This window comes from Vipera ursinii, assembly GCF_947247035.1.
Source record: "Vipera ursinii genome assembly, chromosome: 3".
Classification (NCBI taxonomy): domain Eukaryota; kingdom Metazoa; phylum Chordata; class Lepidosauria; order Squamata; family Viperidae; genus Vipera; species Vipera ursinii.
The window spans coordinates 3,639,927-3,712,015 of NC_139516.1; the positions used below are offsets into that span (position 1 = coordinate 3,639,927).

At 44.5% G+C, this 72,089-nt stretch overlaps 1 protein-coding gene across 2 annotated transcripts; it reads left to right on the top strand.

The window, feature by feature from the left end:
• Nucleotides 1-17,830: 17,830 nt before the first annotated feature.
• On the top strand, nt 17,831-34,994 carry LOC310639358 (uncharacterized protein). 2 transcript variants are annotated; one of them, XM_083361024.1, is made up of 6 exons: nt 17,881-18,028; nt 18,517-18,538; nt 26,160-26,202; nt 28,276-28,365; nt 30,245-30,389; nt 33,577-34,994. In XM_083361024.1, exons 1-5 carry the CDS (start codon nt 17,896-17,898, stop codon nt 30,245-30,247), a joined length of 291 nt encoding a protein of 96 aa, XP_083217150.1. In that variant the 5' UTR covers nt 17,881-17,895; the 3' UTR covers nt 30,248-30,389; nt 33,577-34,994. The 2 variants fall into 2 exon arrangements, with proteins under 2 accessions (XP_083217149.1, XP_083217150.1); XM_083361023.1 differs by lacking the exons at nt 30,245-30,389; nt 33,577-34,994 and having other exon boundaries at nt 17,831-18,028; nt 28,276-28,981.
• The last annotated feature ends 37,095 nt before the right edge of the window (nt 34,995-72,089 follow it).

Consider the following 72,089-nt stretch of genomic DNA (forward strand, 5'->3'; position numbering starts at 1 on the left):
AGAAGAGACTGGACAGCCATTTGCCTGAAATGGTATAGGGTTTCCTGCCTTAGCAGGGGGTTGGACTAGATGACCTCCAAGGTCCCTTCCAAATTATTATTATTATTATTATTATTATTATTATTATTATTATTATTATTATTATTATTATTATTAGAATTAGAATTTTAAAGTTTCAAGACCCTCCAATAACAAATTGTTAGTGCAACCAGCTCACAGAAAATTTACCACGACATCTTATCTCTCCGAAATCATCCCAAAACTTAAGAATAATTCTTCCTAGATTAAATATCTACGTTTGTTTCTATATCACCATTTCTTATAAATTGTTGTGTAATTATCGGTAATAAATTCAATCTTCACAGTTGGTCTGTCTCCCCAACAAAGTCCAGGTGAAAGCCGCCTGCACCTGTTTACCTGTCTTGCTGATCCCTGCATATTAAAAGGAATTCACCACCACCTTTTCTGACATATAAGTTTCATTAAACGGCAGAAGCTTTTTAATAAAAGGAGCTTTGGATGAAGTGAGCTGTTGCTCATGAAAGCTTACGCCTTTTAATAAGGCATGCAATTCAAACGAGGCCTCGCCTTACAACCGTTCCTTTAGGGTTCAAAGTTGCAACAGCTCTAAAAAAAAAAAAAGTGACTTGCAACCGGTCCTTCCACTTACACACCACTTCAGCATCCCCGCGGTCACATGATCAAACTTCAGAGGCTCGGCAACTGGCATGAACTTATGACGGTTGCAGTCTCCCGGGGTCAAGCAATCACTTTTTATGACCTGACTAGAAGCCGGATTTGTTTACCTAACAACCGCAGTGATTCCCTTAACAACTGTGGCAAAAAAAATGGTTGCAAAATGGGCCGGAATTCCTTTAACAGTTGTTTTGCTTAATAATGGGAAATTTTTGGACTCAATTGTGGTCGTAAGTCAAGGATCACCTGTGCTTTATACTCAGGCACATACACACTGGGTTCTGATAGCACATCTGCACACGCACACACACACACACACACACACACACACACACACACACACACACACAGCAAACAGGCAGCTCACACTCCCTGTTGCTCCTTGGAAGTAGCTTCTGTGCAGATATTCCGAAACCAGAGCACGATTCACTTTCTCCGTCTTTACCAAAATCCAGAAGGATTACATAAAATCATAAATTACGGCCTCTGCTTGAAACTGAGCAGCCGATTCCAACTTTTTATAGCCTGCTTTGCAGACGTGGTGCTGCAGAAAACTCCCGAGACCCAGAAAAATAGATGCGTTCTGGGGGCTCCTGAGTGTTTTGTGAGCTTGGCAGCTTTCTGGCAGCCATTTCATTACTCGAGTAAGTAACATCATCGGTGCTAGGAGGGAGTTGGGCTTTGTGGAGAGGAGGAGGGGGAGGAGGAGGATTGTGGGGTCCTTGGCACTCTCTGAGATTAGTTGTTTTCTTGCAGATGTTTCATTGTGCAAACTAGGTAACATCTTCAGTGCTAGAAGGGCGTGGGGTTTGAGGAGAGGAGGAGGAGGAGGAGGAGGAGGAGGAGGAGGAGGAGGAGGAGGAGGAAGAAGAAGAAGAAGGAGAAGGAGAAGGAGAAGAAGAAGAAGGAGGAGGAGGAGAAGGAGAAGGAGAAGGAGAAGGAGGAGAAGGAGAAGGAGAAGGAGGAGGAGGAGAAGTAGTAGTAGTAGTAGTAGTAGTAGTAGTAGTAGTAGTAGTAGTAGTAGTGTACGGTCCTTGCTGCTTTCTGAGCTTGGTTGTTTACTTGCCCAACTAAGTAACATCATCACCAGTGCTAGAAAGAAGTGGGGTTTGTGAAAAGGAGGAGGGGTGGAGAGGGGGAGGAGGAGGAGGAGGAGGAAGGAAGGAGGGGAGGAGGAGGAGGTGGTGGTGGTGGTGATCTATGGGGTCCCTCTGAGTTTGCTTCTTTTCTTGCAGACGTCTCATGACCCAACTATGTAACAGCATCAGTGGAGGAAGGAGGTGGGGTTTGCTCCCGTTTATATATAAGTGGCTTGCCCTGTCATTCCCTCCTAATACTGATAATGCTACCTCGTCAGGTAATGAAAACATCTGTTGTTAAGCTTCACCCAGTGACTTCGCTGGTCGGAAGGTCGCCAAAGGGGGGAATCACGTGACCTTGGGACACACCAACGGTCATAAGCAGGAGTCAGTTGCCAAGCGTCTGAATTTGGATCGCATGATCCTGGGGATGCTACAAAGGCCGTAAGTGTGAAAAACGGCCGCCGGTCACTTTTCCCAGTGCAGCTGTGACTTTGGATGGTCACTAAATGAAGTGGTTGTAAGTCCAGGATCACCCGTCCATCTATTTGCACTACAGTTGACCTGACCTTTCTTCCCTATATAAAGGCAAAAGGTTCCCCCGCACATGCGTACTAGTCGTTTCCGACTCTAGGGGCCGGTGCTCATCTCCGTTCCAAAGCCGAAGAGCCAGCGCTTGTCCAAGGACGTCTCCGTGGTCATGTGGCCGGCATGACTAGACGCCAAAGGCGCACAGAGCGCTGTTACCTTCCCAACTGAGTGGTCCCTATTTTTCTACTTGCATTTTTACGTGCTTTCGAACTGCTAGGTTGGCAGAAGCTGGGATGAGTAACAGGCGCTCACTCTGTTATGCGGCACTCGGGATTCGACCCGCCAAACTGCCGACCTTCTGATCGACAAGCTCAGCATCCTAACCCACTGAGCCAAAAATAGCTAACAGGACAAAACCACAGTGAAGTTAAAGTTCCAAGCGCTCTCTGAACAGTCTGCTATCGCAATTTATCTGTGGAAAGTCTGCACAGTTTTCTGGTTTACCAGAACTCACCCTGATCATTATCTCTAAGCCCGGGGGGTCAAATACCTCCCTTTGGCTAATAAATAATAAAAACGTTCCTTGGGTTTTTAATCGGGAACTCTCCTAGCAATTGCAACTCATTCCCAAGCCTTTTCTTTTTCTTTCTTTCTTTCTTTCTTTCTTTCTTTCTTTCTTTCTTTCTTTCTTTCTTTCTTTCTTTCTTTCTTTCTCTCTCTCTCTCTCTCTCTCTTTCTTTCTTTCTTTCTTTTTTTAAAAAAATCTTTTTTAGGCTGCAACACGGCAAGGTTGCTGCTTTGTGTCTAGAAAACTGCGCTTTCTATCCTTCCACCTTGCAGAGTTTCCATGGATTTACAGAAGAGAAGCATTTGCTTCTGACTGGGTGGATTTGAGCAGCGTCAGGAGTGACGTACCAGGGTAGAAAATTTAGATGTGCGGCAGAAAAACCCAGGAGAGGCACCCAGGCGTAACAATTTATGGACAAACCAAGGCAGGGCACGTGTGCAGAGGGGATAGTCACTAAAAGGAGAGTGTTCTTGCGAGGGTTATTCCAGCCAGACATCACTGCAAAGAGAGCAGACAAAGACCAGCCACAAAGATGATTAGGGGATTGGAGGCTAAAACGTAACAATGAACTGAACGATGAGCAGGGAACAGAGTATATCCAGTTTAATGGGAAAGAAGGATTAGGAACAGAGGGATATGCATCAAGATCACGTGAAGTATTACCGTATTTTCCGGCGTATAAGACGGCTTTTTAACCCATAAAAATCTTCTCAAAAGTTGGGGGGGTCGTCTTATACTGGGCCAGTTGCGGCCCTATCTAGACCGGGATGCCTTGCGCACAGTCACTCATGCGCTCGTGACCTCTCGTCTAGACTACTGTAATGCTCTCTACATGGGGCTGCCCTTGAGGTCCACCCGGAGACTCCAGCTGGTGCAGAATGCAGCCGCGCGAGTCGTCTTGGGAGTTTCCCGATACTCCCATGTTACACCTTTGCTCCACGAGCTGCATTGGCTACCGGTTGCTCTCCGGGTGAGGTTCAAGGTGTTAGTTATGACGTACAAAGCCCTTCATGGCATGGGTCCGGATTACCTACGGCAACACCTGCGACCGGCGTCAACTTCCCTCCGTCCAGTGCGCTCCCACAGAGAGGGCCTCCTCAGGGTGCCGCCGATCAAAGAATGCCGATTGGTGACCCCCAGGGGGAGAGCGTTCTCTGTGGGCGCGCCAGACCTCTGGAACCGCTTACCGGTTGAGCTCCGGACGGCCCCCGACCTTCGCTCCTTCCGGCGCGATCTTAAAACATTCTTTTTCGAACAAGCTGGCCTGGTCTGACGGGATGGGGTTGGGTTTTTAAAATTAGTTTTTAACTTAATATGTATTGATTTTATGGGCATGATGTTTAATGGTTTTTTAATTTTTGTATTTGATCTTTATTGTGTATTGCCCTGTTCACCGCCCTGAGTCCTTCGGGAGAAGGGCGGTATAGAAATCAAATTATTAAATTAAATTATTAAATTAAATTATACACCCAGTCGTCTTATACGCCGGAAAATAGTACATAAATCAATCGAGCGCCCCCATTCTTGCAAAGCAACTTCAAGACTCCTTAGTCCAGTCCCCCCTCCAACGTGACTCTCCCTTCCCACCCCCAAGAGCCTCTAAGCCCCTTCCCCTCCCCCTTGCAAACGCCAGACCCCGGGAGCTCTTGCATTTATTCCAAAGGGTGGGTGGAAGGAAAAGCCCCTTTAGGCTCCGGCATGGCTGCAAGTCGACGAGCCCGGGAAAGCACGCCCTCCCCTCTCACTGTGGAGGAAGCAGGGCAGGCTGGCATCGGGCGGGAGCCGGCAGGGCAGTCCTGCGCACGCGCACGCTCCCTGGCTGCTAAGGAGTCCTCGGGGAGCCGTGGCAGGCACCTCACGCCCTTCCCTCTCAAGGCGGCACCGGCGGAGCCGTCCAGCATCGGGCGGGAACTGGCAGGGCTTTGCACCATCTGCATCAGACGGGTCTGAATTGGGCTTGTGTCGGACACTTGGCAACTGGCATGTAAGTATTTTCCGGCGTATAAGACGAAAAATCTTGAAAATCTTCTCAAAAGTCGGGGGTCGTCTTATACGCCCAGTCGTCTTGTACGCCGGAAAATACGGTAGTGCCGCTTTATAATGCCTTGGTAAGGCCCCACTTGGGAATCCTGCATCCAGTTTGGTCACCAAATATAGAAAAGATGTTGAGACTCTAGAAAGAGTGCAGAGAAGAGCAACAAAGATGGTCAGGGGACCGGAGGCTCAAACATATGAAGAACGGTTGCAGGAACTGGGGATGTCTAGTCTAATGAAGAGAATTCAGGTCACCAGGATATAACAAAGATGTGGAGACTCGAGAAAGAGTGGTGCCGAAAAGAGCAACAGATACGATAAAGGGGCCGGAGGTTAAAACACCTAAAGAACTTTTGCAGGAATTGGGGATATCTAGTCTGATGAAGAGGAGAATAAGGGGTGACATGATAGCACCTTCCAATATTTGAAGGGCTGCCACCAAGAAGAAGGGGGGGTCAACCTGTTCTCCAAAGCACCCGAAGGCAGGACAAGAAGCAACAGATGGAAACTGATCAAGGACAGAAGCAAGTGGAAAGGCTTTCATTCAGAGGTTGTGGGTGCTCCATCACCGGAGAATTTTAAAAAGAGACCGGACAGCCATTTTCCGGGATAGTATAGGGCAGGGGTAGGCAACCTCGGCTCTTTTATGACTCATGGACTTCAACTCCCAGAATTCCTGAGTCAGCTATGCTGAGTCAGCATAGCTGACTCAGGAATTCTGGGAGTTGAAGTCCATGAGTCATAAAAGAGCCGAGGTTGCCTACCCTTGGTATAGGGGTAGGCAACCTCAGCCCCTTCGTGACTCGTGGACTTCAACTCCCAGAATTCCTGAACCAGCATGGGGGAACTATGGCCCCTTCATGACTCGTGGACTTCAACTCCCAGAATTCCTGAGCCAGCATGGGGAACTATGGCCCGTTTATGACTAGTGGACTTCAACTCCCAGAATTCCTGAGCCAGCATGGGGAACTATGGCCCGTTCATGACTACTGGACTTCAACTCCCAGAATTCCTGAGCCAGCATGGGGAACTATGGCCCCCTCATGACTCGTGGACTTCAACTCCCAGAATTCCTGAGCCAGCATGGGGGAACTATAGCCCCCTCATGACTGGCGGACTTCAACTCCCAGAATTCCTGAGCCAGCATGGGGAACTATGGCCTCTTCATGACCTGCGGACTTCAACTCCCAGAATTCCTGAGCCAGCATGGGGGAACTATGGCCCGTTCATGACTACTGGACTTCAACTCCCAGAATTCCTGAGCCAGCATGGGGAACTATGGCCCCCTCATGACTGGCGGACTTCAACTCCCAGAATTCCTGAGCCAGCATGGGGAACTATGGCCCCTCATGACTTTTGGACTACAACTCCCAGAATTCCTGAGCCAGCGTGGGGGAACTATAGCCCCTTCATGACTTGCGGACTTCAACTCCCCAGAATTCCTGAACCAGCATGGCTCAGCTTGGAAACCTCTCTCTTTTCCCTCAGTATGGCTGGCTCAGGAAGTCTGGGAGTTGAAGTCCACGAGTCATAAAAGAGCCAAGGACTATAGGGTTTCCTACTGGAGCAGGAAGTTGGACTAGAAGACCTCAAAGATCCCTTCCAACTCTGTTATTCTGTTATTTTGAATCAAGGATTCCCAAAAAGTCCCAAAGGTGCTTTTTCCAAAATGCAACTGGACTTTTTTTTTCCTTTGAAAACATTTCCCTTCTGATCCAAGAAGCTTCTTCAGTTCTAATTGACTTCAGTTCTAACTGCTTGCACTGAAGAAGCTTAATCCACAAGTTTCCAAGTGTGGAGATCTCTGCTCAAGCCCATAGACAACCATCTAGGCAATTAAAGTTCAACGCTAAACTGGCATCAGATAACAATAACAATAACAATAATAATATTAAACGTGGAAGGTACCTTGGAGGTCATCTAGTCCAACCCCCTGCTCAGGCAGGAAACCCTATACCATTTCAGACAAATGGCTGTCCAGTCTCTTCTTAAAAACTTCCAGTGTTGGAGCATTCACAACTTCTGGAGGCAGGCTGTTCCACTGTTTAATTGTCCTCACCGTCAGGAAGTTTCTCCGTAGTTCTAGGTCAGACATGTCAAACACAAGGCCCGGGGGCCGGATCCGGCCCGTGAAGTGGTTTCATGCAGCCCGCGAAGCCATCCTGGAAACAGTGAGGGAACGGCCCCCACTGCCTTGGCCCTGGCCCAGAGACCCTCCTTCTGCCAGAGACCCTCAGGTCTGTCCCACTCCTGCCCAGGCCCCCGTAGGCACCCTTGATGCGAACGATGTAGAGCTGGCCACGCCCACCCAGTAAGCCATACGCACTCTAGCCACGCCCACCCAGTAGGCCACGCCCACCCAGGCCATATCCACCCGGCCCCCTGAGGGCAACTGCAATGCTGATGCGGCCCTCAATGAAATTGAGTTTGACACCCCTGTTCTAGGTTGCTTCTCTCCTTGACTAGTTTCCATCCGTTGCTTTTTGTCCTGCCTTCAGGCGCTTTGGAGAAGAGCTTGACTGCCTCTTCTTTGGGGCAGCCCCTGAGATATTGGAAGACTGCTATCATGTCCCCCCTCGTCCTTCTCTTCATTAAACTAGACATGCCCAATTCCTGCAACCTCTCCTTGTATGTTTTATCCTCCAGTCCCCCCGATCCTCTTTGTTGCTCTTCTCTGTCTTCTTTCTGGCGTCTCAGCATCTTTTTGACATCGTGGTTACGTATTGCTTATAGCAGACACGTCAAACCCGCGACGTCACGTGACATATCGAAGCTTTTTCTCCATTGCTGGCAATGGGGGGGGGCGTGGTTTCCTGATGATGCGTGCAGTGGACCGGCAGTTTGAGACCCCTGGCTTACAGCAACATAATGACTCTAAGCTGGTGACACATTTAACTCCTCCCCCGGCTCTGCCTCCTCTTCTCCTACAGCTATTTCATCTCTTGCTCCGTCTGCGATATTTCCTTCCGCAGGAGAAGCGAAAGAGGAAGTTACGTTTCCTTTGCCTAGCCCTTTTCTGAATGACGAGGCCCTGCCCTCCGTCACTCACGCCCCGATTCTCTCTCCTTTGGATTGCTGCAATGCGCTCTGCAAGGGGCTCCCCTTGAAGAGTGTTTGGAAGCTACCATTGGTCCAGAATGTAGCAAGGCAGATAGTTTTGGAGGTCCCGAGGCTGGCAACATATAATACCTCCAAGGTCCCTTCCAACTCTATTATTATTATTATTATTATTATTATTATTATTATTATTATTATTATTATTATTATTATTATTATTATTATTATTATTAATTATTATTTTATTATTATTATTATATTCATAAAACATGAAACTCAGTCAACTGAACACTCAAATTGACTGGTACTAATGGTTGACACGGGTTGCTGCCAGCATCCTAGGGATCATGCAGGTATCTCCTTAAAAGGTAAGATGTTCCGAGTGGCACAGTTTTTTGTAGAGTTGCTGGAGTTATTGCGGGAAGCTGCAGTTTCTTGATGCGTTTTGTAAAGATTTTGGACATAGTTCCCAGTGCCCCGATGACAATGGGCATCACTGTTACACGTTTCATCCAAAATCGCGCAGATGATGATGATGATGATGATGATGATTACACTTTTAGGTGAGCTACATTGGGTACCAGTCTGCTTCTGGCTACAATTGAAACATAGAATCCAAGGTCTGGGAAAAAGGGACCTCTGAGGTCCTCTAGTCCAACCCCTGCTCAAGGCAAGAGAGCTACTGTATACCATCCTGGTCAAATGGTGGTCCAGTCTCCATATGAAAACCTCCAGTGTTGAGCATTCACCGCTTCTGGAGGCAGGTTGTTCCACTGGTTAATTGTTCTGACTGTCAGGAAGTTTCTCCTTAGTTCCAGGTTGCTTCTCTCCTTGGTTAGTTTCCATCTGTTGCTTCTTGTCCTGCCTTCAGGTGCTTTGGAGAAGAGCTTGACTCCCTCTTCTTTGGGGCAGCCCCTGAGATATTGGAAGGCTGCTATCGTGTCCCCCCTCGTCCTTCTCTTCATTAAACTGGACATACCCAATTCCAGCAACCGTTCCCATCTCATGTTCCTCCGATGGTGAGATAGAGCACTTTGTTTTTTTGAAGTTGTGATCCCACCTGCCTTCAGGAAAAGGAGAATAGATTGTTCTGGAGTCAAGGTTGTCCCCCTCTTTTTTTTTGGCAGCCCCTTAGATATTGGTAGGCTGCAATTATCTCGTTCCTGATCCTGCTTTTCATTGGGCTAGACACACCCAATTCCTGCAACCCTTCTTCATATGTTTGAGCTTCCAGCCCCCTAATCATCATGGTTGCTCTTCTCTGCACTCTTTCTAGAGTCTCAGCATCTTTTTGTGTGTGTGTTGTGGCGATCAGAATTGGGCACAGCATTCCAAGTGTGGCTTTATCCGTGTAGTATAAGGCTAACTTAACACTTCACATGATCTTGATTCTCTCCCTCTGTTAATGCAGCCTAGCACTGTGTGGGCTTTTTTGGCAGCTGCAGCACACAGCTGGCTCCTATTTAAGGGATTGTCCACTGCTATTTTTCTCTCTCTTAGTTTGTTCGGAAGCTCTTTGAAATATCTGCTTAGTGTTAATCACTAAATGCCATTTACTGTATGTAGGATTATCTATCTATCCATCTGTCTGTCTGTCTGTCTGTCTGTCTGTCTGTCTGTCTGCCTGCCTGCCTGCCTGCCTGCCTGCCTGCCTGCCTGCCTGCCTGCCTGCCTGTCTGTCTGTCTGTCTGTCTGTCTGTCTATCTATCTATCTATCTATCTATCTATCTATCTATCTATCTATCTATCTATCCATACTATTCTTCCCTCAAATGCAACACAACCCAAAAACCATCTGACTTAGGAGGCTAAAACATACAAAGAACGGTTGCTGGAATTGGGGATGTCTAGTTTAATGAAGAGAAGGACCAGGGGTGACATGACAGCAGCTTTCCAGTATCTCAGGGGCTGCCCCAAAGAAGAGGGAGTCAAGCTCTTCTCCAAAGCACCTGAAGGCAGGACAAGAAGCAAGGGATGGAAACTCATCAAGGAGAGAAGCAACCTAGAATTAAGGAGATACTGCCTGACAGTTAGAACAATTAACCAGTGGAACAACCTGCCTCCAGAAGCTGTGGAATGCTTCAACTGTCATGTTGGAGCTTTTCAATCTAATGTTATTGCTTGACACCAACACTGGAAGTTTTTAAGAAGAGACTGGACAGCCATTTGTCTGAAATGGTATACAGGGTTTCCTGTTTGAGCAGGGGGTTGGACCTCCAAGGTCCCTTCCAACTTTCCTTTTATGATTATGAAATCAGTTTCCTGTTGTGACTTCCACTTCCCTTTTTGAGGAGTTGGCAAGCTTGCAGCCAGACATTACGCAGACATTGCACAAAAGCAACGGACTGTGTGGGGGACAAGCCACAGCGTTCTATACTCACCCTCAAAGGAGACCTGAGACTTGTCGGCCTTTTTAACTAAACCAGCTTCTCCAATGGCTTGGGGCGTCTTCCTTTTCAGGCTGTTTTTCATGCAGCTTCCCTGCCTGCTTTCAGCAAGAGACGGAGGTGAGTGATCCAGCCCGAAAAGCTTTAGAGTTAGACAGAAGTGACTGATATCGTGAATTAAAGAATAACAACAGAGATGGAGGGGGCCTTGGAGGTCTTCTAGTCCAACCCACTGCTTGAGGAGGAGAACCATACCGTTCCAGACAAGTAGCTTCTCCAGTCGCTTCTTAAAAACTTCCAGCGATGGAGCACCCACAACATCTGGAGGCAGGCCGTTCCAGTGGTTAATTGTTCTAACCATCAGGAAGTTTCTCCTTAGTTCCAGGTTGCTTCTCTCCTTGATTAGTTTCCATCTGTCGCTTCTTGTCCTGCCTTCAGGTGCTTTGGAGAAGAGCTTGACTCCCTCTTCTTTGGGGCAGCCCCTGAGATACTAGGAGACTGCTATCAAGTCCCCCCTTGTCCTTCTCTTCATTAAACTAGACATTCCCAATTCCAGCAACCGTTCCTTGTATGTTTTAGCCTCCTGTCTCCTGATCATCTTTGTTGCTCTTCTCTGGACTCTTTCCAATGCAACTACAGGAGAGAAGCTATTCCATTAATTGTTCTTATCGGGAAGTTTCTCCTTAGTTCTAGGTTGCTTCTCTCCTTGGTGAGTTTCCCTCCGTTGCTTCTTGTCCTGCCTTCGGGCGCTTTGGAGAAGAGCTTGACTCCCTCTTCTTAGGGGCAGCCCCTGAGATATTGGAAGGCTGCTATCATGTCCCCCCTCGTCCTTCTCTTCATTCAACTAGACATACCCAGTTCCAGCAGCCTTTCCCATCTCATGTTCCTCCGATCGTGAGATAGAGCACTTTTTTGTGTGTGTGAAGTTGTGGTCCCACTGTGAAAGAGATCACCCTGCCAGTTAGATCCCAGAGTGCTTCAGGAAGCCACAGTAATTTACACCAATCTCGTCCCTCTCAAATTAAGCCACTAGATGGCAGGAATTTGAATCAAATCACAGCCATGGATTCTCTGCTTCTTGTCAGTGGCTCTTGAATCACCACCCGGTTGCATTGATGTGGGAAGCAATTTCTGGGCTTGTCCACGCAGGCACCAAGCGACCCCCAATTAAGGGGCAATTTGAAGGAGGTGGCACTCGGCAGAATCAGTCACCTGGTGCCCCATCGGCCTTGTTTCAAAACCTTTTGCCCCCCCCTGAAAGACGCCACTGATTTTGGGTTCTCCAAACTGGTGCCTGGCAGCGCTTCACTCATTGACTCTGAACAAGGCTTTGAAGTTTTCCACCGATGCAGCATTCACAACTTTGGAACAGCTTGCCTGCGTCATCATTGATGGAGGTTTTCCATGAAATGGGGGTTTTTAAGAAGAGATTGGACAGAATGCCATAGCAGGGGGATGGACTAGAAGACCTCCAAGGTCCCTTCCAACTCTGTTATTCTGCTATCCTTCCTTCCTTCCTTCCTTCCTTCCTTCCTTCCTTCCTTCCTTCCTTCCTTCCTTCCTTCCTTCCTTCCTTCCTTCCTTCCTTCCTTCCTTCTCACTGGAGGTTTTCAAGAAGAGACTGGACAACCATTTTTCTGAAATGGCATAGGGGTCTTGTGCAGGGGGGATGGACTAGAAGACCTCCAAGGTCCCTTGCAACTCTGTTGTTCTGTTATTCTAATTTTCTGACAGAGAATAATTCATCAATGGAATAGCTCTCCTCCTGGGTTTGTGGGTGCTCCGTCACTGGAAGTCTTCAAGAAAAAATGGACAACCATTTAACAACAACAGCAATAATAATAATAATAATAATAATAATAATAATAATAATAATAATAACAACAACAACAACAACAACAACAACAACAAAGTTGGAAGGGACCTTGGAGGTCTTCTAGTCCAACCCCCTGCTCAGGCAAGAAACCCTATACCATTTCAGATAAATGGCTGTCCAGTCTCTTCTTAAAAACTTCTGGAGTTGGAGCATTCACAACTTCTGGAGGCAGGTTGTTCCACTGGTTAATTGTCCTCGCTGTCAGGAAATGTCTTCTTGGTTCTAGGTTGCTTCTCCTAGAACTTTGACTGGGATGGCATAAGGTCTTCTATCTTGGAGTAGAAGACCTCCAAGGTCCCTTCCAGGATTCTATGGTTTAACTACAATCTGGGTTCCTCCTTCTCAGGTGTTAAGGCCGAGGATCCATGGCTCTCGCAACCTCAGAGGTCTGTTACGGTCGTCATAGGAGAAGACCTCCGTCTGGCGTGTGAAGTGCCAGACAAACTCCGATCTGGTGCTGTGAAATGGTTCTTGGGTGAAGGTCCTCAGCGGAAACTCATCTATGCAGATTCCCAGGTCGATGAAAAGGATGAAAGAATAACAAGAATTTCCCCAAATTCCAACACGGATTTCACCATCTTCATCCGCAACGTTAGTCTGGAAGACGACGGGACTTATTACTGCGTGAAGGAGAAGACAGAACTGTCGGGAACTAAGGATTGGCTTAAAGGACAAGGGACTCATGTGGTTGTGAAAGGTCAGTATGAACAAGCTGTGGATGAACTTCGTTTACTTGGCTTCCTGGTCTGAGGACCTGTGTGCTAGTGCTACAGCCGTGCTGGGTTCCAAATTTAGACATGAAACACCCCAAGTCACATGAGGCCTCCAGGAACAGAATAACAGTGTTGGAAGGGACCTTCGAGGTCTTCTAGTCCAGCCCCCCACTGAAACATGAGGCCCTCCAGTGATGGAGCTCCTACAGCCTCTGGTGGAATGCCACTGATTGATTGTTCTCACTGTCAGGAAATTTCTCCTTAGTTCTAGACTGGATCTCTGTTTGTTAGTTTTCCACCCATGACTTCTTGTTTTGTCCTCAGGTGCTTTGACGAATAGGTCAACCTCTGTGACAGTCCTTCAAATATTGGAAGACTGCTATCGTGCCACCTGTAGACCTTCTCTTTGATAGGCAAAACGCATCCAGGTTTCTCAACTGATCATCGTACGTTTTAATCTTCAGACCCCCCCTTGTCATCTTGGTTGCTCTTTTCTGCACTCTTTCAATTTGGTACAGAGTGGGGAATAACAGAATAAAAGAGTTGGAAGGGGCCTTGTAGGTCATCCAGTCCAACCCTCTGCCTGAGCAGAAGAACCCTATACCATTTCTGACAAGTGTCTTCTTGAGAGCCTCCAGTGGTGGATCAGCCAGAACATCTGAAGGCAACTTCTGTTCCGTTGACTGATGGCTCTGCTAGAAAATTCCTCCTCAGGTCTAGGTTGCATCTCTCCTTGATCAGTTTCCATCCATTGTTTCTTGTCTGGCCTTCGGGGGCTTTGGAGAATAGCTTGTCCTGCTCCTCTCTGGGACAGCCCCTCAAATATTGGAACACCGCTATTGTGTTACTCCTGGTCCTTCTCTTCATTAGACTAGTCATATCCAGTTCTTGCAATTGTTCTTCGCATGTTTTAGCCTCCAGGCTCCTAATCATCTTTCTCGCTCTTCTCTGCACTCTTTTTAGAGTCTCAACTTCTTTTTTTTAATATCATGGTGACCAAAACTGGATGCGGTATTCTAGCTGTGGCCTTACTAAGGCTTTATAGAGTAGTTGTAGTACCTCGCGTGAACTTGATTCAATCCCTCTGTTAATGCAGCAGCTTTTTTGGCTTCTGACCACACACTGCTGGCTCATGTTTAATTGATTGTCCACTAGGACTCCAAGATCCCTCTCACAGTAACTGCTATTAAAAAGGTAAAGGTAAAGGTTCCCCCGCACATGCGTGCTAGTCGTTTCTGACTCTAGGGGCCGGTGCTCATCTCCGTTTCAAAGCTGAAGAGCCAGCGCTTGTCTGAGGACGTCTCCGTGGTCATGTGGCCGGCATGACTGGACGCCAAAGGCGCACGGAGCGCTGTTACCTTCCCACCGGAGTGGTCCCTATTTTTCTACTTGCATTTTTACCTGCTTTCGAACTGCTAGGTTGGCAGAAGCTGGGACGAGTAACAGGCGCTCACTCTGTTACGCGGCACTCAGGATTCGACCCGCCAAACTGCCGACCTTCCGATCGACAAGCTCAGCATCCTAACCCACTGAGCCAGGTTTTATCGGAAGGGGGCTTGGAGGTCCTTCTAGAGCAGAAGACCCTATACACGTTCAGGCAAAATGGCTGTCCAACCTCTTATTAACCTCCAATGTTGGAGCATTCACAGCTTCTGGAGGCCAGTTGTTCCACTGGTTCATCGTTCGCGCTGACGGGAAGTTCCTCCTTATTTCTAAGCCGGATCTTTCCTTGATAAATTTCCATCCATTGCTTCTCGTTGTGTGGCCCAGCCATCTCGGGAGTCTCTTGCAAGTGTCTCCAATGGATGGTTGCATTCTTCAGGGGCACTACCTATTCGTGGAAACTTAGAAAGAGAAGGTGTTGCAGGACGATGGGGCTCTGCCTTGGCTGGGCGATACTGCCTACTGTTAAGGATGCAAGTATTAGATACGGTTGCCATTCCAGAAACATCAAATCCCCTTTTATCGCTCTCTGTGGCCCTCGTGAAGGATGATCTGTGAGGCCTCCAGGGATCTGCCACTTCTAGAAGGATAGGCTTTTCAAGAGATACTGCTTGCGGTTAAAAGGTGTTTCAAGAAACTCAAAGAACTATAGAAACAAGGAAGGGTTGGGACTTAATTTAGAGGTCATGTAATCCAGCCCAACACTCAGGGCAGAATCCAATGTCCAACTTGCTTTTGTTTAAAAACCTTCAACAGAGGAAGATCCACCTTTTCTCAACACAGTCTCTTCCATTGCTGAATGTCTATGGTAGGGTTTTAGGCAGCCTTGGCTCTTTTATGACTCGTGGACTTCAACTCCCAGAATTCCTATAGTATAGAGGGTGCCTTGCTCAGTAGTAGTAACTGTGAGAGGGATCTCGGAGTCCTAGTGGACAATCCCTTAAATGCGAGCCAGCCGTCTGCTGCAGCTGCCAAAAAAGCCAACCCAGTGCTAGGCTGCATGAACAGAGGGACAGAATCAAGATCATGTGAAGTGTTAATACCGCTTTACAAGGCCTTGGTAAGGCCACACTTGGAATACTGCATCCAGTTTTGGTCACCACGATGTAAAAAAGATGTTGAGACTCTGGAAAGAGTGCGGAGAAGAGCAACAAAGATGATCAGGGGACTGGAGGTTGAATCATATAAGGAACGGTTGCTGGAAGAGAAGGACTGGGGCTGACATGATAGCAGCCTTCCAATATCTCAGGGGCTGCCCCAAAGAAGAGGGAATCAAGCTCTTCTCCAAAGCGCCCGAAAGCAGGACAAGAAGCAATGGATGGAAGCTAATCAAGGAAAGAAGCAACCTAGAACTAAGGAGAAACTTCCTGACAGTGAGAACAATTAACCGGTGGAACAACCTGCCTCCAGAAGTGGTGAATGCTCCAACACTGGAAGTTTTTAAGAAGAGACTGGCCAGCCATTTGTCTGAAATGGTATAGGGTTTCCTGCCTGAGCAGGGGGTTGGACTAGATGACCTCCAAGGTCCCTTCCAACTTCTTCTTCTTCTTCTTCTTCTTCTTCTTCTTCTTCTTCTTCTTCTTCTTCTTCTTCTTCTTCTTCTTCTTCTTCTTCTTCTTCTTATTATTATTATTATTATTATTATTATTATTATTATTATTATTATTATTATTATTATTATTATTATTATTATTATTATTATTCCACTTAACAACCGTGGCAAGGAAGGTTGTAAAATGGGGCGAAGTTCACTTAACCAATGTTTCGCTTAGCAACAAAAAAAATTGGGCCCAATTGTAAGTCGAGATCTACTTGTACTTTGCAGAAAAAATATCTTTTTCCGGCATTTCCACTCCTTAAGAATTTTTCCAGGGCCGTTTTGACGTAGACATAAACTGACATTAGATCAAATTGAGGCTTTTGTTCTGTGCGTCACATACAAGTAGACAAAGAGTTATTTCTGTAGCCAGAATTGGAAATCCATCACGCACACAGGCACGTCTTCCTGGTTGCCAAAAAGAACAAATCCGTCCCTTGGCTACACTTGTTCTTTCTCTCTCTTTCAATTGCATTTATTGAACGCGTTTGCATCATCCTAACAAACCCAAAGGAAAACGTCAAAAACAAACCAGGAAACAACAAAACCCCCCCCCAAAAAAATTAAGAAACGTAAAGATGACTTTGTGGCCTTCTTTTGAATGGATAATTAGATTCTTATTGTCTCTTTTCCCTCTTAAATATTCTACAAGCCCCTTCATTCATTTAGATCTTTCTCAGTCTTCGCATCCATAAATCACCCCTTCCTTCTTTTTCTCATTCCTGCAAAAAGTCCGTCAAAAGCTTCCAGACTTTCAAAAAAAAGAAGAAAAAGTTTCTTGTTTTGTTCTCTGACCAAAGAAGTCGCTTTTGACGGTTTCCGCCATTCATCTCTCCACTGCGGGAATTTCAATTGCAGGTAATCCTCGACTTACAACAATTCCTTTAGCGGCCGTTCCAAATTACGATGGCACTGGAAAAAGTGACACATTTAAATGGGCTGATCCTGGTTAGATAAATTACCCCTTGTCTTGGGTTTAGAACGATGCATAGAAGAAACCACTGTCGTAAGTCCAAAACTCCACAATGACACAGCTAATCAGGATTGAGTCAATAGGATAGGATAGGATAGGATAGGATAGGATAGGATAGGTTAGGATAGGATAGGATAGGATAGGATAGGATAGGATAGGATAGGTCAGGACAGGACAGGACAGGACAGGACAGGACAGGACAGGACAGAACAGAACAGAACAGAACAGAACAGAATAGAATAGAATAGAATAGAATAGAATAGAATAGAATAGAAATAGCAGATTGTAAAATAGAATAGGATAGGATAGGATAGGATAGGATAGGATAGGATAGGATAGGATAGGACAGGACAGGACAGGACAGGACAGGACAGATCAGATCAGATCAGAATAGAACAGAATAGAATAGAATAGACAGATTGTAGAATAGAAAGAATAGAATAGGATAGGATAGGATAGGATAGGATAGGATAGGATAGGATAGGATAGGATAGGATAGGATAGGATAGGATAGGACAGGACAGGACAGGACAGGACAGGACAGGACAGGACAGGACAGAACAGAATAGAATAAAATAGAAATAGCATTGTAAAATAGGATAGGATAGGATAGGATAGGATAGGATAGGATAGGATAGGATAGGATAGGATAGGATAGGACAGGACAGAACAGAACAGAACAGATCAGAACAGAATAGAAGAGAATAGACAGATTGTAGAATAGAATAGAATAGAATAGAATAGAATAGAATAGAATAGAATAGAATAGAATAGAATAGAATAGAATAGAATAGAATAGAATAGAATAGAATAGAATAACAGAATTGGACAGGACCTTGGGGGTCTTCTAGTCCAGCCCCCTGCTCAGGGAGGAAATCCTATACCTAAAAAAACAGTTAATATCTGGGAACAAAACTGTGATTGAGTTTTCCGTTTTCAGCATGACCATTCAAGGTTTCTCTTTAGCTTCTAGAGATTATAATTGGATCATCCCAATTGCTGCTGGGGTGTCTGGCTTCATCCTGGTCAGTTTGTTCTCCATGGTACTTTATTTCTACCTGAAGAAGAGAAGAGGTGAGTGAGATTTAATTTGGCCTATTTTTGCTGCAAGTAAAGGGATGAATAATTGAGAAGTGAATTTGGGACAGTGTTTTTTCAAAGGTGGCCACTTTAAGATGTGTGGACTTCAACTCCCAGAATTCCCCAGCCAGCTCTGCTGGCTGGGGAATTCTAGGAGTTGAAGTCCACACATCTTAAAATGGCCACCTTTGAAAAAACACTGTTTTAGGCAACAGATGGAGCGCTTTAGAGATGACTGTCTTACTCGTGTGTAAGAGGGAGGGGAGAGAAAACACAGGCCTTAAAGACTAATGCCAGCCCTTCAAGGTAGGCCAAGTCAGAAAACTGCACAGGTTTGACTGGAGTTGTACTTTATTAATATAAGAATCTTGACCTTCAAATAGAAATAGAGGGAATGTGGGAAAAAGAAATAGATTATCCTTTACTGTATAATGATGAACTTTGCACATGTTTGCGAATTCCGTTTTTTCTCTTGTTTCCAGGTCTAAGGAGCAGCACTGCAAGGTCTGTAGAAGTTTCTCTATCTTTCTGTTAGCTAGTCCTGGGAGCAGAATTTCCATTGCTAAACAAGGAGGCCAAGTGAAACACACTAACTTTATTTTTTTGGCTACGGTTGTTGAGGGAAACACGCCAGCCGTTAAGGGAATTCCGTGGTCCTTAAAAGAATCCGGCTTCCACCATTCACTTTGCTTGTTGGACATTGGCTGGGAATGTCGCAAAAAGGGATCACCGGAGCCTGTGATTCTGCAAACGCCATAATTACATTGCCGGGGCCAAATGCCTGGATTTTGATCACGTGTCCATGGGGATGTGGCCAGGGTTGTAAGTCCGAGGAGTGATTGTAAGTCACTTTTTTCAGTCCTGTTGTAACTTTGAATGGTCATGAAACAAACGGTTGTAAGTCAAGGAATGCCTGTATTCTAGGAACAGAGATGCAAACAGATTCATGCAAACACACCAGTGAAATGATGCTGGGCTTTGGTTTTTCTGCCAAACATGGCTTTTCCAGGAGGCAAGTGGACTTTCTTGCTTTTCATTGAAGACCTTTCACTCCTCATCCAAGAAGCTTCTTCAGGTTCTGACTGGAGGGCGGGGAATGGAAGGATTTATATTCCTTGCAGACAGTTGGTCATTTGCATTCTTTTGGAGAATGCAATAGATAGGTAGATAGATAGATAGATAGATAGATAGATAGATAGATAGATAGATAGATAGATAGATAGATAGATAGATGATAGATAGATGATCGTTGATAGATAGATCATAGATAACTATAGATGATAGATAGATAGATGATAGATAATGATAGATGATAGATAGATCATAGATAACAATAGATAGATGATAGATAGATGATAGATAATGATAGATGATAGATAGATCATAGATAACGATAGATAGATGATAGACAGATAGATGATAGATAATGATAGATGATAGATAGATCATAGAGATAGATGATAGATAGATGATAGATAATGATAGATAGATGGATGGATGGATGGATGGATGGATGGATGGATGGATGGATAGATAGATAGATAGATAGATAGATAGATAGATAATGATAGATGACAGATAGATCATAGAGATAGATAGATGATAGATAGATAGATGATAGATAATGATAGATGGTTGGATGGATGGATGGATGGATGGATGGATAGATAGATAGATCGATCAATCGATAGATAGATAGATAGATAGATAGATAGATAGATAGATAGATAGATAGATAGATAGATAGATAGATAACCTTTATTGTCGTTTTTTACTGAGGGCACATTGGCACACATTAAAAATGAAATTTTGTTGCTTGCTCTCAAAGTGTACACATACAGAACACACATTTAAACATGCTATATATAACTTATGTATAAACCTACACCTTTACATATAAATAGTATATAAATCTTAATCACTGTCCATCTTGAATAAATAGTGGAAAGAGGCCACTTGGAGGAGAAGGCTGCCCACCCATTTGCACCACTCAGGTGACCCTGAGGACACAGGTAATAAACCTCCAGGTGGCCTCAACGACTCTCTAAAAGAAGGCAAATGACCAGCTGTCTGCAAGGAGTATAAATCCTTCCCTTCCCCGCCATCCAGTCAGAACCTGAAGAAGCTTCTCGGGTGAGAAGAGAAACCTCTTCAAAGAAAATCAAGAAAAGTCCAGTTGCCTCTTGAAAAAAGCCCCTTTGGGACAGCCCTGACCTGCATGACCGAGAACCTCCACAGACATGCCAATTTGTGATAGAAAAATCCAGCTGCTGTGTTTTTCAGGCCTATCCAAGTTTGTGACTTCACTCCCCAGATGCCACAGTCGATGTTCAGTAGGAAAAACAAAATTTGGGGCACAGCCAGGAGCCCGATACAGGGAATCCTTGAGTTACAACCATTCCTTTAGTGACCGGTTACGATGGCACTGGAAGAAGTGACTGCTGATCCTTTTCTCACGTTTAATAACCGTTGCAGTATCACCAAGGTCCTGTGCTCAAAATTCAGGCTCTTGGCAACCGACTCGCATTTATGACGGTTGCTGCGTCCGGGGATCACGGGAATCCCCTTTGGCAACCTTCTGACAAGCAAAGTCGATGGAGGAAAGCCAGATTCACTTCACAAACGCAGCAATGGACTTCACAACCGTGGCAAGCAAGGCGATAAAAATGGGGCAAAAAAACCCACTTAGCGACTGCCTCGCTTAGTGACAGAAATTTGAGGCTCAGTTCTGACGGTTAAGTCGAGGACTAAGTCTGTATCTACCCTGGCTTTCCACCTCATTGCACCGCCAATCCCTATGCATGCCACAGGATTCATTTTCCTTCTCTCACAACCAATCCGGCAGAGGGTTGGACTAGAGGACCTCTAAGGCCCCTCTCCACCCTCTTAGTCTATGAGCCCAGATCTCTTTCTCTGGCTGTTTTTATTTGGGTTTTCAAGCCCCGCTGGAGGTTTCAGGACTTGATTGCCACCACGGAGGTTGTTTCCAGCCTGCCATTTTCTCCGTCTGGCTCTTTTTCCTTCCCTCCATCCAGAAGAAGGGATGCCAGGCGGGGGAGGGGGGGAATGGAGGGGGGCAGAGAATTAAGCTTCAGCCCCTGCAGGGCTGCTCTGCCCATCGCATTGAGAAACCAGCCCCTGGAACTGGCATTAAAGGGGACAGATGGGCTCCAGATCTGTAATCTGGTCTTAATTGGGGTGGGGCGGGGGATTAAAAGCTGTGAGTGAGCCGGTTGAGTCTGGAAATCTGGCTAATTTGATTCCACCTCATCTGTATTATCCTTCCTTCCTACCTTCCTTCCTTCCTTCCTTCCTTCCTTCCTTCCTTCCTTCCTTCCTTCCTTCCTTCCTTCCTTCCTTCCTTCCTCTCTCTCTCCCTTTACATCTCCCTTTCTTTTCCTTCCCTTCCCTTCCTTCCCAATCCCCCACTTTCCTCCCCCTCCCCTCTTCCCTGTCCCCTCCCCGTCTCCCTCCTTCTCCTTCCCCCTTCCCCTATCCCTTTCCTCTCCCCTCTCCCTCCCCTTCTTCCTTCCCCCTCTCCCCCTCCCCGGCCATCTCCCTCTCCTTTTCCTTTTCCCCCTCTCCCTCCCCCTCCCCCTCCCCTTTCCTTTCTCCCTCTCCTTCTCTTTCCCTCCTTCTTTCCATCCCTCCTCCTTCCCTCCCTCTCCCCCTCTTTTTTTTCCTTCCTTTTTCTTGCATCGAGTGATTGCAACAAGCTTTGCCTGCTCCTTTCCAAGCTGTCTCTAACCCCCACCACCACCATCACCAAGGTCGCCAGCAGGTAAACCGCCTGGAGACCCAAAAATTTGTGCCCCCTCAACATTGCTGCGCAGGCCAGAATAACAAGGAACAATATTCCACTTTTCTCTCTAGGCAGAGACGAAATAGGCACATTTAAGCGTATCACAGGCTTAAAGAGGCAAAAGCTGTCATCCACCTCAAATATATATATACACACAAATATATATATACACATACACACACACATACACACACACACACACACACACAAACATATATATATATACATATATATACATATATACATATACATATACATATACATATACATATACATATACATATACATATACATATACATATACATATACATATACATATATATATATATGTGTGTGTGTTTTCTGAGGTTTTCGCGGGTGCCTGTATGTGGATCCTTGGTTTTTCGGGTTTTTCCCCGCGTAGAACTAGAGGTGTAGGCGCAACGTTTCGACGGAATCCCATCCGTCATCATCAGGCTTTAGCTTCCTTCTTCTGGGAGAAGCATGTGGCTGTTTGTTCCTCTTTTTTAAACTGCCAGAGGGGGTGTGTTCTGTGGAGGTGTGCTCTGATTGGGTAGGGGACCAAGTGTGTTCTGATTGGGTGGGAGTGTGTTTTGAATGGTGGGTGTGTTCTGATTGGGTGGGGGGGTGTTCTGAGTGGATGGGCTGGTCTCAGCTGCCAGCTCCAGACCTGAGCTGGTGAGTTGTGCTGCTTTTGTTCGGCTTCGTGTTTGTGGTGGTGCCATGTTTTTATAGCAGTTTAAAAAAGAGGAACAAACAGCCACATGCTTCTCCCAGAAGAAGGAAGCTAAAGCCTGATGATGATGGATGGGATTCCATCGAAACGTTGCGCCTACACCTCTAGTTCTACGCGGGGAAAAACCCGAAAAACCAAGGATCCATATATATATATATATATATATATATATATATATATATATATATATATATATATATGGATCTCTGGTTATTCGGGTTTTTCCCCGCGTAGAACTAAAGGTGTAGGGGCGACGTTTCGACGGAATCCCATCCGTCATCCTCAGGCTGGTGGCTTCAGCTTCCTTCTTCTGGGAGAAGCATGTGGTAGTGGCTGTTTGTTCCTCTTTTTTAAACTGCCAGAGGGGGTGTGTTCTGTGGGTGGAGGTGTGCTCTGATTGGGTGAGGGATGTGTTTTGAATGGTGGGTGTGTTCTGATTGGGTGGGGGTGTGTTTTGAGTGGATGGGCTTGTCTCAGCTGCCAGCCTTAGACCTGAGCTGGTGAGTTGTGCTGCTTTTGTTCGGCTTCGTGTTTGTGGTGGTGCCATGTTTTTATAGTGGGTGTCAGTTTGCTTATTGTGTGGTTTGGAGGGGTTTAAAGTGGCTGATGTTGCAGCTGTAGTTAGGTTTCTGTTTTGTGGTTGTGCGTCGTTATCATTGTGGGTTTGGATTTGCTTTTTGAATGGTTGTGTGGTATTTATTTGTATTTTGTATTTATTGGATTTTTATACCACCCTTCTCCCGAAGGACTCAGGGCGGTGAACAGGGCATATAAATAGAGATACAAAAGTTTAAAAAAGATTAAATAAATTGCCCAATTAAAACAGTTAATATAAAAACCCATAAAAACCCAGAACGTTCCCCCATCAGGCCAGGCCAGCTTGTTCAAATAAATGGTTCTTTAACCTGTGCCGGAAGGAGCGGAGATCCGGTGCCATCCGGAGCTCCACCGGCAGTTGGTTCCATAAAGCCGGGGCGCCCACAGTGGTGGTGATGTCATGTGATGTTATCATGAGTTTGGGTCTGGTATCATTCTTGGTGGTTGGGACTCATCTGTCAATCAAGGCGGGTTTCCAAATGGCTGGTAGGCGAGAGGTATCATCTCGTTTGTTCATGCTGTGGGGGCGTTTTTCTATCTCAATGGCTTCTCTGATTATTCTGTTGTTAAAATGTTCAATTTTGGCGATAGTTTTGGTTTTTTTAAAATCAATTTCATGTCCCGTGGCTTCAAAGTGTTGGACCGGGGATGAAGTTTGTTCTCCCTTTCTGAGTGAGTTTTTGTATATATATATATGTTTTTGTAGATTTTCACAGGTATAGCTATGTAGGTCTTGGCGTATTCGGGTCTTCTCCCGTGTAAGATTGAGAGTGTCTTGGCGACGTTTCGACGAGGTCCCACTCGTTATCTTCAGGCTGGTGTCTTCGGCTTGTGCGAGCAAAGCGTGATCGGAGCTGCCGTCTCTCTATAAATATTGGTGGGGTTGTGTGTGGTGCTGGCTTTGTTGCTGTAAGCGGGTTGGTTGGCTGTGTTGTTACATCCCGATTGGATGATGGAGTTTTTGTTTGCAGCTTAGACGGCTGCTTTGTAACATCCTGTGTGGCTGAGGTGTTGGCTGTGTGCCCATTAGTCTTTTGTGTTGTAACGACTTGGGTAATGGGCTGTGTGATGACATCCTGAGCTCTAGTGTAGTGATATCCTGCGTTCTGTGCTGCAACATCCTGGGTGGTTGGCCGTGTTGTGACATCCCGAGCTTTAGTATTGTAACCTCCTGAGTTCTGTGATGTAATATCCTGAGCAGAAGGCTGTGGTGTAACATCCCGGGCTTGGTTTGGCTCCGAGTTTGCGGTCTGGCTTTGTGTTCATGGTGTGTGTCAGTTTGCTTTGTGTGGGGGTCGGGAGGGGGTGCAGCAGCTGGAGATGCTGCCGTGGTTTGGCTTCTGGATGGTGGTTGCCTTTCGTCTATGGGGTGGGTTTGGGTTTGAGTCCGGTGAGGTTGATTGGTGGTGGCGTCCTGTGTTGTTGTGGGTCTGGTGTCCGGTGTCAGCCACACAGGTTGTTACAAAACAGCTGTGTAAGCTGTAAACCAAAACTCCATCATCCAATCAGGATGTAACAACACAGGCAACCAACCCACTTACAGCAACAAAGCCAGCACCACACACAACCCCACCAATATTTATAGAGAGACGGCAGCTCCGATCACACTTTGCTCACACAAGCACAAAGCCGAAGACACCAGCCTGAAGATGATGTGTGGGACCTCGTCAAAACGTCGACAAGACACTCCCAATCTTACACGGGAGAAGACCCGAATACGCCAAGACCTACATATATATATGTGAGAGGGATCTCGGAGTCCTAGTGGACAATCACTTCAGTATGAGCCAGCCGTGTGCTGCAGTACCAATACCACTTTACAATGCCTTGGTAAGGCCACACCTGGAATACTGCATCCAGTTTTGGTCACCACAATGTAAAAAAGATGTCGAGACCCTAGAAAGGGTACAGAGAACAGCAACAAAGATGATTGGGGGACTGGAGGCTAAAACATATAGGGAACGGTTGCTGGAATTGGGTATGTGTAGTTTAATGAAGAGAAGGACGAGGAATGACATGAAGGCAGGACAGGAAGCAATGGATGGAAACTCGTCAAGGAGAGAAGCAACCTAGAAATAAGGAGAAACTTCCTGACAGTGAGAACAGTTAACTGGTGGAACGAACTGCCTCCAGAGGTGGTGAATGCTCCAACACTGGAAGTTTTTAAGAAGAGACTGGACTGCCATTGGTCTGAAATGGTATAGGGTTTCCTGCCTGAGCAGGGGGTTGGACTAGATGACCTCCAAGGTCCCTTCCAACTTATTATATATATATATATATGTATATGTATATATGTATATATGTATATATATGTATATATATGTATATATTTAATTTTAATTTAATTTTAATTCCATTTATATCCCGCCCTTCTCCGAAGACTCAGGGCGGCTTACAAGCTTAGCAGTAGCCTTCATTCTATGTATCTGCCTGCTTATTAGGGCTTTCACACACACCCCCAAGCGGCATTATTACAAAGTCAGCTTAATTGCCCCCCACAATCTGGGTCCTCATTTTACCTACCTCGGAAGGATGGAAGGCTGAGCCAACCTTGAGCCTGGTGGGACTCGAACCTGCACTAATTGCAGGCAGCTGGTGTTACTTAAGGAGGCATTAGCCCACTGCTCCACCAAGGCTCTTATATTTATTATATAAATAATAAAATAAAAATAATGAATAAAATAAAATAAAATAATAAAATAAAATAAAATAAAATAATAAAATAAAATAAAATAAAATAAAATAATAAAATAAAATAATAAAATAAAATAAAATAAAATAAAATAATAAAATAAAATAAAATAAAATAAAATAAAATAATAAAATAAAATAAAATAAAATAATAAAATAATAAAATAAAATAAAATAAAATAATAAATAAAATAAAATAAAATAAAATAAAATAAAATAAAATAAAATAAAATAAAATAAAATAAATAAAATAAAAGGTCATGGGGTCTCCTAATCCCTCTCTGCATTTTCTCTCCAGGTCTGACACCTCTTTACCACAAAAACAGCAACCTTCTAAGCAGGTAAGAGTGACAAAGTTACTTTTAAAATTACAGCTAGTCCTCGACTTAACAATGATTCATTTAGTGACCATTCAAAGTTACAATGGCAGTGAAAAAAGTGACTTATGACCATTTTTCACACTTATGCCCACCGCAGCATCCCTATGGGCGCATGATCAGAATTCAGCCACTTGGCAACTGACTCATGTTTATGACGGTTGCGGTGTGTCGGGAGTCACGTGATCTCCTTTTGCGACCTTCTGACAAGCAAACTCAAGGGGGAAGCTAGATTCACTTAACAACTATTTTACCAGCTTAACAACTGCAGTGATTCACTTCACAAGGAACAGTCATAAAATGGGGCAAAACTCACTTAACCACTGTCTTGCTTAGTAACAGAAACCTGGGGCTCAGTTGTGGTTGTAAGTCGAGGACTTCTGCTCTGAAGTAGGAATCGTGGAGAATGTCCTTTCAGGCTGACCCCATTTCAGTTTCCAATAGTTTTGCAGTTATTTGTTGAAAGTTCGCAATATACTAAAACTAGTTCTGGTGAATCCAAGGGCGGTTTTATACAATCCTGACAATTTCCAGATTTATGGACTTCAACTCCCAGAATGCCACAGCCAGCAGAGCCATTGCTGAGAACTGTGGTAGTTGAAGTCTACTCACCTTCAATTTGTCAAAGTTGGAAAGAAAACAATCCTGTCCTAGGAAATATATCTTTACATTGGTTAATATTTTTTTATCCTGTCTTTACTACTTTAAAAGTAACTCAAAGAGATGGACAAATCTAATAGTCCTTCCTCCTCCTATTTTTCCCACAACAACAATACCTTTGAGGTGGGTTAGGCTGAAAGAGTCTGCCCAAAGTCACCCAGCCGGATTTCATGCCTAAGGCAGAACTAGAACTCTGTCTCCTGGTGATTGGCCAAACGTCACCCAGCTGGCTATCATGCCTGAGGCAGGACTAGAACTCACCCTCCCCTGGTGGTTGGCCCAAAGTCACCCAGATGACTTTCATGCCTAAGGCAGAACTAGAACTCACCATCTCCTGGTGATTGGCCCAAAGTCACCCAGATGACTTTCATGCCTAAGGCAGAACTAGAACTCACCATCTCCTGGTGATTGGCCCAAAGTCACCTAGCCACCACTCATGTATAAGGCAGAACTAGAACTCATTGTCTCCTGGTGATTGGCCCAAAGTCACCCAGCTGGCTATCATGCCTAAGGCAGAACTAGAATTCTCAGTCTCCTGGTGATTGGCCAAAAGTCACCCAGCTGGCTATCATGCCTGAGGCAGGACTAGAACTCACCCTCCCCTGGTGATTGGCCCAAAGTCACCCAGATGACTTTCATGCCTAAGGCAGAACTAGAACTCACCATCTCCTGGTGATTGGCCCAAGGTCACCAAGATGACTTTCATGCCTAAGGCAGAACTAGAAATCTCAGACTCCTGGTGATTGTCCCAAAGTCACCTAGCCACCACTCATGTATAAGGCAGAACTAGAACTCATTGTCTCCTGGTGATTGGCCCAAAGTCACCCAGCTGGCTATCATGCCTAAGGCAGAACTAGAATTCTCAGTCTCCTGGTGATTGGCCAAAAGTCACCCAGTTGGCTATCATGCCTAAGGCAGAACTAGAACTCACCATCTCCTGGTGATTGGCCCAAGGTCACCGAGATGACTTTTCATGCCTAAGGCAGAACTAGAACTCTCAGACTCCTGGTGATTGTCCCAAAGTCACCTAGCCACCACTCATGTATAAGGCAGAACTAGAACTCATTGTCTCCTGGTGATTGGCCCAAAGTCACCTAGCTAGCTTTCATGCCTAAGGTAGGACTAGAACTCGCCATCTCCTGGTTTCTAGACTAGCACCTTAATTACTGCACAAAAATGGCTCTGCACATAATTAGCGTTTACCTTGGTTAATGTGGCTTTAGGTGTATGTGGAGGTGTCCTTGTTAGTTTATCGTTTGCTGTATTTGAGTCTTCAGAAGATGTGTTAATTTTGCACCCATTGGACCTCTGGTGGAGCATAGCCATTGGAGTTAAAATCCCGAGCAAACAGCTCATTCTTGCTTTTTTTTCTTCCAGACTTCTGGCGATAAAGAGATTGTCTACGCTGAGCTGAAGGACCCAAGAGGATCACAGATTCCCAGGAAAATCGATTCGGAAAAGCACTCGGTATATGCTACCATTAACGGAGCACCAACTGGGGCTGCAGACAAAGGAACTTTTCACAACCTGAGTCTCTGACATCAGCGAAGAAGCAGAAACGGAGGCGAGATCTCGGCGGTTTTTGCACCCAGAGCCGCCAAAACCGTTTGACGTTTTGCATTTCTGAACCAAACCGACGCAGAGCTTCGGAGTTTCGCCTGATTTCTAGACACTGATGCTTGCCTGTCGTAAAACGGGCACATCGAAAATGGCTGTATCAAAATACGATATAAAATACAAAAAGATTACAAAATATAATGGAAAAGTAAAAGATAGGAAAAACGGTCGCAGGAATCGGGCACGTCGGATTTAAAGGAAAGAAGGACTAGGGGTGACATGACAGCAGTCTTCCAATATCTGAGGGGCTGCCACAAAGAAGAGGGGGGGGGTCAACTTATTTTCCAAAGCACCTGAAAGCAGGACAAGAAACAACGGATGGAAAATAATAAAAGAAAGAACCGACCTGGAATTAAGAAAAAAATTCCTGACAGTTAGAACAATTAATCAGGGGAACAACCTGCCTCCAGAGGTTGTGGGTGCTCCATTGCTGGAGGTTTTTTAAGAAGAGATTAGACAGCCATTTGTCTGAGATGGTATAGAGCAGGGGTGTCAAACTCAATTTCATTGAGGGCCACATCAGCATTGCAGTTGCCCTCAGGGGGCCGGGTGGGTGTGGCCTGGGTGGGTGTGGCCTACTGGGTGGGCGTGGCTAGAGTGCATATGGCCTACTGGGTGGGCGTGGCTAGAGCGCGTATGGCCTACTGGGTGGGCGTGGCTAGAGCGCGTATGGCCTACTGGGTGGGCGTGGCTAGAGCGCGTATGGCCTACTGGGTGGGCGTGGCTAAAGCACGTATGGCCTACTGGGTGGGCGTGGCTAGAGTGCGTATGGCCTACTGGGTGGGCGTGGCTAAAGTGCATATGGCCTACTGGGTGGGCATGGCTAGAGTGCGTATGACCTACTTGGTGGGCGTGGCCAGCTCTACATCGTTCGCATCAAGGGTGCCTATGGGGGCCTGGGCAAGAGTGGGACAGATCTGAGGGTCTCTGGCAGAAGGAGGGTCTCTGGGCCAGGGCCAAGGCAGTGGGGGCCGTTCCCTTACTGTTTCCAGGATGGCTTTGCGGGCCACATAAAACCAGTTCGCGGGCCGGATCCGGCCCCCGGGCCTTGTGTTTGACATGTCTGGTATAGAGTTTCCTGCGTGAGCAGGGGGTTGGGCTAGAAGACCTCTAAGGTCCCTTCCAACTCTGTTATTCTGTTGTTCTGTTAGGGAGAAAAGCAACCTAGAACTAAGGAGAAACTTCCTGACAGTGAGAACAATTAACCAGTGGAACAACCTGCCTCCAGAAGCGGTGAATGCTCCAACACTGGAAGTCTTTAAGAAGAGACTGGACAGCCGTTTGTCTGAAATGGTACAGGGTTTCCTGCCTGAGCAGGGGGTTGGACTAGATGACCTTCAAGGTCCCTTCCAACTCTGTTGTTCTCTTATCTGTTAAGGGGCACTGTCATAATCAGCAGACATTTGGGGGTGGATGGGAATTGAAACACCCTTATGCAAATATTGGCAGACATACACACCAAAGCATAGCCCAATCTTAATAGGGCTATATATTTCCACTTCCCAGAAAGTCCTCGACTTAAGACCATTGGGACCAGAATGTCCGTTGCTAAGCAAGGCGGTTGTAGAGTTAAGAATTTGGTGAGATGGGTGGGGTAAAAGTTTGATAAATAAATGAACGAACAAAGAAATGAATAAGTCATGCGCCATTTTCCGACCTTTTAGACAGGGAGATCCCTGCAGTTGTTAAGTGAATCACATGGTCATTAAGTGCATCCTTCTTCCCCCAGTGACTTTGCTTGTGGGACGCCAGCTGGGAAGGTCTCAAGTGGTGATCACGGGATTCCAGGATGCTGCCAACTTTTCCAAACATACATGCTGGTTGCCCAGTCCTTGAACTTTGATCGCACAATAGTGGGGAATGCAGCAACGATCGTAAGTACTAGGAGTGGTCGTAACTCCCTTTTTTCAATGCCATTGAAAGCTTTGAATGGTCACTAAATGAATGGTTGTAAGTGGAGGACGACCAGTACGTGGATACGTTGCTGAAGTCACCGAGAAGACTTGGCAATGCTTTGAAAATAATAATAATAATAATAATAATAATAATAATAATAATAATAATAATAATAATAATAATAATACCGAAGCGTACAGCTGATTGATATCGCTGTACCAGGAGATGCCAGAGTCGAAGAAAAAGAACTGGTAAAAATTACAAAATATCGTGACCTGGCCATCGAAACTGCGCGATTACGGATGAAACGTGTGACGGTGATACCCATGGTCATCGGGGCACTGGGAACTATGTCCAAACAAAAAACGGTGCCACTCGGAACATCTTCCCTTTTAAGGAGATACCTGGTTGATACCTAGGATGCTGGCAGCAACCCGTGTCAACCATTAGTGCCAGTCAGTTTGAGTGTTCGGCTGACTGAGTTTCATGTTTTATGAATAAAAGTTGTATAATAATAATAATAATAATAATCATGATAATGATAATGATAATGATAATAAAGTTGGAAGGGACCTTGGAGGTCATCTAGTCCAACCCCCTGCTCAGGCAGGAAACCCTGTACCACTTCAGGCAAATGGCTGTCCAGTCTCTTCTTAAAAACTTCCAGTGTTGGAGCATTCACCGCTTCTGGAGGCAAGGAGTTCCACCGGTTAATTATTCCAACTGTCAGGAAATTCCTCCTTAGGTTGCTTCTCTCCTTGGTTAGCTTCCATCCGTCGCTTCTTGTCCTGCCTTCAGGCACTTTGGAGAAGAGCTTGACTCCCTCTTCTTTGGGGCAGCCCCTGAGAGATTGGAAGACTGCTATCCTGTCCCCCCTCATCCTTCTCTTCCCCAATTCCAGCAACCGTTCCTTGTATGTTTTTAGCCTCCAGTCCCCTGATCATCTTTGCTGCTCTTCTCTGCACTCTTCCTAGAGCCTCAACATCTTTTTTAGATCGCGGTGACCAAAACCGGACGCCATATTCCAAGCGTGGCCTTACCAAGGCCTTGTAAAGCGGTATTAATACTTCACCTGATCTCGAATTCTCTCCCTCTGTTGATGCAGCCCAGCACTGATGCTCAGAATTTAATGAACAGAAGTTGACTCAGGTGCCAGCTTGCGAAACAGAGATAAACAGAAATTGGTCCTGCTCATTATAAAAAGCCGTGAACTCCAGGGAAGCTTCCTTCCATTACTTCTCCTTTTCTTGTTTTTCTGCAACACAGCTGCTTTCCATTTTCCCTTAAATGGAAAAACTTCGAAAGACGAGGGAAGGGAGGGATGCGGTAAGGAGCCCCAGGAAAGCTGTGAATGCTGTGTTTTCTCTCTCTCTCTCTCTCTCTCTCTCTCTCTCTCTCTCTCTTTTGCCCTGAGGCCGGTGTTTACCGCTAAGATATTACATGGCTTCCTACCCACTTATGGAACAGCCCTGCTGAATAGATTATGTTTGAATACCAAAAGCAACCATCCGCATTAAATACACAGAGAGATTGACCAGATGAATAACGCAGTCCTGGGCTGCATTAACCGAAGGACAGAATCAAGATCAAAGAGAGAAGCAACCTAGACTTAAGGAGCCACTTCCTGACAGTGAGGACAATTAAGCAGTGGAATATGCTTGCCACCAGAACGTGTGGTTGCTCCATCACTGGAGGTTTTTAAGAAGAGACTGGACAGTCACTTGTCTGAGATGGTATAGGTTCTCTTGCTTGACCAGGGGGCTGGACTAGAAGACCTCCAAGGTCCCTTCCAGCTCTATTCTATTCTATTCTATTCTATTCTATTCTATTCTATTCTATTCTATTCTATTCTATTCTATTCTATTCTATTCTATTCTATTCTATTCTATTCTAAAATCTGTCTATTCTATTCTATTCTATTCTATTCTATTCTATTCTATTCTATTCTATTCTATTCTATTCTATTCTATTCTAAAATCTGTCTATTCTATTCTATTCTATTCTATTCTATTCTATTCTATTCTATTCTATTCTATTCTATTCTATTCTTCTAAAATCTGTTTTTTTCTATTCTATTCTATTCTATTCTATTCTATTCTATTCTATTCTATTCTAAAATCTGTCTATTCTATTCTATTCTATTCTATTCTATTCTATTCTATTCTATTCTATTCTAATTCTATTCTATTCTATTCTATTATCTGTCTATTCTATTCGATTCTGTTCTATTCTATTCTATTATCTGTCTATTCTATTCTATTCTAAAATCTGTCTATTCTATTCTATTCTATTCTATTCTATTCTATTCTATTCTATTCTATTCTAAAATCTGTTTTTTCTATTCTATTCTATTCTATTCTATTCTATTCTATTCTATTCTATTCTATTCTATTCTATTCTAAAATCTGTTTTTTCTATTCTATTCTATTCTATTCTATTCTATTCTATTCTATTCTATTCTATTCTATTCTATTCTAAAATCTGTTTTTTCTGTTCTATTCTATTCTATTCTATTCTATTCTATTCTATTCTATTCTATTCTATTCTATTCTATTCTATTCTATTCTGATCACACGAAATGTTAATACCACTTTACAACACCTTGGTAAGGCCACACTTGAAATACTGCATCCAGTTTTGGTCACCACAATGTAAAAAAGACATTGAGACTCTAGAAAGAGTGCAGAGAACAGCAACAAAGATGATTGGGGGACTGGAGGCTAAACATACAAAGAAGAGTTGCTGGAATTCGGTATGTCTAGTTTCATGAAGAGAAAGGCAACGGGGGACGTGATAGCTGTCTTCCAATATTTAAGGGGCTGCCCCAAAGAAGAGGGAGAAGATATTCTCCAAAGCACCTGAAGGCAGGACAAGAAGCAATGGATGGAAACTCATCAAGGAGAGAAGCAACCTGGAACTAAGGAGAAACTTCCTGACAGCCAGGACAATTAACCAGTGGAACTACCTGCCTCCAGAAGTGGTGAATGCTTCAACACTGGAGGGTTTTAAGAAGAGACTGGACAGCCATTGGTCTGAAATGGGATAGGGTTTCCTGCCTGAGCAGGGGGTTGGACTAACTGACCTCCAAGGTCCCTTCCAGTGCTGATAATCCATTGGTTGCCAGTCTTGCTGGTTGCTTGTAAAGTGTGCTCTTTCTGTGTTCAGCCTGAGAAGAAAGGATTAGAGGTGATCTCCATCAGCTGTGCCACATCTGCAGCCTGCACGGACCACAGACCTTGCGTGAAGCCTCAATGCATGACTGCTGAGGCTTCATCACACATGTTGGATGCTACCTGTAACCTGGGGCCAGGTTACACGTAGTCCTCGGCTTACAACAGTTCGTTTAGTGAGCGTTCAAAGTTACATCACTACTGAAAAAAGCGACTTAGGATCGTTTTCACGCTTGCAACCGTTGCAGCCTCCCCATGGTCGGGTGATTAAAATTCGGACGCTTGGCAAGTGACTCATAACTATGACAGTCGCAGTGTCCCTGGGGGTCACATGGTACCCTTTTGCAGCCTCCTGACAAGCAAAGTCGACGGGGGAAGCCAGATTCCTTTCACAATGGTATTACTAACTCCAACAACGACAGTGATTTGCTTAACCATGGTGGCAAGAAAGGTCGCAAAGTGGGGCAAAACTCAACAAATGTCTCATTTAGCAAATTAGAAATTTTGGGCTCAATTATGGTCGTAAGACGAGGACTACCTGTATCCCCTGTATTACCTCCAGCCAACCCACCAGGATCAGAAGACAGGGTCCCGTGGATTAGGGATGTCCATCTGAGATGCTACAACAGCTGGGAGGACTGCTCATAATTCACTTTTTTCAGTCCCATTCTGTCAAGGTAATGATTTAGAAGCTAACCAACTGATGTAATGTAAGATGTCTGATGTAATGCTGGGAATGACTCAGCAGGGTCTATGTCCCTTTAAGAGCCAGCAGGGTCTGTGTCTCTTTAGGAGCCTTTGTATAAAAAGGGAAGGCTCGGTTGTTGTGTTCTCTCTCTCCCATTTTCCTGCTGTAACCAGTGGTGGGATTCAAATAAGTGAACAACTGGTTCTCTGTGTGGATGCCGCTTCTGGAAGTCCACTCTGCGCCTGGACAACAAAAAATTAGCTACCGGTTCTGCCGAACTGGTGCGAACTGGCTGAATCCCACCACTGGCTGTAACTGTGGTGAGTTGGTCCCTGCTGTATTAGCACGTGTATGTATATTGTTCCTGGTGCATGACATTGTACATAGTGTAATATAAGGTAAAGGTAAAGGTAAAGGTTCCCCCACACATGCGTGCTAGACGTTTCCAACTCTAGGGGCCAGTGCTCATCTCCGTTTCAAAGCCGAAAAGCCAGCGCTCATCCGAGGATGTCTCCGTGGTCATGTGGCCGGCATGACTAGATGCCAAAGGCGCACGGAACGCTGTTACCTTCTCACCATAGTGGTCCCTATTTTTCTACTTGCCTTTTTACGTGCTTTCGAACTGCTAGGTTGGCAGAAGCTGGGATGAGTAACAGGCGCTCACTCTGCTACTTGGCACTCGGGATTTGACCCGCCAAACTGCCGACCTTCTGATCGACAAGCTCAGCGTCCTAACCCACTGAGCCACCGCATCCCTTATAGTGTAATATAAACCACCATTTAATACAGACCACTGTTTACTGTGTTTTACTCCTGGGTTATCTCTGTGCAATAAGTTATCTCTGTGCAATAAACAAGCAATTGTAGATTGAGGACTATCTGACTACCTGTAATTTTTTTTTAAAAAAATACACAGTAAGCTACCGACCGTTTTTAACATTTCTATTTTGCTTCATTTTTTTTTTTGCAATACTTGTTAAGTTATTTTCAGGTGTTTTGCTTTTTTTTCTTTTTATCTACTTCTGTTTGTTTCAAAAGCCATATTCTGAATCTCTTAGCTCGCCTTGCTGTCTTGCAGGTTGTATGCAAAAGAAGCGTTCCTGCCTAAATTTTGGTTAGGCTTCTTTTATGAATCTAAGAATATCTAGGAATATAATTGACGATGTAGTCCATTTCTCCATTGGCGCACAGCCTGCAGTCTTATCTCCCAATCAAATCCCTGAAATGTTTCATTGCCCCATTATTAGATCAGATTGATTCTTCCGCCGTTCGCCGTGTATCTCAATAAATCGTGACGCGTTTTCGTTTATACGCAATTGTGAGAAAGGCCCCCCCACTGTTTTTGCAGAAAGACGCCGAGCTTCTTAAGACCTCAGGTGTCATGCAGGGCTTTGAAAATAGAAAAGTCAAAGGGGGTCTCAGACATTTGAACCGGTAGAGGAAATGTAAAATATTTTCTCGGATCCCAGTTTGAGTCCCAAGAAAGGTGACCTGGTGAAGCCCATCATTAACGGGCAGAGAGGAACTCAATACATCTCAATATTTGGCAGAAATGTGTTGGGGATGTGTAGTAGCAATGCAGAAAAACATTGATATTTCGAGGAGCAGAGTGACATGTTTTGATTTTTCCTTTACATTAAGAAAAGTCTAGAAATTTAGAGCTCGTTCTGAGCCAACGTGCTTGTTTTTCGCTCCTTGAATAAAAGAGGATGGAGAAAAAATCTTATTGTAGCTGCAAAGCTTTTTCTTATTGTAAATGTCTCAGATTTTTCATTCCCATTGCAGAGTCATGTGCAAAGCATAATAATAATAATAATAATAATAATAATAATAATAATAATAACAATAACAATAACAATTAAAATGATGATGATGATGATGAATAATTGCCGACTTTGCAGCAAATGTGAAACTGTTTCACATTTAATATGTGAGTGCAGCAAAATCGCGCAAACTGATTACAAAGCTAGACATGACCGAGGTGCTAAACTAATCCACTGGGCATTGTGTAAAAAATACGACTTGCCTGTGTCCGAAAAGCCGTGGGAACGTAGGGTGGAAAAAGTTGTCGAGAATGAGAGGGTGAAGATCTTGTGGGACTTCCGAATACAGACAGATCGCCATTTAGAACACAACACGCCAGATATCACAGTCGTAGAGAACCGAAGCGTACAGCTGATTGATGTCGCTGTACCAGGAGATGCCAGAGTCGAAGAAAAAGAACTGGGAAAAATTACGAAATACCGCGACCTGGCCATCGAAACTGCGCGATTATGGATGAAACGCGTAACAGGGATACCCATTGTCATTATATCCAAAAACTTTACAAAACACATCAAGAAATTGCAACTTCTGCAATAACTCCAGCAAAGCTACAAAAAACTGCACTACTTGGAACATCTTCCATTTTAAGGAGATACCTGGTTGATCCCTAGGATGCTGGCAGCAACCCGTGTCAACCATTAGTGCCAGTCAATTTGAGTGTTCAGCTGACTGAGTTTCATGTTTTATGAATAAAAGTTGTATAACAACAACAACAACAACAACAACAACAACAACAACAATAATAATAATAATAATAATAATAATAATAATAATAATAATAATAAAGTTGGAAGGGACCTTGGAGGTCATCTAGTCCAACCCCCTGCTCAGGCAGGAAACCCTGTACCATTTCAGACAAATGGCTGTCCAGTCTCTTCTTAAAAACTTCCAGTGTTGAAGCATTCACCGCTTCTGAAGGCAGGTTGTTCCACTGGTTAATTGTTCCGACTGTCAGGAAATTGATGGAGCATTCCCAGCTTCTGGAGGCAGGTTGTTCCACTGGTTAATTGTTCCGACTGTCAGGAAGTTTCTCCTTAGTTCTCCTTAATGACCAGCTCCAAAGCTGATTACTAAACGAGGACTATCCATATTGTCATGTCCTTGCTTTAAAAGTGTAACCTTTCCAGAGTTGGGCAGGCTTTTAAATGGTGCTAATAAATGAAGAATGGATGAATAAAATGCTCTCTTTAAAAGCTTCTCATTTTCTACTTACCGATAAATGTGCAAGAAAGACAGATAGAAACAGCAACTTGCAAAATTGTGTTTGTTCTAATTATGTCTTCAAAGGGCAAAGTCTAGAGTTTCACTACCTCCCTCTGGGCAATGAAACATTTTGCTCTATTAAGATTGTTAATGTTATGTAATAAATTAATAACAAGAAACATTGATTGGAAAAAAAACATTAGCAAGAACTAAGTTGGGGAAGAGAAGGCACTTACAGTATAATCTTCAGTTAACAGAGTCTTCACTTCCAGGTGCTTTAATGAAGCAGAAAATAGAATATTAAAAGCAGCAGCGGCAGCAGTGTTTGCAGCAGAAAACAAACTGTCATGAATGAAAGCTCTGAAATCCATACAGAAATTAAAAGGATCTTTGGAAACATGACAGCAGGGTCGCGGAGAAATTCGGAATTATGGCAAGGAGCAATGCAGACGGCTTGCGCTTTCAAAACCTGAAGTCGGGAACAATTTGAAACTGCATTAAAAGGACAAACTTCGAAGTTCTATATAGCAAAGTGCATTGGGACAGAATAGGGAATAGAATAGAATAGAATAGAATAGAATAGAATAGAATAGAATAGAATAGAATAGAATAGAAATAACAAATGATAACAAATGATAAAAATAATAGAATAGAATAGAACAGAACAGAACAGAATAGAATAGAAAATATGGAATGGAATGGAATAGAAAATATGGAATAGAATAGAATAGAAAATATGGAATAGAATAGAATAGAATAGAATAGAATAGAATAGAATAGAATAGAATAGAATAGAATAGAATAGAACAGAACAGAACAGAACAGAACAGGAATAGAATAGAATAGAATAGAATAGAATAGAATAGAATAGAATAGAATAGAATAGAATAGAATAGAATAGAATAGAATAGAATAGAATAGAATCTGGAAGGGACCTTGGAGGTCTTCTAGTCCAGCCCTCTGCTCAAGCAGGAGAGCCTATACCGCTCAGACAAGTGATTGTAAATCAAGAAGTTGGCTTTCCCACCCAATTACAACAGTCAACTGACAACATTTAGTGACCATTTGACGTTACAACAGCACTGAAAAAAGTGACTTATGACCAATTTTCACATTTACAACCATTGCGGCAGCCCCCAATGAACAAATGAACAAAATACAGAGGCTTGGCAACTGGCACGTGTTTATCATGGCTGCAGTGTCCCAGAGTCATGCAATCCCTTTTTGCAGTGTCCCAGAGTCAGCTCAGCAAATTAACCGTTCGACATGCGGAGACGTCCATCATGTTATAAATATTGCACAGAGTGGATGCAACCCGGGCACAAAAACTGGGCAGAGATTCAGAGAGCAATAGCAGTAGCCCTTAGACTTATATACCGCTTCACAGTGCTTTACAGCCCTCTCTAAGCAGTTTACAGAGTCAGCATATTGCGGGGGGGGGGCAACAATCTGGGTCCTCATTTTACCGACCTCAGAAGGATGGAAGGCTGAGTCAACCTTGAGCCGGTCAGGATCGAACTGATGGCAGTCAAAAGAATTAGCCTGCAGTTCTGCATTCTAACCACTGCGCCACCAGGGCTCAGGGGAAGGAAAAATAGAGGAAAAGGAAAAAGAAAAAGGAGGGAGGGAGGGAGGGAGGGAGGGAGGAAGGAAGGAAGGAAGGAAGGAAGGAAGGAAGGAAGGAAGGAAGGAAGGAAAAATATTGCAATAGCCTTTAGACTTATATACCACTTTACAGTGCTTTACAGCCCTCTCTAAGAAGTTTAGAGAGTCAGCATAATGCCCCTCACAATTTGGGTGCTCATTTTACTGACCTCAGAAGGATGGAAGGCTGAATTAACCTTGAGTTGGTCAGAATCAAACTCCTGGCAGTGGGCAGCACGTTAGCCTGCAGTACTGCCTTCTCGCCACTGCATCAGCCTGGCTCTTATGCACCACCACGGATGTCCTACTTGGGCTGGGTGTGCAGAAGAGAAGGTCTAGGTTTATAGGAACGTGGAAGGCTGAGTCAACCTTGAGCCAGTCAGGATCGAACCCCGGGCAGTGAGCAGTGTGTTAGCCTGCAACATTGCCTTCTGACCACTGCGCACCACCAGAGCTCTTATAGATGCCTCTTTGTGGCTGCCATTTTGACGTTTCCTGACCACCCCTTACAGACACGTGCCAGTTTCACTTCGCCAATGAATATAATCCGGGGCATTCTCCAGAACAGATCTAAGGACGAGGTTTGCATGAGAACAAGGGTGACACCCTCCGTCAGGATGTAACACCAGGCAGGGACCCGTAGCAAGTAATGAAAGTTATCACAGTGATGTCAAGATGATTTATTCGTAAGCCATATTAGGTTTAAATGTTTCATCCAAACCATGTTTCATTCCTTGTAAAGGTTCCTTATCTCTTTCTATATTCGGTGAAATGATCTATAATGGACGAGCTGTGGATATAATTTACTTGGACTTCAGTAAGGCATTTGATAAAGTAGATCACAACCTAGCACTTGATAAGACAAGAAAATGTGGGCTAGACAGCATCACCACCAGATGGATTCGTAGCTGGCTGACCGACTGTACTCGGCATGGGGTGCTCAATGGAACCACATCTACATGGAGGGAAGTGTGTACTGGGGTGCCCCAGGGCTCTATTCTAGGCCCAGTGCTCTTCAACATCTTTGTTAGGCATATGGTGCTAGCCTACAATGTTGGGTTGAAAATATATTAACCATAATGCTATGGCTTTAAGATGTTAATTGGCCAATGGGTGTGTAAGTGTTCTCATGGCCATAAGAGGAAGCTAGGAACGTAGCTTCTCTCTCTCTCTGAATTCACTGATCTCTACTGTTACTGTTTTTGCTCTGCTGTTGGTTTACTACTGTTGTAACCTGAACTGTGTATTGACCTCTGGACCGGTAAGAAGACTTTGTATTTGGATTACTCTTTGGACTGTTGCTATTGTTTATGACCTGGACTGTTTATTTTTTGACTGTGCATTTTTGTTCTTACACCACCTCAAAAAGTAAAATACTTTTTACTCAGTGTATTTCTGTGTGTGACTTTTTACTACTCTCAGTACCATTCCTTGTCTGTGCAACTCTTTGTTAGCACAAGGAGACCTCTGCACAAATAAAATTCCTTAACACTGGTTATGGGCCCAGGCCTGTACTGAGAGTTAGTACACACAGTATCCTAGCTGAGTTTGTTATTTTTGGTGTAAAATGGCACAGGAACTGTTGTCAGGCATCTCCTGGATAACCCGGTTGGATGGGACAAACTATGTTTCCTGGTCCACGAAATGCTGCTTGCTTTTGCGCAAGGAAGGACTATGGACTGTTGTAAATAACCCACCAGATACTACTGCTTGGGATCCAGATGATGAAGAGGATGCAAAGAAGTTAGACAACTTTAAATGTAGCAATGAGAAAGCTCTTTGCATTATTGGACTAACACTGAATGACCAGCAGCTTGTCCATATTCGTGGTGAGGAGTCTGCTGCTAGGTGTTGGGATGTTTTGCGAAGGCTTTATGTTCGTGACAGTGTGGGTGCACATATACACCTTACACGTAAGCTGTTTAGGGCTCGTCTGCAGAAGAATGGAGATATGCTGACCCATTTGAATTACATGAAGGCAACTTTTCAAGAGCTTCATGAAAAGGAGCTGATTTTTTCAGAGTTGCATCAGGTCTACATTATTCTGTCATCTTTGGATGAGAGTTATGATGAGTATGTTTCTTCTTTGGAAGTCCTGACCAGAGAGGAACTGACATTGACTAACATTACTGGGAGACTGCTGGAAGAGTCCAGAAGGAGGCGTGACAGAGACCAGATGAGAGAGACACAGCCACGAGAGGAGCAGCAATTCACCACTGCTTACAACGTCAAGAAATGTTTTTCTTGTGGGGCTAGAGGGCATATAGCCAAATTCTGTAGAAAGGGTAGAAAACAGAATGTAAATAGCAGTGGAAAGGCTAAGAAGGGCATTGGTTTGGCTATTTCTGGTGAATCAACATCCAGAAACAATGAATTGTGGGTTGTTGATAGTGGGGCTTCACAATGCATTACTAAAGTGAAGGATAGGTTTATTAATATGAAAAACAGCAACCAATATGTTTCACTAGCCAACGGTTGGAGGATGAAGGCCTCTGGTGAAGGTAATTCCTATTGTCCATGCATTGATGAACAGTTACCTATGTTATATATACCTAAACTAAGATTCAACCTGTTATCTGTAAGGGAATTGGTTAAGGTTGGGTTTGTGGTAACATTCAGAGAGGAGCAATGCACTATTGAGAGGAATGGAACCTGTGTAACTGCTAATTTGAACAATGGTTTATTCGTTCTCACAAGTAACCAGGTTAGTATAGTTAAAGCTAACTCAATATGTGAGAACAAGAAGCCACATGATGAATGTATACATTTATTGCATAGGCGATTAGGGCATGTAAACTTTAACTCACTACGTAAAACAGTTGAGTTAGTAGAGGGAATTAAACTGAAGCCATGTAGTAAGTATTTGAATTGCAATGCCTGTAATCAGGAAAAGAGTAAGGCAGGTCCAGCAAACAGGATAAACGGCTTCAAAACAACTGTTCCTTTGGAAGTTGTGTTTGCTGACTTAATTGGACCCATGAAACCAAGTTTAGGAGGGTCATGTTATATTTTAAGTATATTGGACCATTACTCTCGTTATGGTTTTTGTTATCTGCTTAAGTCAAAGGCAGACACTTTCCAACAATTTGCAAACTGGCTGAAGTTTGTCGAGAGAAAAACAAAGAGAAAGGTTCAGTGCATAGTTACTGATAATGGTACTGAATTTACAAATAAGCGTTTTGTTGATATGTTAGAATCTGCTGGCATTGAGCATAAACGTTCAGCGCCTTATAGGCCTCAACATAATGCTTTTGTTGAGAGACGTGGGCAAACGTTACAAGCCATGATGAGAACCATGTTAAGAGATTCAGGCTTAACAGATAGACTATGGGGGGAGGCAGCAAAATGTGCAAACCATGTTCTGAATATAGTTGTTAATACTTCTACTGGTAAAATACCATATACAATATGGCATGGTAGAAGACCAAACCTTGATTACCTGCACACGTTTGGCACCCCAGCTTGGGTCCACATTCCTGCACAACTCAGGAGTAAAGGCCAACATAGGGCTAGGCAATTATACTTCGTAGGTTATGAAGCTAACCATAGATCCTATCGTTTCTGGGAACGAGGCACAACTAATGTATATAATAGTGCGAGTGCAAAATTCCTTGAGCACGTTGGTTGGGATAGGTTAGAGCAAGAAACTGTTAATACTGATCCTCTAGTGTTTGAGGACTCCTCTGATAACGTAACTAGCAATGATAATACATCTCCTGTAAAAGATGAAGAGGAGATAGGGGAGATTAAAGATGAATCAGAGGAAGGAGAGGAGTCAGAAATTCAAAGCCCTGTAATTCCTTGGCGTTCAACGCGCATTAGACATCCACCTGATCGCTATGAAGCTAGTATAGTATGTCAAGTTAGTGTAGAGCCTTCTAACTATGATGAGATCAGGATGTATCCTGAAAAGGAACAGGCATCATGGAAAGCTGCAATGAACAGGGAGTTGAAGTCTTTGCGGGATCTTAAGGTTTATGTGAAAGCAAAACTGCCACCTGGTGAGCAAGCTATAGGTTGTAAATGGATATATAAGATAAAGAGGGGTGTAGATGGAACTATAACCCATAAGGCACGTTTGGTTGCACAAGGTTTTGCCCAAATTACTGAGGATTATGACGAAGTGTTTGCACCCAGTCTAAGGGCAACTACTTTAAGAGCAGCTTTAGTATGGGCGGCTAAAAACCAATATATGGTTAATCATGTAGATGTTGAAACTGCATATTTACATGCTCCATTGCAACATACTATTTATTTAAGAATACCACCAGGATTGACCAATGATAGAGACCATGATTGTTGGGAGTTAAAGTCTTTGCAGTCATGTCTATCAGTGTTATGTACAGAACTGCTAGTGTACAAACAATTATTGTTAGATATGGGTTTAGATGTAAATGATCCATTTATTGTGTATGAGGACAATCAAGCTGCAATAAAGATGGCTAATAATGCTGCAGTAAGAACAAGATCTAAACATACTGATCTTCGTTATTTAAATGTCAGACAATGTGTCAAAGACAAATTAATACAGCTAGAGTATTGTTCATCTGATGTAAATATTGCAGACCACTTTACGAAGGTACAAAGTGCTGTGAAACACAATACTAATTGTGAAAGAATGTGCATAAGATTGTAAGAGTTATATATTATTCTACCCAAAGGGGAGAATGTTAGGCATATGGTGCTAGCCTACAATGTTGGGTTGAAAATATATTAACCATAATGCTATGGCTTTAAGATGTTAATTGGCCAATGGGTGTGTAAGTGTTCTCATGGCCATAAGAGGAAGCTAGGAACGTAGCTTCTCTCTCTCTCTGAATTCACTGATCTCTACTGTTACTGTTTTTGCTCTGCTGTTGGTTTACTACTGTTGTAACCTGAACTGTGTATTGACCTCTGGACCGGTAAGAAGACTTTGTATTTGGATTACTCTTTGGACTGTTGCTATTGTTTATGACCTGGACTGTTTATTTTTTGACTGTGCATTTTTGTTCTTACACCACCTCAAAAAGTAAAATACTTTTTACTCAGTGTATTTCTGTGTGTGACTTTTTACTACTCTCAGTACCATTCCTTGTCTGTGCAACTCTTTGTTAGCACAAGGAGACCTCTGCACAAATAAAATTCCTTAACAATCTTCATCAACGATTTGGATGAGGGGATGGATGGGGAACTCATCAGATTTGCAGACGACACCAACCAGGCAGGAATAGCCAACACTCCAGAAGACAGGCTTAAGATACAGGAAGATCTGGACAGACTCGAACACTGGGCGCTATCTAAGAAAATTAAATTCAGTGGTGAAAAAAGTAAGGTTCTGCACTTAGGCAAGAAAAATCAAATGCACAGGTATAGTATAGGTGGTACCTTGCTCAATAGTAGTAACTGTGAGAGGGATCTCGGAGTCCTAGTAGACAATCACTTCAATATGAGCCAGCAGTGTGCTGCAGTTGCCAAAAAAGCCAACACAGTGCTAGGCTGCATTAACAGAGGGATAGAATCAAGATCAAGTGAAGTGTTAATACCACTTTACAATGCCTTGGTAAGGCCACACCTGGAATACTGCATCCAGTTTTGGTCACCACGATGTAAAAAAGATGCTAAGACTCTAGAAAGAGTGCAGAGAAGAGCAACAAAAATGATCAGGGGACTGGAGGCTAAAACATATAAGCAATGGTTGCTAGAATTGGGCATGTCTAGTTTAATGAAGAGAAGGACTAGGAGTGACATGATAGGAGTCTTCCAATATCTCAGGGGCTGCCCCAAAGAAGAGGGAGTCAAGCTATTCTCCAAAGCGCCCAAAGGCAGGACAAGAAGCAACAGATGGAAACTCATCAAGGAGAGAAGCAACCTAGAACTAAGGAGAAACTTCCTGACAGTTAGAACAATTAACCAGTGGAACAACCTGCCTCCAGAAGTGGTGAATGCTCCAACACTGGAAGTTTTTAAGAGACTGGACAGCCATTTGTCTGAAATGGTATAGGGTTTCCTGCCTGAGCAGGGGGTTGGACTAAATGACCTCCAAGGTCCCTTCCAACTTTATTATTATTATCGTTTTTACTCAAAGGTCGTCATTTTGGCGTCAGGCAAATTATTTTTGATATCAGGGAATTAACCCCAGGATGGACCTGTCGAAAGAAAAGAAAAGTTGAATAAAGAATCCAAGGCTACTTATGTGACATGCAGTCTTCGGCATACAAACATTCATTTAGTGACCACTTGAAGTTGCACCTAATCGCTTACAACCAATCCTCGCACCGATGACCGTTGCAGCCTCCCCATTGTCACATGATGAAAATTCAGACACTTGGCAAACAGAATCAGATGCCTTCCGATAAAAGTCAACGGGTAAGCTGGATTCACTTAATGACCAAGGGATTCATTTAATGAACGCAGTGTTTTGCTTAACAAGCATGTATACAATTACCTGTATGCGAAGGGCGACACAGCCACACAGATTTTCCCCTGTTAAATGGGGAAAGTTACAGGGTCAAAATGGTAACCATGATGAGGGGATGCGAGTAACCATCTGGCGAGTTCTAGTTCCACCTTTTTTCGTTGTTTTTTTTTTGCACCCCTACCGGCAGTTCCACAAATCGAAAACTCACTGGTTGGAGAGAAAACAAAAAACCTTCTTGTGTTTTTAAAAATATCGCATGTGTCATTGTGGTAACTTCACTAGACGAGCTTGATCTGAAGGCCGAAAAGGAAGATCGACTTTCTTTTTATAGAAAGGTGATAAAAACATCACGAAAAAGATCTGCCGGTTGCGTTCGCACAATAGGCTAAGCTTCATTAGTTTTGATGGATGCAGCTTCGCACGTCGTGCAAAAGCCAGCCTTGTTTGATTCACGGTGAGGAGAGGGACCGGATCAATCCAGGGCATGGATTAATTCGGGGACCGAATTCACACTGTGCTGTGTAATTGGCCTCTGAAAAATTCATCTCCTTCTACAGTGGGCAACAGCTAACCCTTGGCGGTCCTCTGAAAGGGAAATACTGTATATATATATATAAATCTGGTGTCTTGGAGCCGGTTTGGGGAGATGGTGAGTTCTAGTCCCGCCTTAGGCACGAAAGCCAGCTGGGTGACTTTGGGCCAATCACTAGGAGACACTGAGTTCTAGTTGCCTTAAGCATGAAAGCTGGCTGGGTGACTTTGGGACGGTCATCAAGAGACTGTGAGTTCTAGTTCTACCTTAGGCATGAAAACCGGCTGGGTGACTTTGGGCCAGTCACCAGGAGACAGTGAGTTCTAGTCCCATTTTACACATGAAAGCTGGCTGAGTGACTTTGGGTCAATCAACAGGAGACAGTGATTTTTAGTTCTGCCTTAGCCATGAAAGCCAGCTGGGTGACTTTGGGCCTATCACCAGGGGACGGTGAGTTCTAGTTCCAGCTTAACCATGAAAGACAGCTGGGTGACTTTGGGCCTATCACCAGGAGGCAGTGAGTTCTAGTCCCATTTTACACATGAAAGCTGACTGGGTGACTTTGGGTCAATCAACAGGAGACAGTGAGTTCTAGTTCTGCCTTAGCCATGAAAGCCAGCTGGGTGACTTTGGGCCTATCACCAGGAGGCAGTGAGTTCTAGTCCCATTTTACACATGAAAGCTGACTGGGTGACTTTGGGTCAATCAACAGGAGATGATGAGTTCTAGTTCCGCCTTAGTCATGAAAGCCAGCTGGGTGACTTTGGGTCACTCCTTCTCTCGCAACCCAACCCACCTCACAGGGTTGTTGTTGTGGGGAAAATAGGAGGAGGAAGGATTATTATGTAGAGTTATCACCTTGAAGTAACTCTAAAATAATAAAGGCGGGATGAGAAGCTGATAAATCAATAAATAAACTGGATGAGAGATCACCAGGACATCTTCTGGTCTATAGGCTGGACTAGAAAGTCAGAAAAGTTATATCATAGCTGGCAAAGCAGATTTTGATTTAGTACAGCTTACGACCACACTTGAGCCCGACGTTTCTGTTGTTAAATGAGACATTGGTGAAGTGAGTTTTGGCCCATTTGACGACCTTCCTCGACGCAGTTGTTGAGTGAATCACTTCAGCGGATAAGTTAGTAACACGGTTGTAAAGTGAATTTGGCTTCCCCTTTGGCTTTGCTTGTCACCAAAGGTCCCAAAAGGAGATCACGTGACCTTGGGACCCAGCAATGGTCATAAGTGTGAATCCGTTGCCAAGAGCCTGAATTTGGATAACGTAGCCAGGGGGATGTCGCCATGATTGTAAGTGTGAAAAACGGTCATGCCACATTTTCCGGTGCTATTGTAACTGGTCACTAAATGATCTGTCATAAGCCGGGGACTCCTTATAAATATGGATATTTAGCTAGAGCTGATCTTGATTTACGACACCAGCAGAATTATTGGCAAAAAGCATTAATACAAGTTAACAGTTTTTGCAAGCGTTGTAAACGCAAAAAGATCCTTTTGCTGCACCAGCTGGTCTATTTTTATTTTTATTACTATTTTTTTTAATGAACTGTTCACATTTTAAAAGGAAAGCTTCTAGTCCCTGAGGTATTTAGTAAATGCTTAGTAAACTCTCCAGGAACCCACTGCGAGCCTCCCCACCCAGTCAACCCTATACAAATCCTGGCTAGTTGTTCACTTGGGGCTGTGACGGAATGAATATTTGCAAAGTGAATTTGTGTGCAAATATCCCAGCACGCAAATTGGGTGATGGCTGTTGGCAGACTTTCCGGCGTTATCTGAATTGCAAGATGCGAAATTATGGCTTTTGCAAAGAGCCAAGCAATCCTTGCTGGTGACAACAGCAGTTAGACAATGCATGCGTCTGTTTCCACACATGAATATATACATACATATACATCACAACACATTTTACATAATTACTGAATCCAGCCCTGTTTAGGTTTCCACAATATGCTGAGCCATCAATTAAACCAACTGGCTGGATTGGCAGAAGATACTAAGGGACCCGCACACACAAACACACAAGCGGTCCTCGACTTACGATGGCAACTGGAACCGGAATCAATTAATTAATTAACAATTAATCACTGGAACAAAGCTGCCTCCAGAAGCGGTAGATGCTCCAACACTGGAAGTTTTTAAGAAGAGACTGGATAGCCATTTATCCGAAATGGTATAGGGTCTATTGCCTGAGCAGGGGGTAGGACCCTTCCAACTTCTTCTTCTTCTTCTTCTTCTTCTTCTTCTTCTTCTTCTTCTTCTTCTTCTTCTTCTTCTTCTTCTTCTTCTTCTTCTTCTTCTTCTTCTTCTTCTTATTATTATTATTATTATTATTATTATTATTATTATTATTATTATTATTATATAAAACTTTTATTCATAAAACATGAAAGTCAGTCAACTGAACACTCAAACTGACTGGCACTGATGGTTGACACGGGTTGCTGCCAGCATCCTAGGGATCAACCAGGTATCTCCTTAATAGGTAAGATGTTCCGAGTAGCGCAGTTTTTTTTGTAGCTTTGCTGGAGTTATTGCGGGAAGCTGCAATTTCTTGATGTATTTTGCTAGGTTTTTGGACATAGTTCCCAGTGCCCTGATGACAATGGGTATCACCGTTACACGTTTCATCCATAATTGCGCAGCTTCAATGATAATTATTATTATTATAATATAAAACTTTTATTCATAAAACATGAAAGTCAGTCAACTGAACACTCAAACTGACTGGCACTGATGGTTGACACGGGTTGCTGCCAGCATCCTAGGGATCAACCAGGTATCTCCTTAAAATGTAAGATGTTCCGAGTAGCACAGTTTTTTTGTAGCTTTGCTGGAGTTATTGCGGGAAGCTGCAGATTCCTGATGTATTTTGCAAAGTTTTTGGACATCGTTCCCAGTGCCCCGATGACAGTGGGTATCACCGTTACGCGTTTCATCTGTAATCGCGCAGTTTCGATGGCCAGTTCGCGGTCTTTCGTAATTTTTCCCAGTTCTTTTTCTTCGACTCTGGCATCTCCAGACATCTTTCAGACAACCTAGATGACTGGGAACCCCCATCGACATTTAGCGATGCGCTTTGGGATGAAGCCCCTTCGAAGGGTGCGGGAGCGCGAACGGATTTCCAGAAAACATGGCAGACTATAGTTAAGTAAGAGGACGTATCCTTCTCTCTGTCTTTTCCAGCCTGGCAAAAGCTGATTGACGAGATCCTGTAATTCCCAGCAGGGATGAGGCTGGAGGCAAAGCTAAGCCGTGGCCTGGCTGTTTCCAATGCTACCTGACCTTGGCTGGTCTGCTAGCTCAGGGGTAGGCAACCGTGGCTCTTTGATGACTCCGTGGACTTCAACTCCCAGAATTCCTGAGCTAGCCATGCTGAGGGGAAAGAGAGATTTACAAGCTGAGCCATGCTGGCTCAGGAATTCTGGGAGTTGAAGTCCACGAGTCCTAAAAGAGCCAAGGTGGCCTACCCCTGGCCTAGGCCTAGGCCGCTTTATGACTCGTTGACTTCAACTCCCAGAATTCCTGAGCCAGCCATGCTGAAGGGAAAGAGAGATTTCCAAGGTGAGCCATGCTGGCTTAGGAATTCTGGGAGTTGAAGTCCACGAGTCATAAAAGAGCCAAGGTGGCCTACCCCTCGCCTAGGCCTAGGCCGCTTTATGACTCGTGGACTTCAACTCCCAGAATTCCTGAGCCAGCCATGCTGAGGGGAAAGAGAGATTTCCAAGGTGAGCCATGCTGGCTTAGGAATTCTGGGAGTTGAAGTCCACGAGTCATAAAAGAGCCAAGGTGTACTACCCCTCGCCTAGGCCTAGGCCGCTTTATGACTCCGTGGACTTCAACTCCCAGAATTCCTGAGCCAGCCATGCTGAGGGGAAAGAGAGATTTCCAAGGTGAGCCATGCTGGCTTAGGAATTCTGGGAGTTGAAGTCCACGAGTCCTAAAAGAGCCAAGGTTGCCTACCCCTGTCCTAGCTAAAGCTATGAAGCAAAGAAGCTAAGCGTGGAAGAGAGACAGCAGGGTATCCCAGGGCTTGCAGGCTGAAGGGAAGTTCAAAACCATCGCTAGGAAAACTGTAGCCAGGAATTCTATAGATGCAGATGTTTAGGAAACGAGTCAAGTGGAATTCAACTCCATGAAAACTTCCTGGCATCAGGCAGATGTTTATATACCTGATAGCTCAAGGGTGGAGCTGTCCTTGGTGCTCTCTGAGCTGGGCTGTTTTCTTGCAAAGGTTTCATGACCCAACTCGGGAACATCAGCAGCGCCAGGAGGGAGTGGAGATTGAAGGCAGGAGGAGGAGGAGGAGGAGGAGGAGGAGGAGGAGAAGGAGGAGGAGGAGGAGGAGGAGGAGGAGTTTGTTTGCTCTCTGTTTATACACAGTGGTTGTCTTGGTCAGTGTTAATGGGAGTGTTCTTGGTGGTCCTTTGATTAGGCTGTGGTTTATTGTTAGCTTGTTGGTCTGAATTGGCATTTCTAGGAGGGAGGGAGGAAGAAAGGAAGGGAGGGAGGGAGAGAGAGAGGGAGGGAGGAAGGGAGGTAGGGAGGAACAAAGAAAGGAGAGAAGGAGGAAGAGAAGGAAGGATGGAAGGAAGAAAGAAAGAAAGAAAAAAGAAAGAAAGAAAGAAAGAAAGAAAGAAAGAAAGAAAGAAATGAGTAACAAAGAAGGGAGGGAGGGAGAAAGGAAGGAAGGAAGGAAGGAAAGAAGGAAGGAGAGAGAAGGAAGGAAGGAAAGAAGGAAGCAAGGAAGGAAGATCTTGGTGAGGAAGAAAGATCGGACTTGATGGAGGGAAGGAGGAAGGGAGGGAGGCCATTTTGCAGCCCTGTCAGTGGAAACCACTCAATTTGACCTAGCCCACCCAGGCCAGCAAATGCTTCAAGCTGCTTACTGACTTTCTTCAAAAGATTTACTGTTTATTCCAGGGGAAATCCTTTCAGCTCTCACCAGCCCCTGGTCTGACAGCAGAAAGACAGAGGACGGTGTGTGTGTGTGTGTGTGTGTGTGTGTGTGTGTGTGTGTGTGTGTGAGAGAGAGAGAGAGAGAGAGAGAGAGAGAGAGAGAGAGAGAGAGAGAGAGAGAGAGAGAATCCCTTTCTGATCCAAGGGTCTGCTTCTCTCCTGTGTTTCGCACAACGCGGAGAATGGAGGGTTTCTGGCTAGTCCGTTTTGACCCAGGTCAGGCCCCACGAAAATATTCTGCTTTGGCTTCAGTACAGGCATCGGCAGATACTCCTGGTAGAAACAGGGTGGGGTGTACAGGTGGTCTTTGACATACGGCCACAATAGAGCCTCAAAATTTCCATCGCTAACCGAGTCACTTGTTAAGTGAGTTCTACCCCATTCTACGACCTTTTTTTTGCTGCCGTTGTTAAATGAATCACCACAGTTGTGAAGTGAGCAACCTGGTGGTTAAGTGAGTCTGGTTTTCCCATGGACTTCGCTTGTCAAAAGGTCACAGAAGAGGATCATGTCTCACACACACACACACACACACACACACACACACACACACACACACTGGTGTGGTCCTGTGACTATTAGAGATGCTACAACGGTCATAAGTCCCTTTTTTCAGGAGCGTTGTCACTTTGAACGGTCGCTACACAAACTATTGCACGTGGGTTCGGTGTGTGACCACAACCGAGCCCCAAACTTCTGTTGCTAAGTGAAACAGATGTTAAATGAGTTTTGCCCCATTTTACGACCTTTCTTACCACGGTTGTTAAGCGAATCAGCGCAGTTGTTAAGTTAGTCACATGGTTGTTAAGTGAATCTGGCTTCTCCATTGACTTTGCTCATCCGAAGGCCGCGAAAGGGGATCATGTGAGCCTGGGACATGGCGACTGTCGTAAATATGAGCCAGTTGCCAAGCATCTGCTTTGATCATGTGACTGCAGGGATGGTACAGTGGTCGTAAGTATGGGAAAGGGGCATAGGTCACTTTTTCCAGTGCCCATGTAACTTTGAATGGTCACTAAACAGACTGTGGTAAGTTGGAGACTACCTGTATTGTGGTAACCAATTTTCATCAAACAAATACCTGGAGACCAAAACATATGAAGAACGGCTGCGGGACTTGGGTTTGGCTAGTCTAAAAAGAAGAAACAGGGGAGACATGATAGCAGTCAATAGAATGGAATGGAATGGAATGGAATGGAATGGAATAGAATAGAATAGAATAGAATAGAATAGAATAGAATAGAATAGAATAGAATAGAATAGAATAGAATAGAATAGAATAGAATAGAATAGAATAGAATAGAATGGAATGGAATGGAATGGAATGGAATGGAATGGAATGGAATGGAATGGAATGGAATGGAATGGAATGGAATAGAATAGAATAGAATAGAATAGAATAGAATAGAATAGAATAGAATAGAATAACATTAGAATGGAATGGAATAGAACAGAACAGAACAGAATTGAATAGAAAATACAGAATAGAAGAATAGAATAGAATAGAATAGAATAGAATAGAATAGAATAGAATAGAATAACATTAGAATGGAATGGAATAGAACAGAACAGAACAGAATTGAATAGAAAATACAGAATAGAATAATAGAATAGAATAGAATAGAATAGAATAGAATAGAATAGAATAGAATAGAATAGAATAGAATAGAAGAATAGAATAGAATAACATTAGAATGGAATGGAATAGAACAGAACAGAACAGAATTGAATAGAAAATACAGAATAGAATAATAGAATAGAATAGAATAGAATAGAATAGAATAGAATAGAATAGAATAGAATAGAGTAGAATAGAATAGAATAGAACAGAACAGAATAGTATAGAAAATACAGAATAGAATAGAACAGAATAGAATAGAATAGAACAGAACAGAACAGAACAGAACAGAACAGAATAGAATAGAATAGAATAGAATAGAATAGAAGATGGAAGGGACCTTGGAGGTCTTCTAGTCCAGCCCCCTGCTCAAGCAGGAGATCCTATAACGTTTCAGACAAGTGAGTGTCTAGTCTCTTCTTAAAAACCTCCTTAATAGGTGGAAACCTCCCCCCCCACATTCTCTGTGGCAGCTTCTCAAATATTCTAATACTGCTATCATATATGCATCTTCCGAATCAATCATTTGATCAGAATAGAGTTGGAAGGGACCGTGGAGGTCTTCTAGTCCAACCCCCTGCTCAAGCAGGAAACCCTATATCACTCCGGACAAATGGCTGTCCAATTTCTTGAAAGCCTCCAGTGATGGAGCACCCACAACTTCTGAAGGGAAGCCATTCCACTGGTTAGTTGTTCTCACCGTCAGGAAGTTTCTCCTTAGTTCTAGGTTGCTTCTCTCCTTGATTAGGTTCCATCCGTTGCTTCTTGTCCTGCCTTCGGGGACTTTGGAGAAGAGGTTGACTCCCTCTTCTTTGGGGCAGCCACGGAGATACTGGAAGACTGCTATCATGTCCCAACTCGTCCTTCTCTTCATTACACCAGACATACACAATTCCAGCAACCGTTCTTCAGGCTAATGCCTCCTTAAGTAACACCAGCTGCCTGCAATTAGTGCAGGTTCGAGCCCCACCAGGCTCAAGGTTGACTCAGCCTTCCATCCTTCCCAGGTAGGTAAAATGAGGACCCAGATTGTTGGGGGCAATAAGCTGACTTTGTAATAATGCCGCTTGGGGTGTGTGTGAAAGCCCTAATAAGCAGGCATATACATAGAATGAAGGCTACTGCTAAGCTTGTAAGCCGCCCTGAGTCTTCGGAGAAGGGCGGGATATAAATGGAATTAAAATAAAAAAAATAAAAAAATATATATTTTAGCCTCCAGAGCCCTTATGCATTCGTTCAGACAACCTTTGGGGTTTGATTGCCATTTCTCCCCCCCCACACACTTTTTTCCCCCTTTTCTTTTTGCTCTTCTGCACTCTCCGCTCGCCGCCTGTGGTCTTTTGTTCGCCCCGAACTCTCTTTAGTAGTTTGTTTCAAACATCTCATTTTATTCATGTCGGAACAGCCTCGTTTGTCATCTTAAGGGCCCCGCTGTGGAGAAAAGCAGAATAAAAATGTTGGGAGATTAAAGGACTCTTGATGGGGTTTGACCCCCAAGGAGAGGAGCTTACAACAGGAAGTGCCTGGGCGGGGACGGAGAAGAGTAGATAATTGGTCTCCAGCTTGTACCCAGCAATACCCAAATTTGGAGAGAGTGGTTGGGAGGGGGCTGTGCTAGAGTCCCTTTGGGGCGGTTTTGAGCTGAGAAGGAAGCCGTCTCATTCCACGTCTGGCTAAGCCACAGTAAGCTTAACCATAGTTGAAGACGTGCCGTAGTCTACACTGGATAATATTCTTTGGTGTTCTGTTTCTTTGCTGTGCTGGCCACGGTTCCATTCGGGTGGATTGATTCAATTAGGTCAGTGGTTTTCCAACTTGGCAACTTTAAGATGGTGTGGACTTCAACTCCCAGAATTCCCCACTGCTGGGGATCCATGTGACTTCCGTGGGCGATGATGAGAAACATTGGGGTGGAGAAAATCTGAGAAATGAATTCTCTTCTCTTCTCCTCTCCATCAAACTTCTATCTATCTATCTATCTATCTATCTATCTATCTATCTATCTATCTATCTATCTATCTATCCATCCATCCCTATCTATCTATCTATCTATCTATCTATCTATCTATCTATCTATCTATCTATCTATCTATCTATCTATCTATCCATCCATCCCTATCTATCTATCTATCTATCTATCTATCTATCTATCCATCCATCCATCCATATCTATCTATCTATCATCTATCTATCATCTACCTATCTATCATCTATCTATCATCCATCCATGTCTGTCTGTCTGTCTCTCTGTCTATCTATCTATCTATCTATCTATCTATCTATCTATCTATCTGTCTGTCTGTCTGTCTGTCTGTCTGTCTATCCATCCATCCATCCACCCACTCATGTCTGTCTGTCTATCTATCTATCTATCTATCTATCTATCTATCTATCTATCTATCTATCTATCTATCTATCCATCCATCCACCCACTCATGTCTGTCTGTCTATCTATCTATCTATCTATCTATCTATCTATCTATCTATCTATCTATCTATCTATCTATCATCTATCTATCTATCTATCTATCTTGGGGAGTTAAAGTTGCCAAGTCTGAGATTTAGAAAATGTCCACTTTAAATGATTCTGGCTGCTTTCCCTAATGAAATAAATATTTTGTTATTTTATTCGACTTTATTTTTTTTCTAAACTAAAAGAGCTGGTTTTAGGAAACATCCCAAGTTATAAAACTGTTGCTTACAAACCTTAAACACAGTTGTACTCAAAATACTGTCACACACTATAATGTACACATCACAGGGGCTAAGCTTCAAGAACATGCCCAGCAATAAACTCTGGTCTGGCACAATCACATACGTCTGGTTTACAAATAAGAAGCATAAACATTCTTATCTTTAAGCAAAATGATTTGGGCAACATAGGTACCAGGCTGAAAAACAGGAGCTGGTGAGTTCTAGTCTTACCTTAGGCATGAAAGCCAGCTGGGTGACTTTGGGCCAATCACCAGGAGGCAGTGAGTTCTAGTCCTGCCTTAGGCATGAAAGTCAGCTGGGTGACATTGGGCCAATGACCAGGAGACAGTGAGTTCTAGTCCCGCCTTAGGCATGAAAGCCAGCTGGGTGACTTTGGGCCAATGACCAGGAGACGGTGAGTTCTAGTCCCGCCTTAGGCATGAAAGTCAGCTGGGTGACATTGGGCCAATCACTAGGAGACGGTGAGTTCTAGTCCCGCCTTAGGCATGAAAGCCAGCTGGGTGACATTGGGCCAATCACCAGGAGACGGTGAGTTCTAGTCCCGCCTTAGGCATGAAAGCCAGCTGGGTGACTTTGGGCCAATCACCAGGAGGCAGTGAGTTCTAGTCCTGCCTTAGGCATGAAAGTCAGCTGGGTGACATTGGGCCAATGACCAGGAGACAGTGAGTTCTAGTCCCGCCTTAGGCATGAAAGCCAGCTGGGTGACTTTGGGCCAATGACCAGGAGACGGTGAGTTCTAGTCCCGCCTTAGGCATGAAAGTCAGCTGGGTGACATTGGGCCAATCACTAGGAGACGGTGAGTTCTAGTCCCGCCTTAGGCATGAAAGCCAGCTGGGTGACATTGGGCCAATCACCAGGAGACGGTGAGTTCTAGTCCCGCCTTAGGCATGAAAGCCAGCTGGGTGACTTTGGGCCAATGACCAGGAGACGGTGAGTTCTAGTCCCGCCTTAGGCATGAAAGCCAGCTGGGTGACTTTGGGCCAATCACCAGGAGACGGTGAGTTCTAGTCCCGCCTTAGGCATGAAAGTCAGCTGGGTGACTGTGGGCCAGTCCCTCTTTCTCAGCCTCACCCACCGCACAAGGTTGTTGTTAGAAAACAGGACAACGAAGAAGTATTTGTTATATTCCCTTCTTTGACTTAATTAAAACAATAATAAAGACGGCATATGAATAAATTTAAAAAATAAAAAAAAGACACCAGACACTGAAAAATGCATAACATCTTGTTTCTTGGCAAAGAGGGCAAATGAAACGCCAATCCTCGAGTATTGTTCCAAAGGGAAATATGGCAGCTTCCAAACGCCATAAATAAACTGGATTTCCTCCCGTTAATGAGAGCCTAATGGCCAGAAAGCAGACGGAGGAGGCGTCCCTGGACCTGTGCCAGCTTTTTGTCTCCCCAACACACACACAAAAATTTGCTGGTGGGAATCACAATGTAGGTCTCTCTCTCTCTCTCTCTCTCTGCCCGCCCCCCCCACCTCCACCCCTTTGCAGGCAGCGTTTGTGTCAATAACTCGTGATCAGGCACACGGCCAGAGGTCTTGGGATAAGGAAGCTGGGGGACGTTTCGCACTGCCCCCCCAAAATGCCGCACAACCTGGAGGCTTAAAAAAAGACGCACAACAATGCAGGACCAGCTAAACAAGGGAGCCCCCCAGGGCAGGGCTCTCCCCAAGGGAGTGGTACGCCAAAAGTCAAAATGGCAGCCCCACTAGGTGAGGGTATCCTTTATTTATTTATTTGTTTATTTGTTTGTTTGTTTTCTTTCATCTATCCATCATCATCATCATCATCATTCTCTCTCTCTCTCTCTTTCTCTCTCTCTCTTTCTATCTCTATGTATATCTATCTATCTCTATCTATCTATCTATCTATCTATCTATCTATCTCTTTCTATCTATCTATCTCTATGTATCTCTTTCTATCTATCTATCTCTATCTATCTCTTTCTATCTATCTATTTATCTATCTATCTATCTATCTATCTATCTATTTCTATCTGTCTATCTCTATGTATATCTATCTATCTATCTATCTATCTATCTATCTATCTATCTATCTATCTCTATCTATCTATCTCTATCTATCTTTCTATCTATCTACCTCTATGTATATCTCTATCTCTATCTATCTATCTATCTATCTATCTATCTATCTATCTATCTATCTATCTATCTATCTATCTATTTCTATCTGTCTATCTCTATGTATATCTATCTATCTATCTATCTATCTATCTATCTATCTATCTATCTGTCTCTATCTATCTCTATCTATCTTTCTATCTATCTATCTATCTATCTATCTCTATGTATATCTCTATCTCTATCTATCTATCTATCTATCTATCTATCTATCTATCTATCTATCTATCTATCTATCTATCTATCTATCTATCTATCTGTCCATCCATCCATGTATCTGTCTAAAGCCAGCTGGGTGACTTTGGGCCAATCACCAAGTGACAATGAGTTCTAGTCCTGCCTTAGGCATGAAAGCTCACTGGGTTATGTGACTTTGGGCCAATCACCAGGAGATGGTGAGCTCTAGTCCTGCCTTAGGTATGAAAGCCAGCTGGGGACTGTGGGCCAATCACCAGGAGACTATGGGTTCGAGTCTCGCTTTAGGCATGAAAGCCAGCTGGGTAACTTTGGGCCAATCACCAGGTGACTGTGAGTTCTAGTCCTGCCTTAGGCATGAAAGCCAACAGGTGACTTTGGGCCAATCACCAGGAGACGGTGAGTTCTAGTTCCACCTTAGGAACAAAAGCTCTTTGGGCCAATCACCAGGAGACGGTGAGTTCTAGTTCCACCTTAGGAACAAAAGCTCTTTGGGCCAATTACCAGGAGACTGTGAGTTCCAGTCCCATTTTAGACATGAAAGCCAGCTGGGTATCTTTGGGCCAATCACCAGGTGACAGTGAGTTCTAGTCCTGCCTTAGGCATGAAAGCTAGCTGATGACTTTGGGCCAATCACCAGGAGACGGTGAGTTCTAATCCACCTTAGGCATGAAAGCTGACTGGGTGACTCTGGGTCAATCACCAGGAGACTGTGAGTTCTAGTCCCACCTAAGGCACGAAAGCCACTTGGGTGACTGTGGGCCACTCAGTCCCTCTCAGCCTGACCTTCCTCACAGGGTTGTTGTTGTTGTGGGGAAAATAGGAGGAGGAAGTAGCATTAAGTATAGCCTCCACTTTTGGTTTGTTTATAAAAAAAACAATAACAAAGGCCAGATATAAATAAGTAAATAAATAAATTTCAAAGGCCACTGAGGGGCCCAGGAGATTCAAAATGGCAGCTCTGCACTTAGGTGACTCCCTCCCCCCAGAAAAATAGATCAATTAAATGTCATTTTTAAAAAAAACTTCCCCGCAGACAGAAAACTAGCAGCTCAAGTATTTTATCTGCTGGGCTAGATTTCTCTCTGCGAGGCAGAGCTTCAAAATTCGACCCCTCCCCTCCTCTTATTCAGCCGGCAGCTGCAGTCATTTCGATATCTCTTATTCTGAGCTACATTTCATGCCCTCCCTCCCTCCGAACACAAAATAGACAGCTCACTTTTCTTTTTAAAGAGGTCGCTAAGCGGCTACGAAGAATTTGTGAATGTTCTTTAAAAAGTGAAACACTGCTTGGGAGCTGGGCGGGGGTGTGTGTGTGTGTGGATGATGGACGACGGCTTAAAAAAATATGTTTTCTGTGTGGCTTGGGGTATGTGTGTGTGTGTGTGCTTTCCAGCATCCTGGTTTGAATTTTTAAACCATCTTACCCACTTGCACCCTTCCCCACTCTATCCCTTCACCAAGAGGCTCTTGAACATCAAAACAAATATTTGTCAGGAACTTGTGAGGCTGGGGGGGGGGTTGCAATTAAAAAGAAATATGCAGGCAAGCGACACAAGGAGATAATATCTTAAGGAATATTTGCAGGGATCCCCGCGCTCTATTTCTCTTTGAGATATATGTCTAGTTTTTAGACAGTCCCGGGGAAGCGAGTGTAATAATAATTGCGCTGGGTAGCAAAAAAAAATCGCTCAGAATACTAATTGACAAGCTGTGATGGCCGAAACCCCCAGGAATTCTTCTAAACAAGAGACGGAGTCTCAGAGTGCAAATCCCCAAACAATAATTTCCAGATCAGCTTTCGGCAAGCTAAAAAAAAATGGGTTTAGGGCAGGAATAAATGTATGCAAAATCCATGGAAATTAGCACTCTCGGCCCATGGCTTAGAGACAAAAGAGGCAACCCGCCCACAGGGTGTGATTAATAAAAAATAAAAAGGTGATTACACTGACTGGCTTGTCAGGCCCAGCTCTTTGTCCCGGATTAATTTTTCTAAGAGGGTTTTTGAACAAGCGAGATGGGCAGATTTAAACAGAGACGAAAACACATACAAAGGAATGGGGAAAGAAAGCACTTTGGGCCCAGTGGTTAAGCACCGGGAGAGAAACCTCACCAGGAGACGGAGAGTTCTAGTCCAGGCATGAAAGCTGGCTAGATGATTTGGGACAATCCCCAGGAGACGGTGAGTTCTAGTCCCGCCTTAGGCATGAAAGCCGGCTGGGTGACTCTGAGCCAATCACCAGGAGGTGGTGAGTTCTAGTCCCGCCTTAGGCATGAAAGTCAGCTGGGAGACTTTGAGCCAATCACCAGGAGATGGTGAGTTCTAGTGCCACCTAGGCATGAAAGCCGGCTGGGTGACTCTGGGCCAATCGCCAGGAGGTGGTGAGTTCTAGTCCCGCCTTAGGCATGAAAGTCAGCTGGGGGACTTTGAGCCAATCACCAGGAGGTGGTGAGTTCTAGTGCCACCTAGGCATGAAAGCCGGCTGGGTGACTCTGGGCCAATCCCCAGGAGACGGTGAGTTCTAGTCCCGCCTTAGGCATGAAAGCCGGCTGGGTGACTCTGGGCCAATAGCCAGGAGGTGTTGAGTTCTAGTCCCGCCTTAGGCATGAAAGTCAGCTGGGGAACTTTGAGCCAATCACCAGGAGACGGTGAGTTCTCGTCCCACCTTAGGCATGAAAGCTGGCTGGATGATTTGGGCCAATCACCAGGAGCTTTGGAGTTTTAGTCCTGTCTCATTCAAGAAAGTCAGCTGGTTGACTCTGGGCCAATCACCTGGAGATGGTGAGATCTAGACCCGCCTTAGGAGTGAAAGCTGGCTGGTGACTGGGCCAGTCACCTGGAGATGGTGAGTTCTAGACCTGCCTTAAGGCAGGAAAGGTAACTGGGTGCTTTGCGGCCAGGCAGTCTCTCTCTCAGCCCAACCCATCTCACACGGGTGCTGTTGTGGGGAAAATAGGAAAGAGTATAAGATAGGTTCCTTTCCTTGGGTTACTTTTGGAAATAGTACAGGAAAGAAAGAGAGGGAGGGAGGGAGGGAGGAAGGAAGGAAAGAAAGAAAGAAAGAGCATTCAGGAGTCCAAAAATAACAAATTGAATGAGGAAGAGGCAACAGCTCTTTGTTGTTTGAATTGTTATTCTTCGATTTGTTATTCTCGGACTCCCGAATGCTCTTTCTTTCTTTCTTTCTTTCTTTCTTTCTTTCTTTCTTTCTTTCTTTCTTTCTTTCTTTTATTTATTTTAATTCCATTTATATCCCGCCCTTCTCCGAAGACTCAGGGCGGCTTACAAGCTTAGCAGTAGCTTTCATTCTATGTATATGCCTGCTTATTAGGGCTTTCACACACACACCCCCAAGCGGCATTATTACAAAGTCAGCTTATTGCCCCCCAACAATCTGGGTCCTCATTTTACCTACCTGGGAAGGATGGAAGGCTGAGTCAACCTTGAGCCTGGTGGGACTCGAACCTGCACTAATTGCAGGCAGCTGGTGTTACTTAAGGAGGCATTAGCCCACTGCTCCACCAAGGCTCTTTCTTCTTCTTCTTTTTCTTTCTTCTTTCTTCTTTCTTCTTTCTCCTTTTTTCTTTCTTTCTTCTTTCCTCTCCCCATTTCCTTCCTTCCTCCCTCCTTTCTCTTTCTTTTCCTTCCAGAAAGAAAGAAAGAAAGAAAGAAAGAAAGAAAGAAAGAAAGAAAGAAAGAAAGAAAGAAAGGAAGGAAGAGCATTCAGGAGTCCAAAAATAAAAAATCGAATGAGCAAGAGGCAACAGCTCTTTCTTTCCTTTCCCCATTTCCTTCCTTCCTCCCTCCTTTCTCTTTTTCTCCTTTCTTTCTTTCGTTCTTTCTTTCTTTCTTTCTCTTTCTTTTCCTTCCTTCCCTCCTTCCTTAATGAAAGAAAGAAAAAAAAGAAAGAAAGAAGAGTGACACACAGAGAGAGAGGCAGGGAAGGAAGAAAGGAAGGAAGGAAGGAAGGAAGAGAAGGAAGAAAGAAAGAAAAAAAGAAAGAAAGAAAGAAAGAAAGAAAGAAAGAAAGAAAGGAAGGAAGGAAGGAAGGAAGGAAGGAAGGAAGGAAGGAAGGAAGGAAGGAAGGAAGAAGCATTACAAATTGAATAAGGAAGAAGCAACAGCTTTAAGATGGCTTGCCCCACCATGCCCGGAGGTCCCTGATCCGTGATGTGACACAGCTGCAGGGAGACATTGGTGTACTGAGGTATCACCATACCTTGACAGATGTCATGGAAGTACATCAGGTTCCTTGCTTGCCACCAAAAAACCGATCCGGCAAGCCAGCTGGCCTGTTTTCTGCTGTCATTGCTGGTGACGACCTCAATACAGGGAATTTTTGCTGGGAGAGTAATAGAACACAGTCTCAACATAAGGACCGGGAGTGACATGATAGCAGCCTTCCAATCTCTCAGGGGCTGCCCCAAAGAAGAGGGAGTCAAGCTATTCTCCAAAGCGCCTGAAAGCAGGACAAGAAGCAACGGATGGAAACTAGTCAAGGAGAGAACTAGCAACCTAGAACTAAGGAGAAACGTCCTGACAGTGAGGACAATTAGCCAGTGGAACTACCTGCCTCCAGGAGACATGAATGAGCACTGGAGGCAGGTTGGACAGCCATTTGCCTGAAATGGTATAGGGTCTCCTGCCTGAGCAGTGGGTTGGACTAGAAGACCTCCAAGGTCCCTTCCAACTCTGTTATTCCTTTTGGGAGAATAGAATAGAACAGAACACAGAACAGAACAGAACAGAACAGAACAGAGCAGAGCAGAGCAGAGCAGAACAGAACAGAACAGAACAGAACAGAACAGAATAGAATAGAATAGAATAGAATAGAATAGAATAATTGTTCTGTCAGGAAATTTCTCCTTAGTTCTAGGTTGCTTCTCTCCTTGATGAGCTTCCATCCGTTGCTTCTTGTCCTGCCTTCGGATGCTTTGGAGAATAGCTTGACTCCCTCTTCTTTGGGGCAGCCCCTCAAATACTGGAAGACTGCTATCATGTCCTTCTCTTCATTACATACCCAATTCCAGCAACCGTTCTTTGTAAGTTTTAGCCTCCAGTCCCCTAATCATCTTTGTTGCTCTTCTCTGCCCTTTTTCTAGACTCTCGACATCTTTTTTACATCGTGGTGACCAAAACTGGATGCAGTATTCCAGGTGTGGCCTTACCAAAGCATTGTAAAGTGGTATTAACACTTCACTTGATCTTGATTCTATCCCTCTGTTGATGCAGCCTAGCACTGTGTTGGCTTTTTTGGCAGCTGCAGCACACGGCTGGCTCCTATTTAAGTGATTGTCCACTAAGACTCCGAGATCCCTCTCACAGTTGCTACTATTGAGCACACTGCTGGCTCATACTTAAGTGATTGTCCACTAGGACAGGGGTCCCCAACTTGTGGGCCGTGGCCCAATACCGGGCTGTGGCCTCTTGGCCACCGGGCAGCGTGAAGGGATGGCCAGTGCATGCGTGCATGTGTGTGTAGTTGGTATGCTCGTGCTAGCGCCGCTGCGAGCATCCCTCAGCATTAGCGCCTTGCTGCGCATCCTGCGGGAGCTAGCACCACCCTGCCCTGAGCATCTAGCAATGCTCCGAGCATCCCACCAGCTCTAGCACCACACTACCCCATTTGTGGCACTCGTGCACGTGTGGCTCCATTTGCGTGTGCACATGCGTTCGAGGGTGGCCCTTTTGTGCATTCGCAAGTGCTCGTAATGGTGCCTGCCTCCCTTTCTGGGCCACCAAACCAAAAAGGGTGGGGGGCCTCTGCACAGGGACCCCTACATCCCTCTCACAGTTGCTCCTGTTGAGCCAGGTAACACCTACGGTATTTTTCATTCTTTGCATATTGGCTTTCTACTCAGATAAATCTGTCCGTTTTGGTTTTTCCCCCAGTTCATCATCATCATCATCATCATCATCATCATCGTCGTCGTCGTCGTCGTTGTTGTTTTTACTAATATACCATTATTAGTTCTCTTCTGTTCCTCATTCTTGTGAGTATGTCTATTCAGCACACCTGGAATACTGCAGCCAGTTTTGGTCACCCTATCACAAAAAAGATGTTGAGAGTTTAGAAAAAGTTCAGGGAAGAGCAACTAGGATGATCCAAGGCCTGGAGACTAAAACATATGAAGAACAGCTATGGGATTTGGGTTTGGCTAGTCTAAAGAAAAGAAGAAATAGGGGGGACATGATAGCAGCGCTCCAGTATCACAGGGGCTGCCCCAAAGAAGAGGGAGTCAAGCTATTCTCCAAAGCACCAGAGGGAAGGACAAGAAACAATGGATGGAAACTGACCAAAGAGAGAAGCAAGCTGGAATTAAGGAGAAACTTCCTGACAGTGAGGACAATCAACCAGTGGAACAGCTTGCCACCAGAAATCATGGGCGCTCCATCAATGGAGGTTTTTAAGAAGAGACTGGACAGTCACCTGTCTGAGATGACATAGGTTCTCCTGTTTGAGCAGGGGGCTGGACTAGAAGACCTTCAAGGTCCCTTCCAACTCCTATCCTATCCTATCCTATCCTATCCTATCCTATCCTATCCTATCCTATCCTATCCTATCCTATCCTATCCTATCCTTTCCGTTCCGTTCCGTTCCGTTCCGTTCCGTTCTGTTCTGTTCTGTTCTGTTCTGCTCTATTCATCAAACGTAAGAAACGTTTACACAACTATAATATTTTGAAGCAATGTGCTTGCACAACTAAGATAATTAGTTGGCAAGCTTTTTACTCGCAAACGCATGATGTCATGTCGCTTAATATTTACAGTTTTTGCAAACACTTGTAGAAAGCATTTATCTTCCTTCTTTCCATGAAGTTATGCATTTTCATACAAATGTTTCCCTAAGGTATTTTTAAATTGTTGATAAAACTATGTTCATACAATTGAGGGGGCTGTGAATTCTGTTTCTGCTGGTTTCTAGGTAGATAAATTTCTCCCCAATTTGAGTACACGAGTGTAAAGATTCGTGGCGGATTTCCTGCGTCTTACTTCCTCCAATTTAAATATTTTCCAGAAGGAGTAAACAAAGGCTGTGAGAAAATTCCATTTCTTTGGATCCTTCGAAGTAGAGGTAGTCCCTGACTTGCAACACTTTGCTTAGTGACCCTTTGAAGTTGCAATGCCACTGAAAAATCGACCTATGACCGTTTTCACACTTATGAGCATTGCAGAATCCCTATGTTCATGTGATCAAAATTCAGATGCCAAGTAACTGACTCATATTTATGATGGTTGCAGTGTCCCCGGGGGTCATGTGATCCCTGTCAGGTTTCCGACGTATGGGCTTTTCAACCCCATCAAAGGTTGCTCTGCCTCTTACAGAACTACTCAAAACGGGCAAGGGAGGGGGAAAACCGCAACCTGGCCAACCGCTAGCATGGACTATGAGTTGTCAGAAAGCTTTTGAGAATTGTTATTGCTTGACAATCCCCTTTTGCAACCTTCTGACAAGCAAAGTCAATGAGCAAGCTGGATTCACTTAACAACTATTAAATATTTTAATGGAGAATAGAATAGAATAGAATAGAATAGAATAGAATAGAATAGAATAGAATAGAATAGAATAGAATAGAATAGAATAGAATAGAATAGAATAGAATAGAATAGATTGTAGAACAGAACAGGAATGGATTGTAGAACAAAATAGAATAGAATAGAATAGAATAGAATAGAATAGAATAGAATAGAATAGAATAGAATAGAATAGAATAGAATAGAACAGAACAGAATAGAACAGAATAGAATACAGTAGAATAGAATAGAATGGGACCTTGGAGGTCTTCTAGACAAACCCCCTGCTCAAGCAGGAAACTCTATGCTATGTCAGGCAAATGGCTGTCCAAACTTGCTCCCAGAAGTTGTGAATGCTCCACCACTGGAGGTTTTTGAGAACAGATTGGACAACCATTTCTCTGAAATGGTATAGAGTCTCCTGCTTGAGCAGGGGGTTGGACTAGAGCAGGGCTTTTCAACCAGCGGTACGCGTACCACCTGTGGTACATTGGCACCTGGCAGGCGGTACGCGACCATCCTAGAAAAGTGGTAGCAGGGGAGGGGAAGGTGTTGAACCTGTGGCAGCACCGCACAAGCCTGAGCGAGAGACGGCTGGAGCTACAGGGCTGTCGGGGCTCAGCGGAAGCGCCAGGATCAGCGCCAGGATCCAGCTGGAGCTCGGCACTGATCCCGGCACATCTGCTGAGGCCAGGAGAAGCGCCGATCAGCTGGAATGTTGCAGCATCTCCAGGATCTTGGGATTTACATTCAGATGCTTGGCAACTGATTCATATTTATGACGGTCCCAGTGTCCCAGGGTCATGTGAAGTGACCAAAACCTGCTGCAACCACCCATCAGACAGGGAGAATAAATACCAAACACTCCACCCCCGCTGCCAATCCTCAACAGAAATGCTCACAACAATGAAAACCTCGGACAGGAGGAAGAGCACCGCTGGGTGGGCAGGCAGGAGTCTTGCTTGGCTGTGGTTTGGGAGGCACTTTTTTCAGTGCCATTGCTACTTCGAACAGTCACTAAGCAAACTGTTGTAAGTTGAGGACTACCTGTACTTCATCACGTTTTTCTTTTTTTTTTTGGTCATCAAGTTTTTGCCACCTTGCTAGGCGACTGGGGGTACTCGGATGTTGCCAAATCCTAAAAGTGGTACAATGGGTGAAAAGGTTGAAAAGCCCTGGACTACAGGACCTCCAAGGTCCCTTCCAGCTGTATTCTGATTGATCATCTAGGACACTGCAGCTCTCATAAATACTAGCCACCTGCCAAGTGACTGGATTTTGATCACATGACCATGGGGATGTTGCAACAGTCGTACGTGTGAAAAACGGTCATAAGTCACTTTTTCAGGACCGTTGTAACTTCGAATGGTCACTTATTGAAAGGTTGTAAGTTGAGGACAGCAAAAGAAGCTGAATCCAGTGTTGCTTCGTGTATCATATAGGGAACGGTTGCTGGAATTGGGTATGTGTAGTTTAATGAAGAGAAGGGTAAGGGGTGACATGATAGCAGTCTTCCACTATCTCAGGGGCTGCCCCAAAGAAGAGGGAGTCAAGCTCTTCTCCAAAGCGCCCGAAGGCAGGACAAGAAGCAATGGATGGAAACTCGTCAAGGAGAGAAGCAACCTGGAACTAAGGAGAAACTTCCTGACAGTTAGAACAATTAACCAGTGGAACAACCCGCCTCCAGAGGCGGTGAATGCTCCAACACTGGAAGTTTTTAAGAAGAGACTGGCCAGCCACTTGTCTGAAACGGTATAGGGTTTCCTGCCTGAGCAGGGGGTTGGACTAGATGACCTCCAAGGTCCCTTCCAACTTCTTCTTCTTCTTCTTCTTCTTCTTCTTCTTCTTCTTCTTCTTCTTCTTCTTCTTCTTCTTCTTCTTCGTATTATTATTATTATTATTATTATTATTATTATCATCATCATCATCATCATCATCATCATCATCATCATCATCATCATCTAGTGCTCTCCCTGCTTTTGTCCAGCATCTGAGTTATCTTGGCACCGCTACCTTTCCCTCCCAGCCATGGTTTTGCTCTGAGGAGGATGGCGCCTCTTCACAACCAGTGTGGGAGGTTCCATTGTCGAGTGTTGAGCATTGCAATCAAAAGAGATGAAAACGGAGGCTTAGCCAAGCCCAGGATGGGTTAAGGATTAAGTTGGACTGACTGGAGAAGACCTGCACGGCAGGCAAGCAAAAGCAAAGGGAGAAAAACCAGATAATAGAAGGCCCTGGGAAAATGGTTTAACCACCAAGATCTAGAGGGTGTACAAGAAGGCTGTTGTTTGCTAGTAGTTCCTAGATTGGGGTGTTGTTTACTTCTTGGCTGTTCGTCGAGTGATGATCTTGTCCCAAAGGTGCTTTTTCCAGGAGGCAACTGGACTTCCTTGTTTTCCTTCTGAAGACGTTTCGCTTCTCACCCAAGAAGCTTCTTCAGCTCTGACTGGGATGATGGGGGATGGAAGGATTTACCTTCCTGGCAGACAGCTGATCATTTGCCTTCTTTCAGAGAGTCGTTGAGCCAACCTGGAGCTTTATTTGTGTCCTCAGGGTCAGCTGAATAGTGAAAAATTGCCTTTGTCAAAACTGAACAGCCTTCTTGTCAAGGTATAAACCACCTTTGTAGAGGGCGAAGGACCGTGCTTCAGAGGATGCATGATGTGCATGAAGGAAGGTAATAAAAAAACGATGCATAATCCTACTAAATACCTTTTAATTACAAAAATATAAAAACAAAATAAAATACCTTTTACTTACAAAAATATAAAAACAAGATATATATTATAAAGAGAGCTAGCTGACTACATCCTAACGTAACAGACAGTGACAGCAAAGTGAAAGACAATAAAGAAATAACTGTGAGAACTTTTTCTAGACATGCGCACTAAACAGTCTGAAACCATAACATATGGGATTCACTATGGTTACCAGAAAGGGACGCGGTGGCTCAGTGGGTTAGGACGCTGAACTTGTCGATCAGAAGGTCGGCAGTTTGGCGGGTCAAATCCTGAGTGCCGCGTAACAGAGTGAGCGCCTGTTACTCGTCCCAGCTTCTGCCAACCTAGCATTTCGAAAGCACGTCAAAATGCAAGTAGAAAAATAGGGACCGCTACGGTGGGAAGGTAACAGCGTTCCGTACGCCTTTGGCGTCTAGTCATGCCGGCCACATGACCACGGAGATGTCCTCAGACAAGCGCTGGCTCTTCGGCTTTGAAACGGAGATGAGCACCGGCCCCTAGAGTCGGAAACGACTAGCACGCATGTGCGGGGGAACCTTTACCTTTACCTATATGGTTACCAGATAAGTTATCACAACAGGTGCAGAGAGCAGGGGAAATGTACAGTTAGAAATGAACTTTTCTGACGATCAAAAAAAAAAAGTGCAGTGACATTTCTCTCTGTTGAGAGAGGGGGAGCGATATGACACCATCTATCTCCAGTCTACCACACCGTCCTTTCAGCAGTTCCAAGATGGCTCCACACCCATTTGCACCACTCAGGTGACCCTGAGGACACAGGTAATAAACCTCCAGGTGGCCTCGACGACCCTCTTAAAAGGAGGCAAACGACCAGCTGTCTGCAAGGAGTATAAATCCTTCCCTTCCCCACCATCCAGTGGAATTTCTTTTTTACATCCTGGCGACCAAAACTGGATGCAGGATTCCCAGTGTGGCTTTACCAAGGCCTTGTAAAGTGGTATTTTGAACAGGGGGGCGGGTTTGAACGAAACCACAGTATAATGTTTCTGCTTTCCAAGCAAAGCATTAATCACTCCATCGACATTCATTTGCAGGCCTGCTTGATGGTGTCAGCTACTGGGCGATCCAGAACAATAATTAGTGAATTTGCAAATTCCATGGTATGTGTCATTTTAAAAAGCTGCCCTCGGGAATGTAGAAATAAATTCACATGTATTCATTGCACGCACCTCTGCGTTTTGTTAGCAGTGCATCTGAATGAGAAGAATTCACTGGAAAAGGGGGGGGGTTTTCCCCCCACCTCAAATGTACTTTTCAAATGTAGCCAGTCCTTGACTTACAGCCACAATTGTGGCCCAAAACCTCTGTTGCTAAGCAAGACATTTGTTAAGTGAGTTTTGCCCCAATTTACGACTTATCTTGCCACAGTTGTTAAGCGAATCACTGCAGCTCTTCAGTTAGTAACACGGTCGTTAAGCAGATCTGGCTTTCCCCATTGACTTTGCTCGTCAGAAAGTCACAAAAGGGGGTCACGTGACACACACACACACACAGCCTGCAGGACCGCAACCGTCATTAGTACATGCCAGTTGCCGAGCTTCCGATTTTTGATCGGGTGACCCTGGTCGTAAGTGTGAAAAACTACCATAAGACATTTTTTTTTCAGAGCTGTTGTGACTAAACAAACGGTTGTAAGTTCAGGGCTATCTGCTCACTGATTTCCAAAGTTCCTTTCTTATTAATTCTACCGTTTTTCCTCCAACACAAAAACCGTTTTCCGGCATGGCATGTCCCTCCTTTCTGGCTCATCCTTAAAATATTCCGCAATAAATTAAGCTTCTTCTTGAGAACTATATTCAACGTGACATTTCCTTCCGAGTCTCTTCTGGCTAAGAATTCTGAGAGCGTTTCTTGAAAGGTGTACAATAATTAAAATTAATTAGCTAAGTAACACATTATCAGCTTGGTTAATTTCATTTAACTCCCTTTGCATAGGATTCAGATAAGCCTGTTTTTCATTTCTTCCCTCAGTCTAGCCCCAAAAATATTTTTCTTAGATTGCTGAAGTTTCTGCCGCCCTGGCTTAGTTGAATATTCATTAAGAATAAATGAATATTCAGTCTGGATTTGCAAATTTGCAAACTGCTATTCTCAGGGTAGGTGAACTGGAGGAGAGCGGTGAGGGACGCATACCAACATCCTAACATACTTGAGAATTGCTAGATATTCTCTTTTCTTCTCTTCCTTCCTCCCCTTCCCCCTCTGCTACTCATCAATCTCTCCATCCCTAAATAAAAGATGGTGCACTTTAGGCACAGGTGTAGTAGTTGCGGTTCCTTCCTCAGTTGTCTCCATTTGGGGAGGTGAGATGTAAGCAATTTAAGATTAAACTTGTGTAAGTTTCAAAGGAAACGGGAAAACCAGCTGGGTGACTTTGGGCCAATCGCCGGGAGACGGTGAGTTATAGTGCCGCCCTGGGCCTGAAAGGTGGCTGGGTGACTTTGGGCCAATCACCAGGAGATGGTGAGTTCTAGTCCTGCCTTAGGCATGAAAGCTGGCTGGGTGACTTGGGGCCAATCACCAGGAGACGGTGAGTTCTAGTCCTGCTTAGGCAAGAAAGCTGGCTGGGTGACTTGGGGCCAGTCACCAGGAGACGGTGAGTTCTAGTCCTGCTTAGGCAAGAAAGCTGGCTGGGTGACTTGGGGCCAATCACCAGGAGACGGTGAGTTCTAGTCCTGCTTAGGCAAGAAAGCTGGCTGGGTGACTTGGGGCCAATCACCAGGAGTTCTAGTCCTACCTTAGACACGAAAACTGGCTGGGTGACTTGGGGCCAATCACCAGGAGTTCTAGTCCTACCTTAGACACGAAAACTGGCTGGGTGACTTTGGGCCAATCACCAGGAGATGGTGAGTTCTAGTCCTGCCTCAGGAAAGAAAGCTGGCTGGGTGACTTTTGGCCAATCACCAGGAGATGGTGAGTTCTAGTCCTGCCTTAGGCATGAAAGCTGGCTGGGTGACTTGGGGCCAATCACCAGGAGACGGTGAGTTCTAGTCCTGCTTAGGCAAGAAAGCTGGCTGGGTGACTTGGGGCCAATCACCAGGAGATGGTGAGTTCTAGTCCTGCTTAGGCAAGAAAGCTGGCTGGGTGACTTCGGGCCAATCACCAGGAGTTGTAGTCCTACCTTAGACACGAAAACTGGCTGGGTGACTTTGGGCCAATCACCAGGAGATGGTGAGTTCTAGTCCTGCCTCAGGAAAGAAAGCTGGCTGGATGACTTTGGGCCAATAAGCAGGAGACGGTGAGTTCTAGTCCTGCTTAGGCATGAAAGCCGGCTGGGTGACTTTGGGCCAATCACCAGGAGACGGTGAGTTCTAGTCCTGCCTCAAGAAAGAAAGCTGGCTGGGTGATTTGCAACCAGTAACTGGGAGATGGTGAGATTGTACCCTTCTTGAAAGAAACCGTCAAGTATCCTGGAAAGAAAATCAAAGTCAAATGTTTTTGAGGAAGGAGAAATTGTAGATTTTGGCATCATACGGAACTGAGTTCCGGAAACATGGGAGGCTGGTTCTAAACCCGCCCGAGTCTGTACATCAATGGCATCTTTGTACAGTTGCAACCGAGGCTGGTGTGAAAGGGACTCAGGTCTCCCTCTGACCTGCTTCTGCTTTGATTTCAGGTTTTGAATTCCCGGGGAGGGGAGAGGGTAGGATGGGGGCAGCCTTTTGCCTTCGTGCTGAAGGGGAAACGACAACGACAACAACAACAACAGCAGCAGCAGGATTTTATGCCGGGAAGTGGAGAGACAGTAAAATAAAAGACTGCTTCAAAATATGAAAATATCAAAAGTTCAGAACAGAGACTGACCTAGCATTTGGGGAGAGCACGCCGTATTTTACGAAAGCCAGAAACAAAAGATGAATTCCGGCAGGCAGCAGGGGGGGGGGCGGGGGGGGGAGCTCACATTCTGGGGTGGAAGGACCGGTTGGAAGGAGACAGATTTATTACTCTTGGGGTTGCATTCAAGGAAGGAGGGAGGGAGGGAGGGAGGGAGGCGGAGGGGAGGGGAGGGGAAAGGAAAAGGGAAGGGAAAGAGGGAGGGAGGGAAGAGGAAAGAAGGAGATAGGAGAAGGAAGGAAGGAAGGAAGGAAGGAAGGAAGGAAGGAAGGAAGGAAGGAAGGAAGGAAGGAAGGAAGGAGAGGGGAGGAGAGGGGAGGGGAGGGAAGGAAGGAAGGAAGGAAGGGTGGGAGGAAAGAAGGAAAGGAAGGAAGGGGAGGGGAGGAGAAGGAAAGGGGAGGGAGGGAGGAAAGGAGATAGGGAAAGGAAGGAAGGAAGGAAGGAAGGAGAGG

What these genes read in the sequence shown, in the direction of transcription:
- LOC310639358 (XM_083361023.1), top strand. Translation starts at nt 17,896, where the DNA reads ATGACCATTCAAGGTTTCTCTTTAGCTTCTAGAGATTATAATTGGATC. An exon ending in CTACCTGAAGAAGAGAAGAG is followed by an intron (nt 18,029 to 18,516) that starts GTGAGTGAGATT and finishes TCTTGTTTCCAG; the next exon opens with GTCTAAGGAGCAGCACTGCA. An exon ending in CTAAGGAGCAGCACTGCAAG is followed by an intron (nt 18,539 to 26,159) that starts GTCTGTAGAAGT and finishes TTTTCTCTCCAG; the next exon opens with GTCTGACACCTCTTTACCAC.